At 44.0% G+C, this 69,164-nt stretch overlaps 2 protein-coding genes across 3 annotated transcripts in view; one reads left to right on the top strand and one right to left on the bottom strand.

Moving 5' to 3' along the window:
* Positions 1-30,362: 30,362 nt before the first annotated feature.
* clcf1 (cardiotrophin-like cytokine factor 1) lies at positions 30,363-46,144 on the bottom strand. The gene is made up of 4 exons (XM_052518249.1): positions 45,738-46,144; positions 35,233-35,393; positions 34,394-34,915; positions 30,363-34,300 (listed from the first exon to the last, which is right to left on the bottom strand). Exons 1-4 carry the CDS (start codon positions 45,748-45,750, stop codon positions 33,557-33,559), a joined length of 1,440 nt encoding a protein of 479 aa, XP_052374209.1. The 5' UTR covers positions 45,751-46,144; the 3' UTR covers positions 30,363-33,556.
* A 3,220-nt stretch (positions 46,145-49,364) lies between these two features.
* The window catches only part of ssrp1a (structure specific recognition protein 1a), a 28,190-nt gene continuing 8,390 nt past the window's right edge, over positions 49,365-69,164 (top strand). The window contains exons 1-13 of one of the 2 annotated variants that reach the window (XM_052510162.1): positions 49,365-49,527; positions 50,091-50,169; positions 51,207-51,392; positions 63,797-63,902; positions 64,119-64,312; positions 64,506-64,606; positions 64,821-64,950; positions 65,226-65,329; positions 65,487-65,615; positions 66,781-67,005; positions 67,098-67,170; positions 68,393-68,516; positions 68,778-68,820. In XM_052510162.1, coding sequence (XP_052366122.1) covers positions 50,116-50,169; positions 51,207-51,392; positions 63,797-63,902; positions 64,119-64,312; positions 64,506-64,606; positions 64,821-64,950; positions 65,226-65,329; positions 65,487-65,615; positions 66,781-67,005; positions 67,098-67,170; positions 68,393-68,516; positions 68,778-68,820 — 1,469 coding nt within the window. In that variant the 5' untranslated portion in view covers positions 49,365-49,527; positions 50,091-50,115. Of the gene's footprint in view, positions 49,528-50,090; positions 50,170-51,206; positions 51,393-63,796; positions 63,903-64,118; positions 64,313-64,505; positions 64,607-64,820; positions 64,951-65,225; positions 65,330-65,486; positions 65,616-66,780; positions 67,006-67,097; positions 67,171-68,389; positions 68,517-68,777; positions 68,821-69,164 lie in introns of both variants that reach the window. The other variant, XM_052510160.1, reaches the window with a different exon arrangement.

The raw sequence follows: 69,164 nt of genomic DNA, 5'->3' as shown, positions 1-69,164 counted from the left end.
CCTCCCATCTTTTGGCACCCTAACTTCTTCTCAGACACATTTACACCCAGCCATACATCGGCTTACTCATCCATTCTCCTTCGTTCCCGTACATCATATGTGGGTCCGGGATGCAAAAACGGGTTCGAGATTGTTATTATTAATATTTTTAAAATGATGAAAAAAAGATTCATAATTAATTTGGTGATATTTGCCCCCCCGAAGACCTCCAATTTAATTCTGAATATTTTTTAAATCAAAAAAATAATATGAATAAAAATCTCGAATGGGAGGTTGGGACAAGCTTGGCTTGGGAAAGGGTGAAGGAAGGATTTATCCATACTACAATGTAATTGTATTTATTTTTGTGACTTGCAAACCTGCTGTAAAATGAATGAAAGTTCTGACGAAATTAGGAGAATGTCACGCCCTGACCTAGAGCCCTCTGGCTTCTCTATGGTCAGGGGGGCACAAGGGGCGGTCGGCAGAGGCGAGAGCTAGAAACCATCTGGGAGTCGATGGAGCAGTTTGAGGAGGGATAACGGAGAGAGATGTTTGCTAGGAGTATGTCGCAGCGCAGGCGTTTTGAAGAGCGTGTGACTGGAACGAATTGCAAAAATCGCTGAAGTTGGAGACTTTTATCTCCCTCACCAACTTCAAACATGAGCTATCCGAGCAGCTAACCGATCGCTGCAGCTGTACATAGTCTATAGGTAAATAGCCCACCCATTTTCACCTACCTAATTCCCATACTGTTTTTATACTGTTTTTTTTATTTATTTACTTTTCTGCTCTTTTGCACACCAATATCTCTACATGTACATGACCATCTGATAATTTATCACTCCAGTGTTAATCTGCAAAATTGTATTATTCGCCTACCTCCTCATGCCTTTTGCACACATTGTATATAGACTGCCCATTTTTTCTACTGTGTTATTGACTTGTTAATTGTTTACTCCATGTGTAACTAACTCTGTGTTGTCTGTTCACACTGCTATGCTTTATCTTGGCCAGGTCGCAGTTGCAAATGAGAACTTGTTCTCAACTAGCCTACCTGGTTAAATAAAGGTGAAATAAAAAAATAAAAATAAAATAAAAAAAGGCTGTTGCGCAGCAACTCACTGCCTTCCTGAAGACAAACAATGTATACGAAATGCTTCAGTCTGATTTTAGACCCCATCATAGCACTGAGACTGCACTTGTGAAGGTGGTAAATTACCTTTTAATGGCATCAGACCGAGGCTCTGCATCTGTCCTAGTGCTCCTACACCTTAGTGTTTCTTTTGATACCATCGATCACCACATTCTTTTGGAGAGATTGGAAACCCAAATTGGTCTACCCGGACAAGTTCAGGCCTGGTTTAGATCTTATCTGTCGGAAATATATCAGTTTGTCTCTGTGAATGGTTTGTCCTCTGACGTAACAATATTTAGTATGGAACTCCATTAGCTGCTGCCAAGACTGTAGTAGGATGTCCCTTGGGGGTATCCGATGTATGACATGCGGGGGTTAGGTTAATAAACAGGCTGGAGATAGAACCTAGTTGTCGCGCGTCCTTATTTTAGATCATACTACAAAGACCGCAGCTACTCTTTTTTATTTATTTTTTATTTTACCTTTATTTAAAAAGGCAAGTCAGTTAAGAACAAATTCTTATTTTCAATGACGGCATAGGAACAGTGGGTTAACTGCCTGTTCAGGGGCAGAACGACAGATTTGTACCTTGTCAGCTTGGGGATATGAACTTGCAACCTTCAACGCTCTAACCACTAGGCTACCCTGCCCGCCCCACTAGGCTTCCTGGGGTCCAGCAAAATTAAGGCCGTTATACAATTTACAATTTCCTGATACAACCTGGATTACAGTGGGGCAAAAAAGTATTTAGTCAGCCACCAATTGTGCATGTTCTCCCACTTAAAAAGATGAGAGGGGCCTGTAATTTTCATCATAGGTACACTTCAACTATGACAGACAAAACTAGAAAACAAATCCAGAAAATCACATCACATTTTTTATGAATTTATTTGCAAATTATGGTGGAAAATAAGTATTTGGTCACCTACAAACAAGCAAGATTTCTGGCTCTCACAGACCTGTAACTTCTTCTTTAAGAGGCTCCTCTGTCCTCCACTCATTACTTGTATTAATGGCACCTGTTTGAAGTGGTTATCAGTATAAAAGACACCTGTCCACAACCTCAAACAGTCACACTCCAAGCTCCACTATGGCCAAGACCAAAGAGCTGTCAAAGGACACCAGAAACGAAATTGTAGACCTGCACCAGGCTGGGAAGACTGCATCTGCAATAGGTAAGCAGCTTGGTTTGAATAAATCAACTGTGGGAGCAATTATTAGGAAATGGAAGACATACAATACCACTGATAATCTCCCTCGATCTGGGGCTCCACGCAAGATCTCACCCCGTGGGGTCAAAATGATCGCAAGAACGGTGAGCAAAAATCCCAGAACCACACGGGGGGACCTAGTGAATGACCTGCAGAGAGCTGGGACCAAAGTAACAAAGCCTACCATCAGTAACACACTACGCCGCCAGGGACTCAAATCCTGCAGTGCCAGACGTGTCCCCCTGCTTAAGCCAGTACATGTCCAGGCCCGTCTGAAGTTTGCTAAAGAGCATTTGGATGATCCAGAAGATGATTGGGAGAATGTCATATGGTCAGATGAAACCAAAATATAACTTTTTGGTAAAAACTCAACTCGTCGTGTTTGGAGGACAAAGAATGCTGAGTTGCATCCAAAGAACATCATACCTACTGTGAAGCATGGGGGTGGAAACATCATGCTTTGGGGCTGTTTTTCTGCAAAGGGACCAGGATGACTGATCCGTGTAAAGGAAAGAATGAATGGGGCCACGTATCGTGAGATTTTGAGTGAAAACCATCAGCAAGGGCATTGAAGATGAAACGTGGCTGGGTCTTTCAGCATGACAATGATCCCAAACACACCATCCTGGGAACGAAGGAGTGGCTTCGTAAGAAGCATTTCAAGGTCCTGGAATGGCCTAGCCAGTCTCCAGAGCTCAACCCCATAGAAAATCTTTGGAGGGAGTTGAAAGTCCGTGTTGCCCAGCAACAGCCCCAAAACATCACTGCTCCAGAGGAGATCTGCATGGAGGAATGGGCCAAAATACCAGCAAAATTGTGTGAAAACCTTGTGAAGACTAATAGAAAACGTTTGACCTTTGTCATTGCCAACAAAGGGTATATAACAAAGTATTGAGATAAACTTTTGTTATTGACCAAATACTTATAAATTCATTAAAAATCCTACAATGTGAATTTTGGGATTTTTGTTTTCCCTCATTTTGTCTGTCATAGTTGAAGTGTACCTATGATGGAAATTACAGGCCTCCCTCATATTTTTAAGTGGGAGAACTTGCACAATTGGTGGCTGACAAAATACTTTTTGCCCCACTGTATGTTGGATAGGCTTTCATTTAAGAACACCCTCTGTGTTCTGTTAGACAGGTAACTCTTTATCCAGAATATGGCAGTGGGTGTAAAGCCAACACACATATGCTTTTCCAGCAGCAGACTATGATCTCATTTCAAAAGATGCACTGAAGTCTATTAAAACAGACCCACAATCTTTTTTGCATCAATTTCTCTCAATCATCAGTAATTTGTGTAAGTCCTATGCTTGTCCTATGCTTGTTGAAGTTCCTTCCACATAAGCATGCTGTAAGTCTGTTGTCAATTTGTTTATTGCAAAATAGCATTGTATCTGGTCAAACACAATTTTCCCCCAATATTTTACTAAGGGTTGGTAACAAGTCAGCTATCAGGTCAGCTATTTGAGCCAGTAAAGTTTTTGTTTACTATTCTTAGGTAGGGGAATGACTTTTGCTTCCCTTCAGGCCTGAGAGCACACAGTTTATAGTGGATTAAATTGAAGATATGGCAAATAGGAGTGGCAATATCGTCCGCTAATTATCCTCAGTAATTTCTCATCCAAGTTGTCAGACCCCAGTGGCTTGTCATTGTTGATATACAACAATACTTTTTTCACCTCTTCCACACTCACTTCAAGGAGTTCAAAATTACAATGCTTGTCTTTCATAATTTGGTCAGATATAGTTGGATGTGTTGTGACAGTATTTGTGTCTGGCATGTCATGCCTAAGTTTGCTCATCTTGCCAATGAAAAAATAAATAAAGAAGTTGGAAATATCAGTGGGTTTTGTGATGAATGAGCCATCTGATCCAATGAATGATGGATTTGGATTTGGATTTTTTCCTTTTTGTTCAAAATTTCATTTAAGGTGCTCTAAAGCTTTTTAAAATCATTCTTTATGTAATTTATCTTTGTTTCATAGTGTAGTTTCTTCTTCTTTTTATTCAGTTTAGTCACATGATTTCTCAATTTGCAGCATGTTTGCCAATCGGTTGTGTCGTGGAAAATTGCAAGATTATGTTTTAGTGCTTGTAAGATTGTTATAATGCTTGTATTACAGTATAATAGTTGTTACATTCGACAGAATAGAGTATTGTGTGTGTGTGTTCCACTGAGGATAGGCCTCTATGAGATAGCACTGACAGAGGAGATTTAGGATGTCTTTGGTTAATAAAGCCTAAAGAGCATACCAGATATTAAAGGGAATGTTTTTGTGCTATACCGTACCAGGGTGAGACGGGTTCCAGTTTGGAGTAGGAGGGGGCCAGACACTGGTCTTTACAATGAGAACTGTTGACACAGCAGGAACTGTCTGCTATGTTTTATAGATATCTTTCATACGCACCTTAACCTTTGTGAACTGTTCCTAAGATCTGTGGTTCATCATGTAAGTTGAGAGGGGTGTATCTTGGCTATAAAAGATCTTTATACTTTTCTGTTGGCACTTTTCAATGGTTCATTAGAGATAGAGCATAATTGAAAGTCAAAAAAGGCTATTGCAAAGCTCTTATTAAAAAAAATATGTAGTTAGTTTAAGTGTAACTCTGACTGGTGTGGTAATTGACCTCATTTACCTCATTTGGTAAAGCAGAAAAATGCCACCACAGTTGTGCAGCCAGACTTATTTGCCATTTATTTTGCATCATTACTCTCAACCATACAATTATTAAATTCCTCATCAATCCGTGTGGATTTAACAGTTTTACAGTAATTTCCTAATGTGTGCATGCGTTACAGTAACTGGGATAAGCTATTTCATAAATGTGTCAAGTGCAGAGTCTGGTTGATTACACACCATGGACCAACAAATATTCCTTACATCAACAACATAGGAATCACTACAAAATGTCTTGTATGACCTCATACACTTTATTAGGTCCAGCCTTTGGAGATGGCTCTATAGCGGCTTCCCACTAGAATGGACTTTAGGTTAGGCAGATAAACCCTTAAGCCATATTACTTCAACAGTATTTAACATGAGATCCTTTCTAAACTTTACAGGAATGTGGTTCTGAATATAGATGGCCACACCTCCACCTTTGGCATTTCTGTATTTTCTGTAGATCTTTTAAACATGTATTGAAACCACTGTATCATAAATGGTATTATGCAAGTGATTTTCAGAGATAGTAAGAATATTAATGTCATCTGTTACTAGCAAATTATTTATTTAATGAACCTTGTTAAGCTACATATCTTAACGTAGGCCATTTATAGCATTTTTCTCTAATGCTTGATTGTTTTTATTGCTTTACTGGGAAGCTTAGCAGAGGTAAACATACTCAGGTTATTTATGTTAGTGCAGGGTGAGCTGACCACAGTGGACGTTCTGCTAGGGCACACTGCCTCATTGTTAACATTTCATTCTGGTTGATACAGTATGCACATGATTACTGAATGCAATAGCTTAGGTCAGGTGGAAATGTCCGACAGATCTCAACTCCATAAAAGGAGTAAATTGCCATCGCCTGATCTTGCTGCTTTCTCTTCCTTAACTACGTCTGATCTAGAAGTTCTGTGCGTCCATAAATCCACGTAAGTCCACCGACTCTGTTACCTTTCATCTGAACTATCTGTTGCGATCTGGAGATGGGCCATCAGTTATTGCTTATCGTTATTACCGCGGAGCGTGGCTTGGAGTGCACGCTTCAAACATATTGTGGAATGTGAATTGTCAATGATCATGCCCTATGGATCCTCATAGGCCAATTATGCAAGTGATATGGTTAATATGTAATGAAATTAATTATATGTACACATGAAGACAATTGAAAGGGTGAAATGAGAAACGTCATTGTTTGCTAACTGATCGACTTTGATACCAAACTAATGGGGATTATAGATTGAAGAACCATTCAATGTTTGTATTCTATCATGATTTATGATACATGGTTACGAGGCTAAATGACTCACGGATGATTACTATTGACTTCTTAACGAACAGGATTGTTGACTTCCCTAATTATGTTAATCATGAATGATTGTTATGATATGATCTTTGGGATGAGGAATTTGATCAGATACAAGTTATTTGTTTCCTTTGTGATGCAGCACAGACTACTCAATAAATATACCACTTTATGGTTAAAGGATATCCTGCCTCAGTCTCATCCATTCCTATGTCACCTGACACGTGACCACCTGTTCACCTTCACTGTCAGTCATCCTACCTGTCCAGCTACCCACACAGATTCCACTAATCTTTCACTGACCAAGTCTGTAATACCTACATGTTTCAAGCAGACCACCATAGTTCCTGTGCCCAAGAAAGCAACGGTAATCTGCCGAAATGATTACTGCCCTGTAGCATTCACGTCGGTAGCCATGAAGTGCTTTGAAAGGCTGGTCATGGCTCACATCAACACCATCATACCAGAAACCCTAGACCCACTCCAATTCGCATACCGCTCCAACAGATCCACAGATGATGCAATCTCAATCGCACTCCACACTGCCCTTTCCCATCTGGACAAAAGGAACACCTATGTGAGAATGCTATTAATTGACTACAGCTCAGCGTTCAACACCACAGTACCCACAAAGCTTATCACAAAGCTACGGATCCTGGGACTAAAAATGTCCATCTCCAACTGGATCCTGGACTTCCTGATGGGCTGCCCTTAGGTGGAAAGGGTAGGCAACAACACATCTGCCACGCTGATCGTCAACACTGGGCCCTCTTAGGGGTGCATGCTTAGTCCCCTCCTGTACTCCCTGTTTACCCACGACTGCATGGCCAAGCACAACTCCATCACCATCATTAAGTTAACTGACGACACAACAGTGGTAGACCTAATCACAGACAACTATGAGGCAGCCTATAGGGAGGAGGTCAGAAACCTGGCAGTGTGGTGGCTGGACAACAACTTCTCCCTCAATGTAAGCAAGACCAAGGATCTGACCGTGGACTATAGGAAAAGGAGGGTCAAACAGGCCTCCATTAAAATCGATGGGACTGAAGTGGAGCGGGTTAAGAGTTTCAAGTTCCTTGGTGTCCACATCACCAACAAACTATCGTGGTCCAAAAACACCAAGACAGTTGGGAAGAGGGCACGACACAACTTTTTTCCCCCTCAGGAGACTGAAAAGATTTGGCATGGGTCACCAGAAGGTCTACAGCTGCACCATCAAGAGCGTCCTGACTGATTGCATCACCGCCTGGTATGGCAACTGCTCGGTATCTGACCGTAAGGCGCTACAGAGGGTAATGCGTACCTCTCAGTACATCACTGGGGCCAAGCGTCCTGACACCCAGGACCTATATACTAGGCTGTGTCAGAGGACTTGTCAAAGACTCCAGTCACCAAAGTCATAGACTGTTCTCTCTGCTACTGCACGGCAAGCGGTACCGGAGCGTCAAGTCTAAGTCCAAAAGGGTCCTTAACAGCTTCTACCTCCAAGCCATAAGCATCTATCACTCCAGTGTTAATGCTAAATTGTAATTATTTCGCCTCCATAGCCTATTTATTGCCTTTACCTCCCTACTCTTCTACATTTACACACACTGTACATAGATTTTTCTATTGTGTTGTTGACTGTACATTTGTTTATGTGTAACTTTGTGTTGTTGTTTTTGTCGCACTGCTTTGCTTATCTTCTGAACTGGCCTACTTGGTTAAATAAAGGTGAAATATATTTTTACAAAAATATAAGACTGCTGAACAATTAATCAAGTGGCCACCCGGACTATTTACATTGACCGACCCCCACACATTGACTCGGCACTGGTACTCCCGTTATTGGTATGGAACTTCATTATTTTCTTTCATATTTTGACCTTGTTTTTTTAGCAAATATTTTCTTAATTCTATTTCTTGAACTGCATTGTTGGTTAATGGCTTGTCAGTAAGCATTTCACAGTAAGGTTGTATTCGGTGCATGTGACAAATAACATTTGATTTGATTAAACGACTACTCCACGTAGCACTCACGTCAGTAGCCATGAAGTGCGTTGAAAGGCGGGGTCATGGCTCACCCCATCATCCCAGAAAACCTACACCCATTCACTCCAATTCGCATACCGCCCCAACAGATCCACAGGTGACGCAATCTCAAAATACTAGGCGTTGTCAGGAATCCAGGGTTGGGGAGTAACGGATTACATGTAATCTTTGACACAAAAGCGCAAATTTAAGTTTGCTCCACCTGAGCGAGTCTGACCACAAGTCAGAGACCACTATGATGACACACTAAATATGTTTGATAGATCGCGGGAAAATAGCAGGAATGGGATTTTGAAGGCTACAGTCCACGTTATGTCTTCCAATGGTGCGACTGCTGTTTTTTTTTGTGTTTTATTTTTATATGACTTATTATTTGTTTCTGCATAGCGCATTGATGCGAATCACACTGCTGCTCTCTCGTTTAGCTATTTGCAATTTACGGGTTGTGGTTGTTGTGGATGGCTGTTAACAAATCTAAATGTGTATTTGAACCCAATAATGGTTGATAACAAGAAGTTTAAGCTGCCTATTTCACGTAATTCACTGTAACACAATTGCAGTGGGTCAGAAGTTTACATACACTAAGTTGACTGTGCCTTTATGCAGCTTGGAAAATTCCATAAAATGATGTTATGACTTTAGAAGCTTCTGATAGGCTAATGACCATCGTTATGTTTGGAGGAAAAAGGGGGAGGTTTGCAAACTGAAGAATACCACCCCAACTGTGAAGCATGGGGGTGGCAGCATCATGTTGTGGGGGTTCTTTGTTGCAGGAGGGACTGGTGCACTTCACAAAATAGATGGCATCATGAGGTAGGAAACCTATGTGGATGTATTGACCTCAATCCTATTGAAAATTTGTGGGCAGAACTGAAAAAGCGTGTGCGAGCAAGGTTGCCTACAAACCTGACTCCGTTACACCAGCTCTGTCAGGAGGAATGGGCCACAATTCACCCAACATATTGTGGGAAGCTTGTGGAAGGCTACCTGAAACATTTGACCCAAGTTAAACAATTTAAAGGCAATGCTACCAAATACTAATTGAGTGTATGTAAACTTCTGACCCACTGGGAATATGATGAAATAAATAAAAGCTGAAATCAAACACTCTACTATTATTCTGACATTTCACATTCTTAAAATAAAAAGTGGTGATCCTAACTGACCTAAGACAGGGAATTTTTACTAGGATTAAATGTCAGGAATTGTGAAACTGAGTTTAAATGTATTTGGGTAAGGTGTATGTAAACTTCCGACTTCAACTGTATAATTTAATCATATTATTATATGTAGTAGAAAGTGATGGGTTCGAAGAAGCCTACATAACCAACCCATAAAGTAAAATGTAACATCCTTATATGGCCAGCTATGTAAACGTTAACATTGATTTGTTCTGCAATAGATGTTGTTCAATTGGTAACATACATATTTGTCTTCTTCTACTGCCTCATAAGGGGAAAGTAATCTAAAAGTAGCGGAATGTAATCAGATTACTGAGTTTGGGTAATCCAAAAGTTACGTTATTGATGAAAAAATTTGCACAGGTAACTAGTAACTGTAACGGATTACATTTTGAACGTAACCTGCCCAAATCATAGACTGTCCTCTCTGCTACCGCACGGCAGGCGGTAACGGAGCGCCAAGTCTAGGTTCAAAAGGCTGCTGAACTCTATGTCTTGAACTGCATTGTGGGTTAAGGGCTTGTAAATAAGCATTTCATGGTAAGGTCTACAACTGTTGTATTCAGCGCATGTGAACCATTTGATTTTCTGCTCAGACAGTTTATTTAAAAAATAAATTAAAATATCATGGTGACAAGCAAATCCAACAGGTTAGCAGAGCTCAATTCCATCATTAGTTAGACTTTTAAAACGGACACAAGATGGGGTATATGCCCACATTCAAATGTTTTTATCAATGCGTTTCTCCTTTTAATCATTTTAATGTTCTTATTATCTTGCAGTATATAAGCTGCTCTGCATTTCAGTTGTGGACCCCTATGTTACACATACACTATATGACCAGAAGTATGTGTACACCTGATAGTCGAACATCTCATTCCAAAATCATAGGCATTAATATGGAGTTGGTCCCCGCTTGCTGTTGAACTTGCTTCCATTTAAGCCACAAGAGCAATAGTGACGGCGGGCGCTGATGTTCGGTGATTAGGCCTGGCTCGCAAACGGCATTCCAATTCATCCTACAGGTGGCCGTTGGGGTTGAGGTTAGGGCTCTGTGCAAGTCAGTCAAGTTATTCCACACCTGTCAGCAACGGGTGTGGCTGAAATAGCCGAATCCACTAATTTGAAGGGGTATCCACGTCCTTTTGTGTGTATATATATATATATATATAGTGCATGTCACACCCTGGTGGAGAGGGGCTGTGACTAAACTCAGTTCAGTACCATAGATCCGACTACACCACCCTAGGTCAACACCAAGACCAAAGAAAGGTCTGAAAAGCTAATAAAATAGGCCACACCGGTTATTTAAGTGTTAATACATGAAAGTCAGAGACAGGTAAGGATTCAGAAGTTCATTTATTTCTCTCCAAATGTCATCTTCCAAAAAGAAAGCTGGCTTTAACTTTGCAAACAAAAATGAAGGAAAAAACAATACAGGAAGCAGTTAAATTAAACCAAAGCAGGTTTCAGTGGAGAGAAAGCATTACACTTTTCGTCATCATTCCATCAACATAATACTTTTCATAACGCTTCCAAAAGAGCTCCTGCGTGGCTTCAAAACAAATTATTCTAAGGGTTATAAAGGGGCAGGGGAAAACAGGGAGCCAATTATTTTACTCAATCCATTAAAAATCACTAAATTAGGACAATGTGGGCTGAAGAGTGCACAGTAATCAAGGGGCATTAGTCACACCTGTAGAGTAAATACAAAAACCTGTGAGACATGTTTATAACAAGGTATAAAGCATTTTAACTGGAGGCTTGAAGTGTTAAGGTACTAGGGGGATAACTAGGCCCCCCTAAGAACAATGTCTAATTGCTGACACAAAAAAAGCATTTGGGAAAAAATTATTATGTGGATGAAGGCAATGCTTAGTCAAATACACTATAAAGGGAAATAAATGGCTACAGTTCACACTTTTGTAGTTATTTCATGAAATGTTGTTTTTAGAAAAGAGTTGTCGTTTTATGTACCGGGGAAACATTTTTTAAACTCAGATTATCTGACTTAAACTAGCGCTAACTGAGCTAGTCATTGTCTAAATGACAGGTAAAAACACAATCATAACCATAAAGGGGTAACTAGCCCCCATGGGCCTAATAGGGGGTTTCCCCAAACACACTCATCCAACATCTTACTAAAAAATTATATAAATATTTTTATTTAAACAAGTGGATTATTTATCATAAGGCTTTCCTACTTGTATATTTAAAAAGCAATTATAGATCTAACTTCATTAGAATACAACTACAACTTTTACTACAAATCATTTTGTTTAAATATCTCTGACTGTTGTGATGACACAGAGACCATTTTTTGTTGAGCAATAGCATTAGCAGCAAGGGAAAGTGTTTGGGAAAATCATTTGGTGAAATCTTATGGTCTTAATGTGAATTACAGAGGGGGGGTTAAAATAATCATTAGGGTAATCTGATCCTAGATCTGTGGTTAAAGGCCATAACTCAAGCTGTCTTAGCTCCACAGGTGAGAAGTCAGAGGTCTTGTTCTGTATTCGGTCAGGCAGGTCATGAAGGCTGGGTTTTGCGCCAAGGGGCCAGGGTTCAGGTCTAGAAGTACGGTTTTGACTAGTCTTACAGTTTTGCTTCGGTATTGCAGTTTAACTGACGCCTGGCCCAGAAAGACTATTTCTATACACGGCTACATGGAGAAATCAGATTAGAAAACTCCTAATAACACACTTTAGTCATCACCTTTGTGCACAAAACATCCATTTGATTATTCAAATAATTGTCGCTGAGGCAGATTTTTGTTTCATCACTTACAGCCGAAGATATAAAAATTTGATGTGCTAGTGCACATGTGAAGTTGGTCTGTATAAACCGGATGCAACCTGGATATAGACAGTCCGTGAATCGGCGTATGGGAACGTGAGTAGATTACCTTGCAAACAACGGGCGGACATCTGGCTCCAGTTCTTATTATACCTCAGTGGTTTACACAGGCAGCCAATTCTGACATTATTTTCACTAAATTGTCTTTTGACCAACATCAGATATTGTTCAGAGCTGATCTGATTGGGCAAAAGACCAATTAGTGAAAACATTTCAGAATTGGGCTGCCTGTCTAAACCAACCTTAGCTGCTTAAGAGACGGAAGAGGTAGTGAGACACCCCACTTGCAATTATTTTTCTGGTTCAATAAAAGTCAATGAACTAAGTAGATCAGACTCAGCTGCTATTGAATTGGCGTCTATGGGACACACCCACTTAAGTAGACCGGAACTTACTTTTATTTTCAATGGTAAACAGCCTGAATGAACTATCTTCATTTATCCACCATCTTTGGCTGCTCCATCAGCAAGTCTCTTTCCTATGTACACAAAAAAGCATTGTTTGTGTGTGTGTTTCTAATTGACCCCAACCCTGCTTAAACCAGTTCTGGGATGCGGCTCTAGTTTGACAAAGTTAGGGAAATTCCTTCCTATTAGACATTATTATTAAATCTGTTTTCTACTTAATAAGGTCCAGACAGCAACACACACACACACACACACACACACACACACACACACACACACACACACACACACACACACACACACACACACACACACACACACACACACACACACACACACACACACACACACACACACACACACACACACACACACACACACACACACACACACACTGTCACGCCCTGGTCGAAGTATTTTGTGTTTATCTTTATGTATTGGGTCAGGCCAGGGTGTGGCATGGGGTTTTTGTATTGTGGTGTGTTTTGTCTTGGGGTTTTAGTGTGTATATATTGGGATTGTAGCTAGTGGGGTGATCTAGCAAAGTCTATGGCTGTCTGGAGTGGTTCTCAATCAGAGGCAGGTGTTTATCGTTGTCTCTGATTGGGAACCATATTTAGGCAGCCATATTCTTTGAGTTTGTCGTGGGTGATTGTCCTTAGTGTCCTTGTTCCTGTCTGTGTTAGTTTTTTCACTAGTATAGGCTGTTTTGGTTTTTGTTACGTTCTTTGTTTTGTAGTGTTTGTATTTTAGATTTGTGTTACGTTTTTGTTCATTAAACATGGATCGCAATCTACACGCTGCGTTTTGGTCCGACTCTCCTTCACCACATGAAGACCGTTACACACACACACACACACACACACTCACACACACAAAATGTGGTCTTAATTTCCATCATGTGGAGAGGCTCAGTTGTCAGAGAGGAGCAGGAGCCGCACGAAACCTCGCTAAACTCACCTCATTCTTGATTCAATCATGAAAAGAAAAACATGTCAAATTTCCTATTAACTGTAAATGGCATGCAGGTGGAGAAATGAGTTGACTCTACAGCATCTAGTATACTGCACAGTACACAGAGGAGAGATATGTGACCCCTGTGACCCCTGTGACCACTGTGACCACTGTGCCTGCTGTGACCACTGTGACCACTGTGCCTGCTGTGACCACTGTGCCTGCTGTGACCACTGTGCCTGCTGTGACCACTGTGACCACTGGGAGGAAGCAGAGGATCATACAGAACAGTGGTTCTTGAACTTTGTCAGACAAGGTTTTTCTGTCACAACCTGTATGTTCCAACTCACCATTTGGGGAAACAGCTGAATATATAGGTCTAACCATGACCTCTGTGTTAAGTTAGCAACTGCTCAGTAGCCAAAGATCCTCAATTAGTACGTTCAACACACTCCCTTCATGACTCTTCCTGAATCATTACTACTCTCAAAGATGAGAACATGAAGTACTGCCGCTGTGCCTGTGGGCCATCCATAACTCTTACTCTGGGTTGAATTATGACATCAACCCCTGAGAACAGGCTTTAGATGGGTTTAGGGAAGCAATATGGGACACGAATATTTGCATAAATATGAGATAATTACCTGACAGCCGGTTAACCCCAGCAACAGCAGATGATGGATGAGCCTGGGATAAAAAGAAAGACAGCAGAAAAAAGAGAGAGAGAGAGTGAGGGAGAGAGCATATAATAAGAGAATATAGCAAGGGTTAACATAACATTAACTGTGGACGGAGGGATGAGAGTGAAAGACAAAACAAAAGGGGAAGTTGGTGGAGGGTGGAGGGATGGAAAAGTGAAAGAAGGGTGGAGAGGGTGTTGTCTCTGGCCTTAAGTGTTGTCCTCTAAACTGCTCTTGTTCGGTTTCTGCCTTTTATGGCTAAGATGAACCAATGTGAGGTGGGTAATGAGTGCCTCCAAGCAGACTGAGTAAATCATACAGGGGAAGAAGGGAGGAGGGGGAGAGAGAGGTGGAGGGAGACGGGGTGAGAGCGAAATGGGTTGGAGAGAGGGAGCGTGAAGAGGGTAAGGAATGAGAGAAGTAGGATGGGAGAGAGAGAGGAGGGACAGCAAACAAGTAAATGAAAATGGGATGGAGAGGAGAGCAGGGGGAGCGGGGAAGGGAGACGGAAAGCCAGGGAGGGAAGTGAAAAAGGGTGAAGGAAAATGTGGGGCGGAGAAGAAGGAAGAGAGAGGGGCGGTGGGGAACATCGAGAGGAAGAGGGAGATTAGAGTTGATAACAAATGGAGGTGGGTGAGGGTGAAGAGGCTTAGGCAGTGCTTAGCACAAGCTGGTCTCAGAGCATTTCGTATTATTCTGTACGTAAATCTGTAACACTCCATTCAGTATGACTTGTTACGTTTGGTGTGGTATGTGTTAATTTGTGGATGTCCATCACCCATTTTGTATTATATGCTACAAATTTGGTTAAATGGCTATGGGAAGGGTAAGGGCTAAAATGGTTAAGGTTAGAGTTAAGAGAAGGGTTATCTAAAATGGTCAAAGTTAGGGTTAGGGGAAAGGTTAGTTAACATCCTAAGTAGTTGCAAAGTAGCTAAAAAGTAGTACATAGTTGAAAAGTTGTTAATTAGCTAAAATGCTCAAGTTGACCGTGATTAAATTTAAACTCACAAATGTTGTGTTGGTAGACTCCCCTTATACGCCCACCCACCCTACTTTAGTTTTTGCCTTAAGTAACCATCTGTCTTATGTAACCATACCACACTTAACATGTTGTACTAATTTCAGTATCCCGGATTTACATTTACTATGGTACGTCTAATTTATGAAACCAGGCTGCTTAGCAGGGTAGAGCTGCGTGATAAGATCATGCAGTGAGTTTAAAAGCATACTTTCATAAAACTTCAATGCCAGGTTTAGGTTAGGAAAAAGCAGTTTGTGAGAGAAAATAGTGCCCCTGGCTAAACATGGATAGAACTTTCCCAGCTAGCACATAACATTCTTAGAACCATTTGTTTTTTAGGACTTGGCGAGAGCGTGGTTTCAACTTTCTGGGAATGGCGCAGGACAATTTTTCGGCTTTGGAACATTCTCAGCATATTTAAGGAACTTGACAAAAAAAACATTATTTTTGTAGTATTTCCTAAAAGTTTTAACATTTACATTTCATTTTGGTGATATTCTAGGAACGTTCTCCAACCGGTTTGATATTGGAAATGTTCTTAAATAGTTCAGAGAGTGTTGAGAAACAACATTCTTTTGTGAAAATTTCAGTAACTTCAGCATAATGTTTCCTACAGGTTTCCTCATGGTTGTATTTAAAGTCATGCTCTCAAATTGTTCCAACAACGTTAAACGCCTACACCAGTAGAAATCACATTTGTAAAAATCTCCACCCAGCTGGGGCATCGGGCCATGCAAAACGAGCTTGCCCATTGCTTCAATAGTTAGGCTTTCCATATTACCCATTATATTATTTATATTTATATGGAGGATTTGCGGCTGCAATTCACATAACTAGCTAGTTTGCTGAAATGATAACAGAGAGAACAAAGAATTTAGCTGTTTGATATGGTCTGTGAGCATGTCCAAATATTAGTGCTGCCTGGAATCCGACATGGTTTCACTGGAATTATCTAACGGCAAGATTCAGACAAACGTCAACCATCAACATGTCAACAGGTCGTATATGCACGGTTTAGTTGGGACTCATATCTTGACAGGTAGGCTGGTAGTCTTTTTCTGAGATAATTATTTTCACCTGACTTACATATAATTATCTCAGAAAAAGACTACCAGCCTACCTGTCAAGATATGAGTCCCAACTAAACCGTGTTAAGTTAAGCCTGTCTTAACTGAAGTGGTGCTCACAACTTTCATTAGCTAGCTAAGGTTAGCATGCTAGCTAGTTACACTGACAGCTGTCAGTTAGTGTCCTATTTGCTGTTATTATTTCTCTGCAACACTTGGGAATCATCACAACGTTCCCATCCCCAATTCCTGAAGATTTTTTAGCCTGTGTCAGTCAAGGTGGAAGCTAAATGAGAATTTCTGCTCTAGGACAGAAATTACTCGAAATAGGTGCTCCCACTTCCTCTTTGGTGGATCTTTAAGAAAAATTTCCATAAAAAACACAAGAAAACTTTAACGTTCAGAATATGATTATTTATTTAAAAACTTCTTAGGATTAGGTGTCCCGTCAGCGGGACACCTGTCGACAACGGTGAAATTGGGTAGTGCCGCCCTTGGGTAGTGCCGTGGCGGAGATCTTTGTGAGCTATACTCGGCCTTGTCCCAGGATGGTAAGTTGGTGGTTGAAGATATCCCTCTAGTAGTGTGGGGGTTGTGCTTTGGCAAAATGGGTGGGGTTATATCCTGCCTGTTTGGCCCTGTCCGGGGGTATCATCGGATGGGGCCACAGTGTCTCCTGACCCCTCCTGTCTCAGCCTCCAGTATTTATGCTGCAGTAGTTTATGTGTCGGGGGGCTAGGGTCAGTCTGTCTGGAGTATTTCTCCTGTCTTATCCTGTGTCCTGTGTGAATTTAAGTATTCTCTCTCTAATTCTCTCTTTCTCCCTTTCTTTTTTTCTTCCTCTCTCTCTCGTGGACCTGAGCCCTAAGAGCATGCCTCAGGACTACCTGGCATAATGAGTTTCAACTCCAGTTTCAACTGTTCTGCCTGCGGCTATGGAACCCTGACCTGTTCACAGGACGTGCTACCTGTCACAGACCTGCTGTTTTCAACTCTCCAGAGACAGCAGGAGTGGTAGAGATACTCTCAATAATCGGCTATGAAAAGCCAACTGACATTTACTCCTGAGGTGCTGACTTGTTGCACCCTCGACAACTACTGTGATTATTATTATTTGACCATGCTGGTCATTTATGAACATTTGAACATCTTGGCCATGTTCTGTTATAATCTCCACCCGGCACAGCCAGAAGACGACTGGCCACCCCTCATAGCCTGGTTCCTCTCTAGGTTTCTTCATAGGTTTTGGCCCTGCTAGGGAGTTTTTCCTAGCCACCGTGCTTCTACACCTGCATTGCTTGCTGTTTGAGGTTTTATCCTGGGTTTCTGTACAGCACTTTGATATATCAGCTGATGTAAGAAGGGCTATATAAATACATTTGATTTGATTTTGGAGGGCAAGCAATTCAAATAAATAATCATACAAATGATGGATATTAAACATTTAGGTACATACAAGTTTCTTATATCGGTTAACCTCTCTGGGATATGTGGGACGGTAGCATCCCACCTCGCTAACAGCCAGTGATAGTGCAGGGCGCCAAATCCAAAACAACAAAAATCTCATAATTAAAATTCCTCAAGCATACAAGTATTTTACACAATTTTAAAGATAACATTCTCGTTAATCCAGCCACAGTGTCTGAATTCAAAAAGGCTTTACAGCGAAAGCACTACAAACGATTATGTTAGGTCACCACCAACTCACAGAAAAACACAGCCATTTTTACAGCCAAAGAGAGGAGTCACAAAAAGCACAAATAGAGATAAAATGAATCACTAACCTTTGATGATCTTCATCAGATGACACTCATAGGAGTTCATGTTGCACAATAAAGGTATGTTTTGTTCGATAAAGTGCATATTTATATCAAAAAAATCTAATTTGACATTGGCGCGTTACATTCAGTAGTTCTGAAACATGCAGTGGTTTTGCAGAGCCACATCAATTTACAGAAATACTCATCATAAATGTTGATGAAAATACAAGTGTTATACAAGGAATTAGAGATATACATTTCCTTAATGCAACCACTGTGTCAGATTTCAAAACATTTTTACAGAAAAAGCATACAATGCAATAATCTGAGTACGGCGCTCACAGCCCAAACCAGCCAAAAGAAATGTCCGCCATGTTGAGCAGTCAACACTAGTCAGAAATAGCATTATAAATATTGACTTACCTTTGATGATCTTCATCAGAATGCACTCCCAGGAATCCTAGTTCCACAATAAATGTTTGATTTGTTCGATAACATATCTCCATATACCTCCTTTTGTTAGGGTGTTTGGTGAACAAATCGCAACGCGCGTTCAACTTCCAGTGGAAAGGTCGGACGAAAATTCCAAAAAGTTATATTACTGGTCGTAGAAACATATCAAACGATGTATAGAATCAATCCTTAGGATGTTTTTATCATAAATGTTCAATAATGTTCCAACCGGAGAATTCCATTGTCTGTAGAAAAGCAATGGAACGGGAGCTACCTCTCATGTGAATGTGCATGATAGAGCTCGTGGCTGCTGGCAGACCTCTGACTCATTCCCCTCTCATTCAGCCCCCCTTCATAGTAGAAGCATCAAACAACATTCTAAAGACAGTTGACAACTATTGGAAGCCTTAGGAAGTGCAACATAACCAATATCCCACTGTATCTTCAATCGGGCTGAGTTGAAAAACTACAAACCTCAGATTTCCCACTTCCTGTTTGGATTTCTTCTCAGGTTTTTGCCTGCCATATGAGTTATGTTATACTCACATACATAATTTAAACAGTTTTAGAAACTTCCGAGTGTTTTCTATCCAATACTACTAATAATATGCATATATTAGCATCTGGGACTGAGCAGGAGGCAGTTTACTGTGGGCACGCTTTTCATTCAAAAGTGAAAATGCTGCCCCCTATCCCAATTAAGTTTTAAAAGATTAAATTCTTGTTAATCTAACTACGTTGTCCAATTTACAACAGGCTTTACAGTGAAAGCATGCTATGCGATTGTTTGAGGACGGTGCCCCACATCAAACTATTTTTCAACCAGCACAGGCTTCGTAAAATAACACATATTCACTTCCTCTGATTTGCAATCCCAAGGGTCCCAGCTACAACATGCATGGTCATTTTGTTAGATAAAATCCTTCTTTATATCCCAAAAAGTCAGTTTAGTTGGCACCATCAATTTGAGTAATCCACTCGTTCAACGTGCAGAGAAAGGAACCCAAAAAGCTACCGCTAAACTTTGTTAAAACAAGTCAAAATACATTTCTATTTAATCCTCAGCTACCCTAAAATGTAATTAAACTATAATATTTCACACAGAAAGAAGTATGTTCAATAGAAAAGTAAAATCAGCAAGTGCGCGTCCTCTTTGTCGCGCGCACACAGACTGATTTCCAACTCTGACTCCCAGTACTAAAACTCAAAATTATTTATCTTGCTCAGCGTGCTCTCGCGACTCCTTGTATGGCGGGTCATGTTTCGGAGGACTCATGGCTCGACCTTCGCCTCTCCCGAATTCCATGGATAGAGAACAGAAGATCATCGGTTTGAATCACACTGACACTGTGCCATAATTGAAAATAAATGTGTTCGCATGATTCATTTCCATGTGTCCTATCTGTGCCTGGAGTTCACAACAGTTAACCTAAGCTAGCAGCCTTATTGAAACATGTTCTCAGAACGTTATTTGATTGCCTTCAAATAACATATCATTTCTGTTCTCAGAACGTTAGTATTAGTTCCGTTTTACCAGTCAGGAAAATGATGGCTCTGTTCCCAGAACCAATGGGAAACCAAAAACGTATGTTCCCACAACTTCCGAGGAACCAAATGTTCTTGCTCAGTTCTCTCTCTTTCCTGTGTCCTCTCCAAACTCAGCCTTGGTCTTCCCTCTTAAGTCCCGTCCGCTTTTTTAATTTGTCATTTTCTCATCCTTCTCTTTTTCACGGTCCCCTTTCTCCTTTCTATACCTTCCAAACATCTCCTTCCTACATTGTTCTAGTGCTTCTCTCTCCCTCTCTCCTCAACTCGCCTGTATGACCTCATGTCTGTGGTTCAGAAGGCTGCGATTGGTTGAACCCTGGCCTTTGACTTCTAAGGGGCTACCACGTATATGAGTCAGGGAGAGGGAGGAGATTCTTAATGTAAAGACCAATGACAAGTGGACACTCACTGAAAATTATCTATAGCTCCCTGTAACTCTGATTCTGTCATTGATAGAGAAACATAGTCAAAAGAGAAATGATTGATGAATGTGGTGTAAGTCTTCGTTACTGTAAGTGCTTCAGCCAATAGGATCTTACTGTAAACCAACAGTGAAGGAAAAATCAAGTGATCAAAGTCCAGGCCTGTCCATTTCGCACTGGGCAGACAGACACATATTTGGGATTGAGTTTGTTTTGGTCTAGTCCTGTCTAAATGTGTTTATGTTGCCAAAAACCGAAAGGGAATAACGAAAGAGAAACTCAGAAAAGAAACTCAGACAGTGCAACGAAATGAAGAAATAGCATTGTATCACCATTGGGTTTTGAATGGACCATTGAAAGAAATGCCCTGTAAGTATTTCTCACCGTTAGACTGGGAAAATATTTGGTTTGTTTTCATGGTTCCTTTGAAATAGTTTTGTGTAAGAGAGAAAGAATATGTCTGTGATATTGCTCTTGACGTGTATGTGTCTCTCTCTCTCTAGGTCATGTAGTTTATAAAGCAGTTTCAGCAGGAGAGTTTAATCTTCAGTTGACACACCGAACCCACAACAGGAACTTCCATATATGGGCTTGTTTCAGTATTGGAACACAGCCTTAGTGCAGGATCTCCATATATGGGCACAGACCTATATATTGGAACGTGGTCGGAGCAGGAACTCCATACACTGTTATAGAGAAATAAAAATAAAATAAATAAATAAATAAAAAATACATGCTTATAGAGCCACCTGCATCCAATCTTCATTAGCCACAAGCCCACCTTACTCAGCTGAATTAAATTGCTTCATCAATCACCATCATTGTATTTAATTGGCATCCTTCTACACACCTTTGCACTGAGTCTTGTCTGAGCAATTTGTGAGTGAAAACAGAGTTGGGGGCTGTAGTATCTGTGAAGGTAACCAGAAGTGGTCTTGTGATGATGGTTTGTGGTTTTGCTGGTCAGAGGGAGCAGGTGCTCTGTGTTAAATGAATGGGGACATGAGCTGTGAGTGGTTTTGCTCATGATTACTGGGGCTAGGGGTAAATGTGCAAGTTGGCCAACTGATGGGGAAGAGTTCTGGTGTTTGATGCTCATTGTTTGGTGGGACACAGACAGGGTGGTGAAAGTCGCTGATTTGATGTCTCTTCTTGGCGAAGTGATGTTAGGATATACTGTATGTTATCCTGTACAAGGTTTTATGCTGAATACATTACATTGTTTTAGGGGTCAAACTTATGGGCATGTGGCAGTGTGTAGGAGCCTCCTTCCAAGGTGTGCGATGTAAACAGGAGGGCATGAGACAAAGGAATGTGTAGCATTGGGGAAAGTAGTGGTATGTGTTAATTGTAGGGGTGCCCATGGGGCTGGGGATCAGAAATGTCCCGTGTGACAGAGGCAGGTTGAGGTTTCCAGGGTGAGTAGTGCAGAAGTTGTCATATGCTGAGGCTGTGAAGGGAGATGGGTCAAGGGGAGGGATCCTGAGAGGAGTGATGTGACTAGTAGACATGTATTAGTACAGAGGGGTAGGCCAACAACTGGTATGATTGTATTTTTAGTTTATAGCAATGGGTTATCAACTACTGTGTGGATGGAATGTGAGTCGCAGAAAATTGAGATTATGGCGGCAGCTGCTGAGGTATTTGGGTGTGTGGCACTTGACGTCAGAGTTGCAGGGTGTTATTTTTTTAAGTGGTGCCGTCCTTTCAGGCTGTTGGCATGCGGTAGGACCAAATATATTTCATGTTATTTTTCTTTTTTTCTACCTGCGCTGTTTGATCCACCATAATTCCAGCTGCTCCTAACCAGCCATAAAGAGTATAACAAATGTGACACGTCAACATGGAGCACTGACTGTGACGCGCCAACATGCTAAATGCCCCATTGACTACCCCTACAACCAGAACTCCTTTTAAGGCCACAGAATGAACTCTCTGACAGAACATGAATCACAACATGTCATGAGAGCATTGTTAAAAATAATTATTCGTAAATAACTCTGGAGTCAAAGTCAGATTCCGCCATGTTGGATTTACCTGACCATAGGTTTGCAGCTAAAAAACAAAAGCTCTTCAAATAGGTCGTATATCTTTCTTTCTCCAGCTGTGTTTTGTATTCATCTGACGGGCGGCCAACATGCATGTCAGACTTATTAGATGATCATCAAACAGCCCTCTGTCATCTGGTTCTGTTCTTGCATGCGCACACAAACCATTCAAACGTCCTATGAATTGAATCCAAAACCACCCTTCTAATCTCTTTCGAAAACATGTTGAAGAAGTTTAACACGTAGGGCAACAGCAGGCTGTGTTTTCCTAGGTAGCCGAGTCAACAGACTCAAACAGCCAGATGAAAGAACGCACACCTCAGTGGTTACACGCTCACAGAGGATGAATTGATTAACTCATAAATCAAGCTCATCCCAAGCCCTCGGGCAACCCCTGCCTAGCGGTTAAGAGGTTCAGCCCAACCCTGCACCCTCCAGCTAAGTTAGTGGAGGCAGAACGTTTCATTGCATGGCAATGGCCCAGAGCGGGGGGTGGGGCATGAGGTAAAAGGAAGGGATGGGCCAGGGAGAAGTGGGGTGGAGGAGAGAGACGAGGGGAGGTAGATTCAAGAGTATGAGAATGAATGTATGTGAAGACAAAGGATGGAGAGAGAGAGAAAGGGGAAATACAATTGTTAAAAAGAGAAAACAAGTCAATGCTATGTAGCTGTGCAGAGAGAAGATGAATGCAGTAAATCCCTGGGTGACACAACAGTTCTGTGGAGAAATAAAATGGGAATTTTTATGTGCTGCAGGTGAGCAGAACAGAGGGAAGGAAAGAAAGAGAGCTGAAGATAGACGTAAAAAGGGCTCCCGAGTTGCACAGCGGTCTAAGGCACTGCGTCTCAGTGCTGGAGGCGTCATTACAGACACCCTGATTTGAATCCAGGCTGTATCATAACCGCCTGTGATTGGGAGTCCCATAGGGGCGGCACTCAATTGGCCCAGCGTCGTCCGGGTTTGGCCGGTGTAGGCCGTCATTGTAAATAAGAATTTGTTCTTAATTAACTGACTTGCCTATTTAATAAAGGTTAAATATATAAAAAATATAATAATAAAAAGAGGAAGAGAATAAGGGGGTATGAGAGTTAAAAAGTGATGGTAATGAAAGATTTGTGGTGAAATGGAGTCAGACGGATAAATTGACTGACAGGCTGGTTAACATTCGGAAAGATGGACTGAAAAAGAAAGGGATTGAAGTGGACATATGGGGAAGAGATTGAAAGAGTGACAGAGAGGGAGAGAGACTGAGGGGGTAAGATTTGTACTTAGGAACGAGCATCTGTGTGTAAGGAGAGAGAAGGACAGAGAGACAGCGTTGCCTCTCAGTGCAAATAAAAATTCTTAACAAGAGGACTTATATGTCAACACCTCTGTAGGCCATAACTCTTCCATTAGGTCACGGACTGCCACTCATCTGGACAGGGCTTTCCCAGGCTGCTACAGGGAGCCTTAGCGAATGGAATTTAATACAGACTGCTACAGAGAGCCTTAGGGAATGGAACTTAATACAGACTGCTACAGGGAGCCTTAGGGAATGGAACTTAATACAGACTACTACAGGGAGCCTTAGGGAATGGAACTTAATACAGACTGCTACAGGGAGCCTTAGCGAATGGAACTTAATACAGACTACTACAGGGAGCCTTAGGGAATGGAACTTAATACAGACTACTACAGGGAGCCTTAGCGAATGGAACTTAATACAGACTACTACAGGGAGCCTTAGGGAATGGAACTTAATACAGACTACTACAGGGAGCCTTAGGGAATGGAACTTAATACAGACTGCTACAGGGAGCCTTAGGGAATGGAACTTAATACAGACTACTACAGGGAGCCTTAGGGAATGGAACTTAATACAGACTGCTACAGGGAGCCGTAGGGAATGGAACTTAATACAGACTGCCACAGGGAGCCTTAGGGAATGGAACTTAATACAGACTGCTACAGGGAGCCTTAGAGAATGGAACTTAATACAGACTGCTACAGGGAGCCTTAGGGAATGGAACTTAATACAGACTGCTACAGGGAGCCTTAGGGAATGGAACTTAATACAGACTGCTACAGGGAGCCTTAGGGAATGGAACTTAATACAGACTGCTACAGGGAGCCTTAGGGAATGGAACTTAATACAGACTGCTACAGGGAGCCTTAGGGAATGGAACTTAATACAGACTACTACAGGGAGCCTTAGGGAATGGAACTTAATACAGACTACTACAGGGAGCCTTATGGAATGGTACTTAATACAGACTGCTACAGGGAGCCTTAGGGAATGGAACTTAATACAGACTGCTACAGGGAGCCTTAGGGAATGGAACTTAATACAGACTACTACAGGGAGCCTTAGGGAATGGAACTTAATACAGACTGCTACAGGGAGCCTTAGGGAATGGAACTTAATACAGACTGCCACAGGGAGCCTTAGGGAATGGAACTTAATACAGACTGCTACAGGGAGCCTTAGGGAATGGAACTTAATACAGACTGCCACAGGGAGCCTTAGGGAATGGAACTTAATACAGACTGCTACAGGGAGCCTTAGGGAATGGAACTTAATACAGACTACTACAGGGAGCCTTAGGGAATGGAACTTAATACAGACTGCTACAGGGAGCCTTAGGGAATGGAACTTAATACAGACTGCTACAGGGAGCCTTAGGGAATGGAACTTAATACAGACTGCTACAGGGAGCCTTAGGGAATGGAACTTAATACAGACTACTACAGGGAGCCTTATGGAATGGTACTTAATACAGACTGCTACAGGGAGCCTTAGGGAATGGAACTTAATACAGACTGCTACAGGGAGCCTTAGGGAATGGAACTTAATACAGACTGCCACAGGGAGCCTTAGGGAATGGAACTTAATACATAAATAACAAAAAAATGCCACTGGTCAGACGAACCATTGGGTAACACTCACCAGTTACATCATCCATCTACTCCATACAGAGGAAATATCGAGAGAAATATTGAAGCTGTGTGAGTGTGTGTTGAAGGAGAGAGAGTGTATAAATGGCATAGTTGTGAAGGGGGAGCCTCGTTCATACCCACTTATGACACATGTGCCTAGGATGATTCACGCGAGTGGGGCGCATACAAGCCACACAGGGTCAAACACACACGCTGGCACAAAGCGGTCTTTGTTGACCACTGGTGGCGGCCCCTTTGATGTCTTTTACCAAATGTAAAAAACACACTGCGCTGTGTTTGTGTGCTGTCTCAGAGTTAACCCTTTCACTCATAGTTACTGAGTCAGAGCGTGTATGACCATGTGTCAGCATTGACAACCAACCAAGGATAAGTCACTTCCTACTGAACCATTACTGCTTCCTTTCCCTCTCTCTCTCTGGTTGGGTTGGGAGTTTGAATGTCAGTGTGTGTGTGTGTGTGTATATATACGTGTGTGTCAAATACAATTTTATTTGTCACATGCTTCGTAAACAACAATTGTAGACTAAAAAGGGAAATGTTTACTTACGGGCCCTTCCCAACAATGCAGAGTGAAAGAAAACAGAGAAATAATAGAAAAGTAACACGTAATAATAATAAAAGTAATAATAAATCTTAATTAGGTAATAAGTAATAATAGATACACAATAACTAACGTTAACATGGCTATATACACCGGTACCAGTCGATGTGCAGGTGTACGAGGTAATTGAGGTAGATACATATAACTAGGAATATAGTGACAGATAGTAAACACTAGCAGCAGTGTATGTGAGGAGTCAAAAAAGTTGGTGCAAAAACGGTCAATGCAGATAATGAAATAAACTCTTAACTTCACAGATATTCATTGTAAAGGGTTTAAACTGTTTCCAATGCTTGTTCAATGAAGCATAAACTATTCATGAACATGCACCTGTGGAATGGTTGTTAAGACACTATCGTAGGGTGAGGGCTAGGGCCATTCCCCCTAGAAATGTCCGGGAACTTGCAGGTGCCTTGGTGGAAGAGTGGGGTAACATCTCACAGCAAGAACGGGCAAATCTGGTGCAGTCCATGAAGAGGATGTGCACTGTAGTACTTAATGCAGCTGGTGGTCACACCAGATACTGACTGTTACTGTGTGCTTATTTTGACCCCCCTTGTTCTGGGACACATTATTCAATTTCTGTTTGTCACATGTCTGTGGAACTTGTTCAGTTTAGCAGAGAGTAGCAGAGATAACAGTCTATGACTGGGGTGGCTGGAGTCTTTGACAATTTTTAGGATCTTCCTCTGACACTGCTTGGTATAGAGGTCCTGAATGGCAGGGAGTTTGGCCCCAGTGATGTACTGGGCAGTACCCACTACCCTTGCAGTCAGATACCAAGCAGCTGTACAAAGTGGTGATGCAGCCAGTCAAGATGCTCTCAATGGTGCAGCTGTATATCTTTTTGAGGATCTGAGGGCCCATGACAAGCAAATGTTTTCAGCCTCCTGAGGGGGAAGAGGCGTTGTAGTGTCCTCTTCATGACACTGTGTTGGCGTGTGTGGAACATGATAATTCCTTAGTGTTGTGGACACAGAAGAACTTGAAGTTCTCGACCTGCTCCACTATGGCCCTGTCGATATGAATGGGGGCTTGCTTGGCCCTCCGTTTTCCATAGTTCACGATCAGCTCCTTTGTCTTGCTGACGTTGAGGGAGAGGTTGTTGTCCTGGCACCACACTGCTAGGTCTCTGACCTCCTCCCTATAGGCTGTCTCATCGTTGTCAGTGATCAGGCCTACCCCCATCATGTCATCGGAAAACTTAATAATGGTGTTGGAGTCGTGCGCGGCCATGCATTCGTGGATGAACAGGGAGTACAGGAGGTGACTAAGCACGCACCCCTGAGGGGCCCCCGTGTTGAGGGTCAGTATGGTGGATGTGTTGTTGCCTACCCTCACCACCTGGGGGCTTCTCGTCAGTCCAGGATCCAGTTACAGAGGGAGGCATTCAGCCCCAGTGTCCTTAGCTTACTGGTTTAGCTTGAAGGGCACCATGGTGTTGAACGCTGAGCTGTAGTCAATGAACAGCATTCTCACATAGGTGTTCTTCTTGTCCAGGTGGGAGTGGAATAGAGAGAGCAATATGAAGTGCAAATGAGTCATCTGTAGATCTGTTCCCGGCAGAACGCCAAATTTGAGTGTGTCCAGGGTGTCTGGGATGTTGGTGTGGCTGTGACCTCCAGGTTTGTTAGTAACTCTCACTCAGATGTCAATAACATGGCATAGGCCATGGCAAAATAGGTAGAATTGCAGGACATTTTTTTATAAAATATAAAAAGTTTATTTCCGCCCATGGAGAAATATTGCAGGAAATTAACCTGAAAATGTACATTTCTCTGTCAAGAGGGGGGACACTAAAAGGGCCCCCAAAAGGCTAGAGCCGGCCCTGTGTATCTGTGTGTGTAGTGGGTAGGGAAATGGTTGTGCACAGTGTAGGTGTGTAGCTGAGGTGAAGAGTGGGACCTTCATTGATCCCTTAATTTCCAGCCTGAGGGGAAACGAGAGGGGGGAGAAAGAGAGAGAGAAACTGTGTGAGGGAAATGGAAGAGAGAGTTAAAGAGAGAGAGAGAAACTGTGTAAGGGAAATGGAAGAGAGAGTTAAAGAGAGAGAGAGAAACTGTGTAAGGGAAATGGAAGAGAGAGTTAAAGAGAGAGAGAGAAACTGTGTAAGGGAAATGGAAGAGAGAGTTAAAGAGAGAGAGAGAAACTGTGTAAGGGAAATGGAAGAGAGAGTTAAAGAGAGAGAGAGAAACTGTGTAAGGGAAATGGAAGAGAGAGTTAAAGAGAGAGAGAAACTGTGTAAGGGAAATGGAAGAGAGAGTTAAAGAGAGAGAGAGAAACTGTGTAAGGGAAATGGAAGAGAGAGTTAAAGAGAGAGAGAGAAACTGTGTAAGGGAAATGGAAGAGAGAGTTAAAGAGAGAGAGAGAAACTGTGTGAGGGAAATGGAAGAGAGAGTTAAAGAGAGAGAGAGAAACTGTGTAAGGGAAATGGAAGAGAGAGTTAAAGAGAGAGAGAGAAACTGTGTGAGGGAAATGGAAGAGAGAGTTAAAGAGAGAGAGAGAAACTGTGTAAGGGAAATGGAAGAGAGAGTTAAAGAGAGAGAGAGAAACTGTGTAAGGGAAATGGAAGAGAGAGTTAAAGAGAGAGAGAGAAACTGTGTAAGGGAAATGGAAGAGAGAGTTAAAAGAGAGAGAGAGAGAAACTGTGTAAGGGAAATGGAAGAGAGAGTTAAAGAGAGAGAGAGAAACTGTGTAAGGGAAATGGAAGAGAGAGTTAAAGAGAGAGAGAGAAACTGTGTGAGGGAAATGGAAGAGAGAGTTAAAGAGAGAGAGAGAAACTGTGTAAGGGAAATGGAAGAGAGAGTTAAAGAGAGAGAGAGAAACTGTGTGAGGGAAATGGAAGAGAGAGTTAAAGAGAGAGAGAGAAACTGTGTGAGGGAAATGGAAGAGAGAGTTAAAGAGAGAGAGAGAAACTGTGTAAGGGAAATGGAAGAGAGAGTTAAAGAGAGAGAGAGAAACTGTGTAAGGGAAATGGAAGAGAGAGTTAAAGAGAGAGAGAGAAACTGTGTAAGGGAAATGGAAGAGAGAGTTAAAGAGAGAGAGAGAAACTGTGTAAGGGAAATGGAAGAGAGAGTTAAAGAGAAAGAGAGAAAACTGTGTAAGGGAAATGGAAGAGAGAGTTAAAGAGAGAGAGAGAAACTGTGTAAGGGAAATGGAAGAGAGAGTTAAAGAGAGAGAGAGAGAAACTGTGTAAGGGAAATGGAAGAGAGAGTTAAAGAGATAGAGAGAAACTGTGTAAGGGAAATGGAAGAGACAGTTAAAGAGAGTGAGAAACTGTGTAAGGGAAATGGAAGAGAGAGTTAAAGAGAGAGAGAAACTGTGTAAGGGAAATGGAAGAGAGAGTTACAGAGAGAGAGAAACTGTGTGAGGGAAATGGAAGAGAGAGTTAAAGAGAGTGAGAAACTGTGTAAGGGAAATGGAAGAGAGAGTTAAAGAGAGAGAGAAACTGTGTAAGGGAAATTGAAGAGAGAGTTAAAGAGAGAGAGAGAGAAATTGTGTAAGGGATTTGGAAGAGAGAGTTAAAGAGAGAGAGAGAAACTGTGTATGGGAAATGGAAGAGAGAGTTAAAGAGAGAGAGAGAAACTGTGTAAGGGAAATGGAAGAGAGAGTTAAAGAGAGAGAGAGAAACTGTGTAAGGGAAATGGAAGAGAGAGTTAAAGAGAGAGAGAGAGAAACTGTGTAAGGGAAATGGAAGAGATAGTTAAAGAGAGAGAGAGAGAAACTGTGTAAGGGAAATGGAAGAGAGAGTTAAATAGAGAGAGAGAAACTGTGTAAGGGAAATGGAAGAGAGAGTTAAAGAGAGAGAGAGAGAAACTGTGTAAGGGAAATGGAAGAGAGAGTTAAAGAGAGAGAGAGAAACTGTGTAAGGGAAATGGAAGAGAGAGTTAAATAGAGAGAGAGAAACTTTGTAAGGGAAATGGAAGAGAGAGTTACAGAGAGAGAGAAACTGTGTGAGGGAAATGGAAGAGAGAGTTAAAGAGAGTGAGAAACTGTGTAAGGGAAATGGAAGAGAGAGTTAAAGAGAGAGAGAAACTGTGTAAGGGAAATTGAAGAGAGAGTTAAAGAGAGAGAGAGAGAAATTGTGTAAGGGATTTGGGAAGAGAGAGTTAAAGAGAGAGAGAGAAACTGTGTAAGGGAAATGGAAGAGAGAGTTAAAGAGAGAGAGAGAAACTGTGTAAGGGAAATGGAAGAGAGAGTTAAAGAGAGAGAGAGAAACTGTGTAAGGGAAATGGAAGAGAGAGTTAAAGAGAGAGAGAGAGAAACTGTGTAAGGGAAATGGAAGAGATAGTTAAAGAGAGAGAGAGAGAAACTGTGTAAGGGAAATGGAAGAGAGAGTTAAATAGAGAGAGAGAAACTTTGTAAGGGAAATGGAAGAGAGAGTTAAAGAGAGAGAGAGAGAGAAACTGTGTAAGGGAAATGGAAGAGAGAGTTAAAGAGAGAGAGAGAAACTGTGTAAGGGAAATGGAAGAGAGAGTTAAATAGAGAGAGAGAAACTTTGTAAGGGAAATGGAAGAGAGAGTTAAAGAGAGAGAGAGAGAAACTGTGTAAGGGAAATGGAAGAGAGAGTTAAAGAGAGAGAGAGAAACTGTGTAAGGAGAAATGGAAGAGAGAGTTAAAGAGAGAGAGAGAAACTGTGTAAGGGAAATGGAAGAGAGAGTTAAAGAGAGTGAGAAACTGTGTAAGGGAAATGGAAGAGACAGTTAAAGAGAGTGAGAAACTGTGTAAGGGAAATGGAAGAGAGAGTTAAAGAGAGAGAGAAACTGTGTAAGGGAAATGGAAGAGAGAGTTACAGAGAGAGAGAAACTGTGTGAGGGAAATGGAAGAGAGAGTTAAAGAGATAGAGAGAAACTGTGTAAGGGAAATGGAAGAGAGAGTTACAGAGAGAGAGAAACTGTGTGAGGGAAATGGAAGAGAGAGTTAAAGAGATAGAGAGAAACTGTGTAAGGGAAATGAAAGAGAGAGTTAAAGAGAGAGAGAGAGAGAAACTGTGTAAGGGAAATGGAAGAGAGAGTTAAAGAGAGAGAGAGAAACTGTGTAAGGGAAATGGAAGAGAGTGTTAAAGAGAGAGAGAGAAACTGTGTGAGGGAAATGGAAGAGAGAGTTACAGAGAGAGAGAAACTGTGTGAGGGAAATGGAAGAGAGAGTTAAAGAGATAGAGAGAAACTGTGTAAGGGAAATGGAAGAGAGAGTTAAAGAGAGAGAGAGAGAAACTGTGTAAGGGGAATGGAAGAGAGAGTTAAAGAGAGAGAGAGAAACTGTGTGAGGGAAATGGAAGAGAGAGTTAAAGAGAGAGAGAAACTGTGTAAGGGAAATGGAAGAGAGAGTTAAAGAGAGAGAGAGAAACTGTGTAAGGGAAATGGAAGAGAGAGTTAAAGAGAGAGAGAGAAACTGTGTAAGGGAAATGGAAGAGAGAGTTAAAGAGAGAGAGAGAAACTGTGTAAGGGAAATGGAAGAGAGAGTTAAAGAGAGAGAGAGAAACTGTGTAAGGGAAATGGAAGAGACGTTAAAGAGAGAGAGAAACTGTGTAAGGGAAATGGAAGAGAGAGTTAAAGAGAGAGAGAGAAACTGTGTAAGGGAAATGGAAGAGAGAGTTAAAGAGAGAGAGAGAAACTGTGTAAGGGAAATGGAAGAGAGAGTTAGAGAGAGAGAGAGAAACTGTGTGAGGGAAATGGAAGAGAGAGTTAGAGAGAGAGAGAAACTGAAAGAAACAGAGGGGGTGAAGGTGGACGTGTTTAAGGGTTGTGTTTGTACCTGTGTGTTTATGTTCCTAAGCTCTGTCTGTTACGAGGCAGGTTCCAGGGATATTTTTGGGAAGGCGAGATGCGTGAGATAATAGGATGGAGAACAGAAAGGGAGTAGTGAGGGATGGGGGGAGGGGAGAGATGAAAGAAAAAGAGACATCGTAAATTTTGTCAAGACAGACAAATAAAACCTTCATTCCCCTCTTGTTTGTGATGAATGTGAGTCGCTCTTTGTTTTGGGAAATGCCCCCCCCCCCTCCACATCTTTCAGTTGTACCCCTCACCCAAACCAACACAGTCAAAACCATAACGTTCAAAAACAACCTCACTCCCCAAACACCCCTCCCTAAATGACCAATAGCATTCATCTCAGTACAACAACTCATATTTGATTCTCTTCCATCTCCAACATGACGTAGGACAGTATTCACACAAGAAAATAAATACAACATCTTGTTCAATAAATATCACAGCTATAATCTAATCTTAAACTCTATACATACACACTGTTGGACATTACTGTACAGGTCCTTGTGTAAAGACACAAGGCAGTTGATAGAAAACCCCACTATGCCAAGCTTAGGGGCTTTTGTTTTGCATTTGGCTGAAACAAGCGGCGGGGAAAAGCTGAGATGCCCATTCCAAAGCTAAAAGTGTCAACAACTCACTGTAAAAACAGTTGGCCAATTCACAAATTACTGGTACGCCTGGAAATGGGTCTGTACTGTGTGTGTCCGGTGGGTGTCTATGCAGTGTTTACTGTAAGTGTCTGCAGATTTCTGATTACTCAGCAACCCCCACCGCCCAGACTCCAACTGTCAGCCCCTGACTCAGACACCCCCTTTCTCCCACTCACTCTCTTTCTACCCTCTCTCCATCCTGCCATTTCTCCTTCCTCTTCTTCCCTCTGTCTCTCTCCATTCATAACTCTCTTTTCCTCCCTAGGCGAAGATGAATGTCTAGTGATTCACTGCTGTTCTGAATCAGCTCTCAGTCAATGACATGACTGTCTATCTGCTTGATCACCACCTTTATGTCCAGTATGTGAGGCGTTACATCCAGTAAACAAGTTCCAACGGCAGATCAATGACCTGCTATGTCATGATGTCATGTCATTGGTGACAGTGCTGATATTGTCCACAGACTGAGAGACAGACAATTGATTATTTCCCATCCCCGGATGAGCCAATGTGTGCTCAGGCTGTGGTTCAGCGCTAGGTAGGTATTCCAACACTGTCTGTGTGAAAATGTGTGTGTGTTTGTGCCCACTCTCAGGTTCTATGTGTGAGTATGTCTCTGTGTGTGTTCTCTCAGTTTCTCAGACTGTGTGTGTGTGAGAGAGAGAGAGAGAGAGAGAGAGAGAGAGAGAGAGAGAGAGAGAGAGAGAGAGAGAGAGAGAGAGAGAGAGAGAGAGAGAGAGAGAGAGAGAGAGAGAGAGAGAGAGAGAGAGAGAGAGAGAGAGAGAGAGAGAGAGAGAGAGAGAGAGAGAGAGAGAGAGTGTGTGTGTGTGTCCTCCCTCCTCTATCAGTCTGTCAGACTCTGAGTCTCTTCTTGAGGCGGTTGAAGTCCTTGGCGGAGCGCCACAACCAGCTCTGCAGTTCCCTCAGTACCCAGAAGCCCTCAACCTTTCTGGAGAAGTCGTTCAGCGCCGGCTGCACCGCCAGCAGAGGGGAGGAGGACAGAAGAGGTGGCAGGGGAGGGGGCGGCAGCAAGGGAGGACCCCTCCTCAATGACAGGGGAACTGGTTCTGACAACAGGGTGTGTCCCTCCCCTGGCCCTGTGCCAAACGGGTAGAAGAGGGAGAGGGGTGAGAGGGGGGGGTGGAGAGAGGGGGAGAATAAGGAGCGAGGGGATCGGCGCTGGGGATGGAAGGATGAAGAGGAGGAGAGGAGGGATGCAGACTCTCGGATGATGTATTGTTCCTCCTCTGTCGCCCTGTTTTCTGAATCCCCCCCGGCTCTGTCCTTATTTTGGGGGTGATAGTTGAAGTTGTAGCTGTAGAGGTTGTTGTTGTTGTTGTTATTGTTGTTTAGGAGTTGTTGTTGGGGGAAGGTTTGTCTGTCTGAAAAGGACAGAGTGACTCTGGCGTCAGAGTCCAGTGGACCCTGCTTAACTGTCCTCTCTCCTTCCTCTGAAACACTCAGCAGCCTCCTCCCCCTTCTGTCCTGCCCTCCCTTTCTCTCCAACTCTTCCTCCTCTTCCCTGTCTTCAGTGGCCCCCTCCCAATCTTCTGCCTCTCTCTTCCTCCCTTTCCTCCCGCGCTCCCCTCTCTCCTCCTGCCTCAACCCCACGCTCCTAACCACAGGCCTAGTTAACTCCCCTCTCCTACCCTCCCTCCCCCTCCCTCTATCTTTCTCTCTCTCCCTCTTTCTCCCTGTCATTTCTCTCCTGGTGCTCTCCTCCTTTTCTCCTCTCACTGCCCCTCTTATGGTCCCAGCACCCCTCTGATCACCAAGAGGATGCCTCATTAGCCCCACCTCCGCCCCTGCCTTATAGAGCCCCTGACTCATCAGTGGAGATGGTCTGCGTCCCATTGCCTCTCTGTCGCCCCCTGTGTCTCTCTGCAGGTACTGTGCCTCGATCCCAGCAGGAGGCAGAGCATACCCCTGAGTGATCATGAGGCTTGATATAGACCCCAACAGACTGTCCAGGCCTGTAGAGAAGTGCAGCAGGGAGCTCTGGAGGTAGGGACAGAGGGTGGAGCGGGCCAGCTCCCTCACCGCTCCCAGCAAGACAGAGTAAGCCCTATGGTTCTGGGTCAGCCTGGCACGGTTCTCCAATCCCCGCCACAACTCCAGACGGGTGGCGGCGCTGGGCAGGGACAGGGTCGTGCTGTTGGGCCGTGGAGGGGAGAAGTCTGGATCACTGAAAGGAGGGCCCAGGTAGGATAGCTAAGGGAGGGAAGAGGGGAGGAGATGGAGGAAGAGCAGAGTATGGAAAGAGGAAGTGGTGGGGAGAGAAGGAATATTTAATCCAACATGTGCAATCAGACATGGATTAACTATGTTCAGACACAAGCCTGGGTGCCAGTCTGTTTCTGTGTTAGCAAACTCCCCATAGCAAAGACCAACGGGTTGGCTGGAGCAGAAACAGAATGGATCCAGGCTTCTCAAATATGTGGTGAATTCAAACACTTGTGGAAAGAAACATTGACATGCTCCAACATAAGTGCTTCAACACAGCATCTATATAACAGTACAGTACGCACATAGGTGTCCTTTATCTCTCTCAGCTGATGCTCCAGGTACTTGGTCAGCTCATACGTCCTCTCAATCGAAGTTCTCTCATTAGACAGGCTGAGGTAGGGCTCTGGGACCTGGACCGATGCTACGGCTGCAGACAATAGCAGTGTGAGCTGGATGTGATGGACTGGGGGAGAAAGCAATCAAAGGAAAGATCAGTATTTGTTGAAGATTAAAACTACACAAGGCTGTTTATTTCTTTGTCTCTATGGTGATGGTTTTGTTTGAATATATTGGCAAATCTAAGTAATCTAACTGGCAATAAAACCTTTCGGTTTCAATCCAATTCTGGAGGTTCTGGCTGTCAAATGTTTCCTTTGGTCTCAAATAAAACGTCACTCAAAGCTTCAAAGAGTCAGACGAATGGTCTCACTGTTCAATCCACTCCTCACACACGCTAACACTCACATGCACGGACACACACACATACAAGCATGCATGGTACGCAGGCAGGCCCTCACACACACACACACACACACACACACACACACACACACACACACACACACACACACACACACACACACACACACACACACACACACACACACACACACACACACACACACACACACACACACACACACACACACACACACACACACACACACACACACACACACACACACACACACACACACACACACACACACACACACACACACACAGCAGAGGTATATATCTGGCTTACTTTATTGTCATCAACATGTTTATTTGTGTGCGTTTGTTTTGAATGCATAACTTTGTCTCTTATTTGCTTTAATTTGCTTGTGTTTATGTTGGTGTTGTATATGTGTTTATGTTGGTATGTGAGTGCTTGTAAATTTGCATACATATACGTGCATGATTTTGTTGTTTGTATTTGAAATGCTGTACAACGGTGTGGATACATTGGTGTGCATGTGTGTGTTTAAGGTTAAGCGTGTGTGCCTGTTTACATGAGTGCATGCACACGTTGTGTGTGTGTGTTAAATTGGAGGTGACCCTTTTAAGGCCAAATGATCTATGTCAATGGTAGAGAGCTCAGTGCCTATCCACTTCCCTGTCCAATAAGGCCAATGAGAGACACAGAACACACAGAAAATCCCTTTCCCCTGTCTGTCTGTCTGTCCCCCAGGACTCAGCTGTCATAACTTCCCAAATGCTCTCCTTTTATGCATCCTTTAATCTCTCTCCCCCCCCTTTCTCCATCTTGTTGCCACACACACACACATCTGTTATCTCTCTCCTATTCTCCTTTGCCCTTTGCTTTCCAAGAACCGTTTCATCCTCACTATACTCTCTCTCTTTTCCATTCCTCCACCTCGCTTGTATTCATGGTCCCGGTCTCTCTCGGTCTTCCAGGCTGAAAGGCAGACAGCGCAAGGGTCTGTGTAATTATGAGTTTTAAACATGTTGCTGTTCACCAGGTGTGAAATATGTTCTGTACAGGATGTGACCACCTCTCTGTTCCCCCATCCATCCATCCCCTTCTTTCTTTCTCTCTCTATCCAATCCATCTCTCTCCTTTCTCTCTTTCAACTCCTCCTCCACTTATTATCTCCTGTCTTTCTTACTCCTGCAATATCCCTCTGTTTCTCATTTCCTCTCTTCCTTTCAGTCCCTCCATCTATTTGTAGAAAGTTCAGGTTGTTGATTGTTTTCCCCATTTCCTCTCCTTCTCCTCCTTTACCCCCCCTCCTTCTCCTCCTTTACCCCCCTCTCCTTCCCCCCTCCTTCTCCTTCTCCTCCTCCCCCCCTCTCCTTCTCCTCCTTTACCCCCCTCTCCTTCTCCCTCTCCTTCTCCTCCTTTACCCCCCTCTCCTCCTCCTTTACCCCCCTCCTCCTTTACCCCCTCCCCTCCTCCTTTTCTCCTCCTTTACCCCCCCCTTCTCCTCCTTTACCCCCTCTCCTTCTCCTCCTTTACCCCCCTCCTTCTCCTCCTTTTCTCCTCCTTTACCCCCCCCCCCTCCTCCTTCTCCTCCTTTACCCCCCCCTCTCCTTCTCCTCCTTTACCCCCCCCCCTCTCCTTCTCCTCCTTTTTACCCCCCCTCCTTCTCCTCCTTTATCCCCCTCTCCTTCTCCTCCTTTACCCCCTCCCTCTCCTTCTCCTCCTTTACCCCCCCCTTCTCCTCCTTTAACCCCCTCTCCTTCTCCTCCTTTATCCCCCTTTCCTTCCTCTCCCCTTTACCCCCTCTCCTTCTCCTCCTTTACCCCCCTCTCCTTCTCCTCCTTTACCCCCCCCCCTCCTCCTTATCCTCCTTTACCCCCCCTCCTTCTCCTCTTTTCCTCCTTCTCCTCCTTTACCCCCCCCCCTCTCTCTTTCTTCTCCTCTTTAGAAGTGTTCCGTTTTTCGCCCCAGGCCAAAATAACAGCAGCTTATTAACCCCGATTAGTGCTCTCTCTCTCTCTATCACTCCCTCATTCTTCCCTCCATCAGTTTGCCCCCAGGGAGTGAAAGACTTAAGTGGAGCTCTTGAACAACTCACAAACATTTATGCAGACACCTTGTTCTGCTCAGGACTAACCAAACATGTCAGGACTTTGTCCACTATAGAACCCATTTCTCAACGTCATCACTTTCAACATATTACTCCTTAACACACCTCAACACCTTTCATCTGAATCAGTTTAACAGTTACAGCAAAAACATGTCAACTCCTTTCAATCACAAAAGCTCAATGCCCGACACACCTTAATATTTAGAACGAATGGCAACAGCTCAACAACTCTCCCTTGGAACATTGAAGAATCCTGCAGAGAACGATCTAGGTAACCTCCTAACACACACCTGGGACACTTCACATTGCATGTGTTTTAATGCAAAACACAACGCAGTCTGGCAGAATGCCGTTTTGATGCACAAGCGTCTTCTGTAGAATGAGACAGTTTTACTGTGAACGGTAAATGTTACGATAACGTAAAGCCCAAACCCTCGGTCTTCTGAGCAGGGAGCAGGGAGCAGTACCTGGCACTAAGAACAAACTCCACAGGCCAGGTTGAAGCCAGAACATTCTCACAGGCATGATCACATTACAACAGAGGTTCCCCGTGACCTGTGTGTGTGTGTGCCTGCATATGTGTGTGTGCCTATACACACAGTTCTCCATTCTCTAAACCATGTTTGATTATCTATGTTAATCTATGGTTTGATTGCAGATGTAAATGTCAAACTTTGCACAATATTATGGCTGCCAGCTGCAGGACAATGTTCATGGTGCTTGATTTTAGGTTAAGAGTCTGTGGTCAGTCAAGGTTGAACATTGGGGTTAGGGTTCAAAGTTTAATGTCAGGGCACAGGCTGGTCTCAGGGCTGGGGTACAGATCCTACAGACTACAGAAGACTTGCTATCAGCTACCGTCATGTCCAAAATGATTGGCACCCTTGATAAAGATGAGCAAAAAAAGAATGTAAAATAAATCATATAAACACAGAGCTATATTGTATGCTAAGTGTGTTTTTTATTTTATACTAATAGAGTTGCTCAGAGACTATTTTATTTAACTAATAAAACAAATGTAAAAAAGATAAGGTTGTAAGTGACTGGCAGCCTGTTTTCAGTACTCCAGCAGCCTCACCTTGCGAGGATATTGACAATGAGCCTTTTTTTATTTTTTGGAGTCGGAGAACACATTGGGAAGGGTCTTAGACCATTTCTCCACACATAATTTTTACAGATCCCTGATATCCTTCATCTCTGCTTATGGACTGCCGTCTTCAATTCAAACCACAAGTTTTCAATGGGTTCAAGTCTGGAGACTGTTGATTTTGTGGTCAATTAACCATTTATTTGTGTATTTTGTGTTTGGGGTTGTTGTCTTGATGGAAGATCCCCTTGCGTCCAAGTTTCCACCTCCTAGCTGAGGGAGCCAGGTTTTGGGCTAAAATATATTTCTTAAAGTTGATGATGCAGTTGACCTTAACAAGGGCCCCAGGACCAGTGGAAGTTTAATAGCCCCATAACATCAACAATCCACCACCATATTTTACAGTGGGTATGAGCTATTATTCTGTATATGCTTCTGTTTTTCAATGACAAACCCACCACTCGTGTGCGTGGCCAAATAACTCTATTTTCATGTCATCTGACCATAACCCTGCTCGGAGTTTGCTAAACGGCATTGGCACTTGGATTGGAAGCGGTGCTACATTCTACATTATAAACTGGGTGGTTCGAGCCCAGAATGCTGATTGGCTGAAAGCCGTGGTATATGAGACCGTATACCCTGGGTATGACAAAACATTTATTTTTACTGTTCTAATTACATTGGTAACCAGTTTATAATAGCAATGGGGCACCTCAGGGATTTGGCCAATATACCACGGCTAAGGGCACTCCACATTATAAACTGTCCAGGCACTCCACGTTGCACATAATTGTATTTATTTTGTACCTTTATTTAACTAGGCAAGTGAGTTAAGAACAAATTCTTATTTTCAAAGACGGCCTAGGAACAGTGGGTTAACTACCTGTACAGGAGCAGAACGACAGATACAGTGCCTTGCGAAAGTATTCGGCCCCCTTGAACTTTGCGACCTTTTGCCACATTTCAGGCTTCAAACATAAAGATATAAAACTGTATTTTTTTGTGAAGAATCAACAACAAGTGGGACACAATCATGAAGTGGAACGACATTTATTGGATATTTCAAACTTTTTTAACAAATCAAAAACTGAAAAATTGGGCGTGCAGAATTATTCAGCCCCTTTAAGTTAATACTTTGTAGCGCCACCTTTTGCTGCGATTACAGCTGTAAGTCGCTTGGGGTATGTCTATCAGTTTTGCACATCGAGAGACTGAAATTTTTTCCCATTCCTCCTTGCAAAACAGCTCAAGCTCAGTGAGGTTGGATGGAGAGCATTTGTGAACAGCAGTTTTCAGTTCTTTCCACAGATTCGATTGGATTCAGGTCTGGACTTTGACTTGGCCATTCTAACACCTGGATATGTTTATTTTTGAACCATTCCATTGTAGATTTTGCTTTATGTTTTCGATCATTGTGTTGTTGGAAGACAAATCTCCGTCCCAGTCTCAGGTTTTTTTTCAGACTCCATCAGGTTTTCTTCCAGAATGGTCCTGTATTTGGCTCCATCCATCTTCCCATCAATTTTAACCATCTTCCCTGTCCCTGCTGAAGAAAAGCAGGCCCAAACCATGATGCTGCCACCACCATGTTTGACAGTGGGGATGAGGTGTTCAGGGTGATGGGCTGTGTTGCTTTTACGCCAAACATAACATTTTGCATTGTTGCCAAAAAGTTCAATTTTGGTTTCATCTGACCAGAGCACCTTCTTCCACATGTTTGGTGTGTCTCCCAGGTGGCTTGTGGCAAACTTTAAACGACACTTTTTATGGATATCTTTAAGAAATGGCTTTCTTCTTGCCACTCTTCCATAAAGGCCAGATTTGTGAAAATATACGACTGATTGTTGTCCTTTGGACAGAGTCTCCCACCTCAGCTGTAGATCTCTGCAGTTCATCCAGAGTGATCATGGGCCTCTTGGCTGCATCTCTGATCAGTCTTCTCCTTGTATGAGCTGAAAGTTTAGAGGGATGGCCAGGTCTTGGTAGATTTGCAGTGGTCTGATACTCCTTCCATTTCAATATTATCGCTTGCACAGTGCTCCTTGGGATGTTTAAAGCTTGGGAAATCCTTTTGTATCCAAATCCGGCTTTAAACTTCTTCACAACAGTATCTCGGACCTGCCTGGTGTGTTCCTTGTTCTTCATGATGCTCTCTGCGCTTTTAACGGACCTCTGAGACTATCACAGTGCAGGTGCATTTATACGGAGACTTGATTACACACAGGTGGATTGTATTTATCATCATTAGTCATTTAGGTCAACATTGGATCATTCAGAGATCCTCACTGAACTTCTGGAGAGAGTTTGCTGCACTGAAAGTAAAGGGGCTGAATAATTTTGCACGCCCAATTTTTCAGTTTTTGATTTGTTAAAAAAGTTTGAAATATCCAATAAATGTCGTTCCACTTCATGATTGTGTCCCACTTGTTGTTGATTCTTCACAAAAAAATACAGTTTTATATCTTTATGTTTGAAGCCTGAAATGTGGCAAAATTTCGCAAAGTTCAAGGGGGCCGAATACTTTCGCAAGGCACTGTATGTACCTTGTTAGCTCGGGGATATGAACTTGCAACCTTCCGGTTACTAGTCCAACGCCCTAACCACTAGGATATTTCACCATAAAGTAAGGCAGCTTTGTGCACACTCACTGGTACCCTGGCTGGACAGTAACATGCGTTTAGGCCGGGGGTCAGGGTCAGGGTCAGGGTCAGGGTCGATGTTGTGTGCCTGTGTACAGTTAGAGCACAGATTTATGTACTCAATCAAATGTGCATTCCTTCACTAACTCAACACACACACACGCACATACATGCACACACGCACATATGCACACACACACAAGGACCAATGTGCCAATCTTTTGAAACACACTTACATGTGCTTGAGCATATGCACACATACACACACACACACACACACACACACACACACACACACACACACACACACACACACACACACACACACACACACACACACACACACACACACACACACACACACACACACTCTCCATCTCTTATCCCTAGAGATATCTTCTTGGAGTTCATATTGAAATTCAAATTGATCTACTTGGCATGGAACAGACCCTGGATTGCCAAAGAACATCAATGACAGAAAACCAAAGGGGAGATAGAGAGGCATAAAACATACAATACAATTGAATGATTACAACAAAACCCTCTCTGTGCTACTTCCAACAAACTCAACGTTCACTCTTTTTATTTTTGTGTTTCTCCCTCTGATTTAATTATCTTCCTCTCCCCATTTGTTTATTCCCTCTCCTTCCCAGAGAAATCTGTCTTTAATTCTTTCTTACTTTCTGTTGATTTTATTACACACTTCGTCCTCTCTGCTTTCCATCCACCGCTAATGATCAATATTAGCTCTCTCCATATCCCTTTCTTTCTCTCCTTCGATGTTCACTTTTTGGTCTCTCTCTTTCTTCCCCTCTCTAATTAGCACACCTCATTCCCTTCATCTACTATACCTCTTTCCATTCTTCCTTCCTTTTTTTCAGACATTCAGACTTAGGCAGAGCAGGGGAAGGTAAATGAGAAACCTAACTCCCTATCCAAACCCCCAGGTTACGCTTAAAAAAGAAATCTGCAACAACAAAAATACAAGAGCCTTCCATTCAATGTATCCAGTCTGGCTGCTTTAGAAAAGAATTGAGAAGGAGAGAGGGAGAGAAAGGGGGGATGGGGGAGAAAGTGAGAGACGTACAGACATAAAGAGAGGGATGTAGAGAGAAACACAGAGAGGAGGAGAAGGAGTAAAGGACTTGGATGAGAGAGAATAAGGGAAAGGCAGAGAAAGAGATGAAGTGAAGGGCCATGTTAATTTGGGAAAAATGTAAACAGCATGTGTAACTGTTCAAAGCGTGACCAACTCATTTTATATCATTCCCCCTCTCCCTCTCTCGCTAACTCCTGTCAATAGGGAATCTGTACTGTATTAATCCTGCACCACCACTTTCTCCTTCTCTTACTCAATCCCCCTTTCTCTCACTCTTTCTACCTCAATGTCTCTCTCCCACTCTCTCACACACAAAGAGTCAAGGATGGGGCTGAGCAAAGGATGTGAATGGTCCATCGCTTTTTCTTTCTTCCATCCCCTTCTCTTTACTTTGTCCTGTATTCTTCTGCCTCTCTGCTCTAGATCCAAGGGTGGGTTTGAACCCTTCAACAGAGTGGATGTGCTCTGCTTTCCACACGGACACAAACACTGTTATCTAAAACACACCGACACTAATTCAGCCTCCCAGCCATAACATGCCGGTGTGTATGTGTCAGAGAGAAAAACACACACAGCCAGACAGAAAGAAAGAAAGAAATCAAAGGCAATATGGTCAGTCTGTTTGAACTTGGTTTATATTCTTTATATGCTCAAATCTGGGAAACTTGGTCATATTAAGTGGTTTAGTTATATAACTAATATTGGATAATTTGTATGGGGGGGTTGTTGTTTTAACCTTATTGCTTTATTGAAGACCACCTGAAAGCGTGGGATAGAGGAGGGGAAAAAGACAGTGGGAGAGAGAGAGGCACGGAGAGAGAGAGAGAGGCAGGGAGAGAGAGGAAATCTTCAGCCTATTATTATTTTGTTTTAGAGCTGATAAACTCAGATCTTCATTGTAAAGGGTTTAAACACCGTTTCCCATGCTTGTTCAATGAACCATAAACAATTAATGAACATGCACCTGTGGAACAGTCGTTAAGACACTAACAGCTTACAGACGGTAGGCAATTAAGGTCACAGTTATGAAAACGTAGGACACTAAAGAGGCCTTTCTACTGACTCTGAAAAACACCAAATGAAAGATGCCCAGGATCCCTGCTCATCTGCGTGATTGTGCCTTAGGCATGCTGAAAGGAGGCATGAGGACTGCAGATGTGGCCAGGGCAATAAATTGCAATGTCCATACTGTGAGACGTCTAAGACAGCACTACAGGGAGACAGGACGGACAACTGATCAGCCTCGCAGTGTAAGACCACGTGTAACACCTGTACAGGATCGGTACATCCGAACATCACACCTGTGGGACAGGTACAGGATGGCAACAACAACTGCCCAAGTTACACCAGGAATGCAGAATCCCTGCATCAGTGCTCAGACTGTCCGCAATAGGCTAAGAGAGGCTGGACTGAGGGCTTGTAGGCCTGTTGTAAGGCAACAACGTCGCCTATGGGCACAAACCCACCGTCGCTGGACCAGATAGGACAGACAAAAAATGCTCTTCACTGACGAGTCGCGGTTTTGTCTCACCAGGGGTGATGGTCGGATTCGTGTTTATCGTCGAAAGAATAGGCGTTACACCGAGGCCTGTACTCTGGAACAGGATCGATTTGGAGGTGGAGGGTCCGTCATCGTCTTTGGCGGTGTGTCACAGCATCATCGGACAGAGCTTGTTGTCATTGCTGGCAATCTCAACACTGTGCATTACAGGGAAGACATCCTCCTCCCTCATGTGTTATCCTTCCTGCAGGCTCATCCTGACATGACCCTCCAGCATGACAATGCCACCAGCCATACTGCTCGTTCTGTGCGTGATTTCGTGCAAGACTGAAATGTCAGTGTTCTGCCATGGCCAGCGAATAGCCCGGATCTCAATCCCATTGAGCACGTCTGGACCTGTTGGATCGGAGGGTGAGGACTAGGGCCATTCCACCCAGAAATGTCCAGGAACTTGCAGGTGCCTTGGTGGAAGAGTGGGGTAACATCTCACAGCAAGATCGGGCAAATCTGGCGCAGTCCATGAGGAGGAGATGCACTGCAGTACTTAATGCAGCTGGTGGCCACACAAGATACTGACTGTTACTTTTGATTTTGAACCCCCCTTTGTTCAGGGACACATTATTCAATTTCTGTTAGTCACATGTCTGTGGAACTCATTCAGTTTATGTCTCAGTTGTTGAATCTTGTTATGTTCATAGAAATATTTACACATGTTAAGTTTGATGAAAATTAACGCAGTTGACAGTGAGAAGACGTTTAGCATAACCTCCCTCTCTTTTACCCCCCATTCAAAGACATGGAACAGCAGCCGCATAGGCTGTCCCAAGGGGCAGCTGTATGTGTGTTCTCACACCCTGACTAACGTGAACAATGTACTTTCTCATATCAGTGCCAGCTAACTAGACAAGGGTTTTAGCTCCATCTTGCACCTCTCAACCGAAGCCATTTTTTACAATGAAGGAAACTTCCCATTCACACACACACACACACACACACACACACACACACACACACACACACACACACAAGCGCTAATTTAAAAAACATTTGTCATTTCCAAGCTTGTGAAAACTTACATTCAGATCAAATTGCCTCAATGTCCTACACTGAAAAATCCCTTTTTAATCGAACAGGGACATTCTCAAAGGGATTTTGGTTATGTTATAACATTTGATCTCAGTATTTGTTTATATTTTGAGTATCAATATATATGATATCTTCAGACAAAAGTGCAACTACTCTGTTTCTTCTGTATTCTCAGATAAATGTGCTTTACATATTTGTTATCTTTTAATATGTTATTACAATTGTCAATTGGGGAGAGATTTCTGCTATTATCTGAAAATATTCAGGATTCATATATTTATTGAAATTTACTTAGAAATTTGAGTTAGGTAGTAGAGAAAATGAAGTGCAAATTCACCTTAGTCATATTATTATCCAAAATATACAACATACTGGGAACTCCTACTGTGGAAATGTCAAAATGATCAAATAACAGAAATACCACTAGTGTGGTTTGTAAAATATTAATTTGTAAAAGCCATCGGTAAATCATTATTATCCTAATCACATGAATCAACATTATAATAAATAAATACATATTTTTACAAGATTGTTCATGTGGAAGATATTAAGCTTTGATCATTTTTTATTGGGACTTACCTCCAAAATGCATTTTTATTTTTGGGAAAGGACTTTATTTCCTTTCAGTTCACACTGATTAAATCAGCAAGGCTTTATCCAAAGACAACTCGCCAAATTGCGTAATGATGAATTCGTATCCTCTTTTGTTAGTTTAACCTATTCAACTTTATTTTCTCCTTGATTAATCCAATTTTAAATATATTCTCTTGAAGAAAATACATTTCTGAATCCTGGGTACGTGGAATTCACACCTTCTCTAATGAAAAATGTGTGAGTTGATAAAAAAAAAGATCGATAACACCGAATTCCATCGGTGGGTCCCTGTATATCCAAGCCGAGGTGTGCGCACCAAATCCGCCTGGCTGACGTTGACGGTCCGTAGACTTGACGGGCGTATGGTCTGTGTGACAGACTGACTGCGGATGGTTTTTGTAAGGAGGGAGAAAGTTTCTGTCCCCCTCCTATCCCTCTCTTCCTTTATTTCTTTATTCTCCTGGTGATTCACCAAGTTGACGCATAGGCTAAACTTGAAGGAGCCACCCCAGCTAGCACATAACGTTCTGAGAACCATGTTTCTTAGAGCTTGGTGAGAGTGTTGTGCTATGGTTATTTTGCATACAACCTCCCCACCATGTTCTGGGAATTCCGCAGGATACCCAGCTAGCACATAACGTTCTGAGAACCATGTTTTTCTTTGGTGGGAATTTCAGTACTTCAGCATAACGTTTCCTACAGGTCTCCTCATGGTTCAATTGAGCAACTCACAGAAATATGTGCTGCCTCCTGGGTGGCGCAGTGGTCTAGGGCACTGCATCGCAGTGCCAGCTGTGTCACCAGAGACTCTGTCACAGCCGGCCGTGACTGGGAGGTCCGTGGGGCGATGCGCAATTGGCCTAGCATCGTCCGGGTTAGGGAGGGTTTGGCCGGTAGGAATATCGCACTAGCGACTCCTGTGGTGGGCTGGGTGTTTCCTCCGACACATTGGTGCGGCTGGCTTCCTGGTGTTAAGAAGCAGTGCAGCTTGGTTGGGTGTGTTTTGGAGGATGCATGGCTTTCGACCTTGTAGCGATGAGACAACAATTGGATACCACGAAAAGGAAGTAAAACAATTATACTGAATGTAATTCAAATTGCAGTATGTTCCTGTTATAGAATATTAGCTCCAAAGTATCTTTTGCATGACCCGGTGCACTTAGATGGGAAAGGGAGATACCTAGTCAGATGTACAACTGAATGCATTTAACTCAGCCCCTCTGAATCTGAGAGGTGCGGGGGGCTGCCATAATCGACATCCACGTCTGTGGCTCCCAGGGTACAGTGGGTTAACTGCTTTGCTCAGGGGCAAAACCACAGATTTTTACCTTGTCAGCTTGGGGATTCAATCCAGCAACCTTTTGGTTACTGGCCTAACACTCTAACCACTAGGTTACCTTAGTTTTTTATAATCTACTAGCAACATAACATGACAAAACTCTTTAGTCACTTTAGTACCTACTTGCCCGATTGGCCTACATCGCCGAAGCCAAGAGCAGGCTGTTCCTTTCTTGACATCAAAGCCGCAGTGTATAGGAGTTTTTAGAAATGTAATTCAAAATGCAAAAATAGAAGTGTATACATTTTAAATATATATAAACTTTTGCATTAAGACCATTTAGATGGAATATAATCAATCTATGTTATCAGATTTGTGGACTATATATAGTGCAACCTTTCCTTTAAGTGTATTCAGGTGTGTTGGCCTCACCCATTAATTGCCCACACCTGATCTTAATAAGTGCTTGTTTCCTTTGAAATTGGGTCTGTTTGAATAGACTAAAATGAACATATTTCTATGAGTTAAAAAAAACATGACATGCTAGCTCCATCCTGGTGGCGAAGTGGACTAATTCCATGAATAGAAATATGAAGTTCATAAGTTCAAATCTCATTAATGCAGAGCTACAATAAAAAATAAATGTGTTTAACCAAGCAAATGATTTTCCATGTTTGGTGTTCAAATCAGTGAACCCAAACTAAGCTAGGAGTGTTATTAAAAGTCTTATTGAGACATGTTGTCTTCAAATAACCTATACATTTCATTCTCAGAAAGTTCATCAAATAGTTAAGGGAACCATAGTAAAACGTTCTCAAAACCTCCCTGAAACCAGAACAGGTGACATTTGTTGTCAGAACGTTTAAAAAACATTCTGTTTTACCGGTTAGAAAACTTATGGCTTCGTTCCCAGAACCAATGTGAAACCAGAAATGTACGTTCCCACAACTTCCAATGAACCAAATGTGCTATCTGGGATGACTGGAACTTGTCACAACCAATTTCTATCTCTCAGTGATTCTTCCTTTTCATCAAACATATACTTATTTCATTCCCATGATGCTTCATCGGGAGATTTGTAGGCCTACATGTTATGTCAATGCAATATACTTCAGCAAATGGAATCAGTCCACCTGAATTAAAGTTAAGTGAATAGGGTTTAGGAATAGAGTGTGATGTCTGTGTGTAGTCACTGTGTATTTAGGTGTGTGTGTGTGTGTGTGTGTGTATGTGTATGTATATGCCTATGTGAATGTTTGCCTGCTTCACTCCTACTTTTCTCCTTTGTGTTATAGTCATTCCTTTGGCATTAGCATTATTGACAGTTAGACTAGTCTGATCTCCTGCTCTCACTTCCACCTGTCAGTTAACGTGTGCCATTGTGTACCCAGAGTGTGAGCTGCGATTGATGTATGTGTATGTGTGTGGGTGTGAGAGAGAGAGAGAGACCAATGTTAATTTTAACAATTTAAAAACTAAATATAATATATAATATAAACTAATATTTCATTATTATCAAAACATTGATATGTGTCTGCTCATAGGATTCATATAACATAGTATGTTGATATTGGATTAAGGCAAGTCAGTGGAACAAGTGTAATTAGTGTAATTCCTTTGCCAAAGTGGTACAGTAGGCAATATGGGATGGGTCCAATGATTTATATATATATATATATATATACTCTAGATGACATTTAGGGGTCGCTGCCCCCGTGCCTCCACGGTCAAGATGCCCCTACCCTTACACTAACCCTTACCATTTTACATGTCATCTTCAATGGGGTAGGGATGTCCCAAAGATCCCGGATAGCACAGACCATCTTGACACTCCCCACCATTGTAAAAAATATTTTGGAAGCTTTAGAAATGCATTTGTTAATGTCTACATTCGTTTTTGCCACAGTTATTCAATTAAAACACCTTAATGCATCCCAATTAATTATATTATGTGAGCTAAGTATACTTTTTGAGATTACTAATGATACTGCCCCCACAACAACAAAACAATACTTAAATACATGTAATTTTGTCTTTTAAACATTTAATTGAAATACAGTACAATTCCATTCATTCCTACTGAGGACTGCTCCTACTGGGGAGTGCCAATATGGCCGACCGGTGGCTTTATCATCATCCATCCATCGTCACAGTGAACCATTATTTTAATAGGTTGCTGCGTGCACCCCTTAGTGGTGGTGAGCAGTCATTGCAGGCGGTTCTGAAAACGATGAGGGTTGCGTTTCATAAAACAAGGCCTTACTAAAGACTGAAAGCTTTCGTATTAAACCATTCTAATCTGTTTCTAGAGGAAGCCCATTTGTTTATGTTAGTGTCAGGTGAAAGACCAACACAGCCGAGCATCTTTAAAAAGTGTTATTTGCTGGGAAGAAGAACGAAACGGAAGTAAATGCTAAAGTAGCATTGATTTATTTCCGGTGTCGTCAGCTCTTGCCTTGACGCGGGAAACGGCGAAGTCTCCTCATCACATTTATAGTAAGACATCAAGTTTTTGTTCTTTTTATTTAGGGAGATAAATAGTGGATTGCAAATATATGTGTATAAAACTAGATCAACTAGACAAGTAAAATTGCCCTTGCTACTATTGATCCATAGGAATCAAATAGTTGACGAAGCAACTCAACATCATCACTAGCCAGCTAGCATGTTAGCCACACTCGACTGGCATCCATTTACTAGCTATCTCGTTACATGTCCAGCTATCTAACGTTCTACGATAGATAGCTAGTTAGTATCTGCATGTTCTAGCGAGAAATAAAGCAGCTTGCTCATTGTTGTTCACTTACTACTAAGCCTTTATAACCGCATTGAGTTGTCGTATGTTGTTATTGGCTAGCTACTTAGCCTAACTACATGTTTCGATTTTGCAAAGCTAGCTAGCTAATTAGATATTAAATGAAATGGCAACAACAGTCTGTGTCGCCCATTGACTCTCAGAGGAATTAGCAAAATAGCTCGATATATTACAACGTGGGCTCCTCAGAATTAACATTGCTAGCTTGCTAACTGTTTGACACGGTCTTCCTCTGTGTCCTCAGCTGAGCATCACTTGTAGAGGCAGAGATGGGAGACACACTGGAGTTCAACGAGATCTACCATGAATCCAAGGGGTCCTGGGTCAGTAACTAGCTATTCAAATGCGTTCCCAAGAATATTGCAATAAGTCACAGATTTGGCACATTGTGCAAATGTTAGACATTAAATATGCATTGACGCAAAAATGACAGACATTATGCTAGCCAGCAAAATGGAACTAGATTGGCTGAACGTGAAATTGATTTCAATATGATGGAAATATATAGGCCTATGTATGTAGCCTACTGTATTTATCTTTTAATGCAGTCATCTTGGTTTTCATTTGAAGCATCTGTTTATCCTTTGCTTGTTTGTAGCAATTGCAAAGACATTGGCAACTTTCTATGTCGTCATCTTCGCTCTGAAGTTACTGGTGGTCACAGAGACAGATACACATCTGGATTCCATGTTTAGCTGAGAATCTGTCTGTACAGTGACGCGGAAGGACAAAAAAAAACATTTAACGATGTACTTAGCTGTTTTAGTAGCGGTCTGAGGCAGTCGGTAAATAACCAGCATTTTCAATTGCAACTTTAGTAAACAAAGGTTTTGGGGAACAGCTCAGAGACTTTAAAGATGCTCCTACAAAGGTTCTAATGACGAACTTACCCTTAAGATGCTTTTGGAAAACCGGGCCCTGATTAGTTGAATCAGGTCTGTTAGGCCTGCCAGGGGTCAATGTGGAACGAATGCCTGCACACCCTGTGGGTCTCCAGGACCAGGGTAGAAGTAGACATGGATATTAGGGTTGGCACTCTACCAGTATGAAGAGGATTTAATTCCCTGAGGAAAACACTCCTAATGTTAGCAACAACTTTTTTATGTTGTCACCCAGAGTCACATTTGTTTATTAGCGAGCAATAGCACATTATATTTGACAAAAGTAGGTTTTAAAGGATCATAGAGTGAAGTCTTTGCTTCGTGTTTTCTTTTTAGCCAAGGAAAATTGAGTATTGTAATGGATATAACAATAAATTGCCACAATCTGGCACTGGCACCAACTAAAACTCGGCATCTAGCTACTAGCGAGTTTGTCAATCGCAGTAACCTACGTATATTTATGTGTGGTCTCTCTGCAGAACGACGGTCGTCTGCGGTTCAGTAAGCAGAATGTGGTGTATAAGAGCAGTAAGACCGGGAAGGTGGACAACATCCCGGCAGCAGAGCTGTCTGTGGCCACATGGAGGCGTGTGTGTCTGGGATACGGCATCAAACTGGCAACCAGCAACGGCCATGTCTACAAATACGACGGCTTCAGAGACACGGTGAGGCAGTGTGTGAACGAGTGAGGGAATTTGTTTGAAAATGGTTGTGTGAGCGGTGGCTGTGGTTTTGTGTTAATTTGTGAGTTCTGTGTGGGTAGGTGTCGGGTGAGCTTTTAGATAAGTCCGTTGATCTGTTCACACGTGACTGTGTATGTGTACTGTGCACGAGTGGATCTGTGCGTCTCTGCGTGTGTTAATGTGAGTGCATGTGTGTACAATCTAGCCTTACCAGTGCTGCTACAGATCTCCTGAGGTTAGCTGCTATAGAGAGAGAGAAGGAAGGTTGGTCTCCTGAGGTTAGCTGCTATAGAGAGAGAAAAGGAAGGCTGGTCTCCTGAGGTTAGCTGCTATAGAGAGAGAAAAGGAAGGTTGGTCTCCTGAGGTTAGCTGCTACAGAGAGAGAAGCTAAGGTGGCATATTTTGGTTAAACTTTCCCCAATTCAACGGAATTACAGGACAATACCACAGTTACTAGCTGACGTGTGGAGACATTTCAATGCAGCTAATGCAGAAGGAAAAGCTGTGTCAAATCATGTGAAGAATGCAACGAAGATGCAGAATCATCTGGCCAAGTGCATAAAGTACTGTCAGCTCTCACAACAAGCAACCTCTGACAAAAGTCCCTCAACTTCTATTTGAGGTGAAAATTATGAATCAGACACCTTATCGATAGCAACAGCTCATGGTCCTCCTGGAATCAGACGTTTTTTTGACTCAATGGAGGAACGTTGTCAGATAAATTATGATGAATGTCTTGCTCGAGCTGTGTATGCAACTGGTTCAGCTCTGATGCTCACAGGCAATGTGTATTGAAAGAGATTTCTGAATGTTCTTCGCCCCGCATACACCCCTCCAACTAGACATGCTTTATCTACACATTTTCTCGATGCAGAGTTCAACAGAGTTCAAGAGAAGGTCAAGCAAATCATAGAGAAAGCAGACTGTATTTGCAATCATCTCTGATGGGTGGTCGAATGTTTGTGGGCAAGGAATAATTAACTGCATCATCTCCACCCCTCAACCAGTATTCTACAAGAGCACAGACACAAGGGACAACAGACACACCGGTCTCTACATTGCACATGAGCTGAAGACAGTCATCAATTGACCTTGGACCACAGAAGGTATTTGCACTGGTGACAGACAATGCTGAGAACATGAAGGCTGCTTGGTCTAAAGTGGAGGAGTCCTACCCTCACATCACACCCATTGGCTGTGCTGCTCATGCATTGAATATGCTTCTCAAGGACATCATGGCACTGAAAACAATGGGTCCACTCTTCAAGAGAGCCAAGGAAATGGTTAGGTATGTGAAGGGTCATCAAGTTATAGCAGCAATCTAACTCGCCAAGCAAAGTGAGAAGAATAAGAGCACCACATTGAAGCTTCCCAGCAACACCTGTTGGGGTGGTGTTGTCATCATGTTTGACAGTGTCCTTGAGGGGAAGGAGTCTCTCCAAGAAATGGCCATATCACAGTCTGCCGATATGGACAGCCCCATCAAGAGGATCCTCCTGGATGATGTATTTTGGGAGAGAGTGGTAAGCAGCCTGAAACTCCTGAAACCAATAGCAGTAATCATTGCACGGATTGAGGGAGACAATGTCATCTTGTGTGATGATCAGACTCTGCTTGCAGATGTAAGAGAAGAAATCCGTACTGCCCTGTCCACTTCCCTGTTGCTCCAAGCAGAAGAAACTGCAGTTCTGAAATGCATCCAAAAGTGTGAAGACTTCTGCCTCAATCCCATACACGTGGTGGACCGGTGTTTGCCTTTCCAAATCATGTCCTATCAATTGAATTTACCACAGGTGGACTCCAATCAAGTTGTCGAGACATCTCAAAGATGATCAATGGAAACACGATGCACCTGAGCTCAATTTCGAGTCTCAAAGCAAAGGGTCTGAATACTTATGTAAATATGGTATTTCTGTTTTTATTTCATACATTTGTTAAAATTTCTAAAAACCTGTTTTCTTTTTCACTTATTGTGTGTGGATTGATGGGGGGGGGTAATTGAGTCCATTTTAGAATAAAGCGTGGAGATATTCAAAGGGTCTGAACACTTTCCGAATGCACCGTACCTACAGAAATAAGACCGATCCTGCGCCTGTAGCCTGTCTTAGCGTTTGGTTAACAGCTTACTGATTCCGTGAACAGCAAGCCTCACACAACAGTTTCCTAAATTGGGCTGTTTTTAATCTTTACTCTGCTGTAATAAAGGCTTTATACTTTTCTTTGCGTTAGACCAGCCTCTCTGGTATTGTTTTTTTTTTATTGATTTAGTATTATTTAATCTGTTACAAATTATGCTTCTAATAATAACCCTCTTTTTCCTTTGATCTCCTTTTTGTTATTACTATCATTATAATAATTTCTTTCATTATTATTATTAGTAGGCATAGTATGCAACCTGTTTAGTCTTAATTTTGTAACTTCCTTGGGCCTATATTTCAATACTTACAGGCTATTGTAACAATCAGTCATTTATTTGTTCATGTCATCACACAGCATACATTCATGATGTGAAATGTAATCAAGCATTTTAGTTTTAAAATAACAAAGGGGCCATTGAATAATTAGCGTAAATAATAAATTGGCCTAAACCATTTTTAGTCCTTGCTGTAATAAAGGCTTTACCCCCCAAAAAAAAAAAAAACGTATCCAACACACTCTGGTACGCCTATAATTTATTTTGTGTTTACATTGTTCCAAACTGTCTGAAATTATATTGTAATCTAACAGCACCTGTTTGGCGCACACACAGGCCTAATGTGCACGCCGCGCTTGCTCCATACCTTCTTTTTCTTGATCTCCAGTATTTCCCATAACTAGTCAAATGTATTCCTCACATCAGACTTCCCCTTTACCTCCTGCGCAACCAGTAAGCATTCCCCCGTTTCAAATGTATTTTTAACGTCATCTGCTTCCATTTTGCGGTCACGTGTTCATAAGGTGTTCAGAGTTTGTTCTAACCAATTTATTTATGATGTGCTATAGGTCAGGCCCTAGGGTTGAGGGAGTGTTTTTTTCCTAAACAAATGAGGGATTTCGGTAACAGAACTTTTCAGTAAGAAATGACTGTAATAATGTCGCAGCTTCGTCAACAAGGACAACGCGATCAACACTGATGTTCTCTGGTGGTCTCTACACCAGTGAGGACAGAGTCAACAGGTGCTCGTCACACAGTTACTCGCTGTCTTTTTTTTTTTTACACGGCTCAACAAGTCTGAGCCAGGCGGCACAATCAAGTCAATTGTGGTCGAACTCCCTCTAGTTATTTGTCTTTTAATTATTTAATCAAACAGTGCGCGTAAAGCATCAGACAAGCTCAGAGCATATAGTTGATTTAATTAAAACACATAGGATGTGTCAGTCGAATCATTTATGAAAAAAGAAATGTCTAAGCATTTCGACCAATCAATTGGTCGAAAGATCAGACGACTCTTGGTTGACCAAGATTTTTTTTTAGTCAGGGACAGCCCTAATATCCTCACTGGTTCGACACCACCTCAGCCTACTTCTCATGTACAGTACCAGTCAAAAGTTTGGACACACCTACTCCATTTAATTTTTAAAAACTATTTTCTACATTGTAGAATAATAGTGAAGACCTCAGCACTATGAAATAACACATGGAATCATGTAGTAACAAAAGAAAGTCTTAAACAAATCTAAATATATTTTAACTGTGAGGTTCTTCAAATTCTCTACCCTTGATCAAATCAAATCTCTTCCGGCGCCGACTGAGATGGCCGCCTCGCTTCGCGTTCCTAGGAAACTATGCAGTTTTTTGTTTTTTTTTACGTGTTATTTCTTACATTATTACCCCAGGTCATCTTAGGTTTCATTACATACAGTCGAGAAGAACTACTGAATATAAGAAACAGGACAACGGAATGGATCGCATGCAGCGACCCAAGGAAACGACTCCGAAAAAGAGGGGAACGAGGCGGTGTTCTGGTCAGACTCCGAAAAAGGGCACATCGCGCACCACTCCCCAGCATTCTTTTTGCCAATGTCCAGTCTCTTGACAACAAGGTTGACAAAATCCGAGCAAGGGTGGCATTCCAGAGGGACATCAGAGACTGCAACGTTCTCTGCTTCACGGAAACATGGCTTACTGGGAAGACGCTATCCGATGCGGTGCAGCCAACGGTTTTCTCCACGCATCGCGCCGACAGAAATAGACATCTTTCTGGTAAGAAGAGGGGCGGGGGCGTATGCCTCATGACTAACGAGACATGGTGTGATGAAGGAAACATACAGGAACTCAAATCCTTCTGTTCACCTGATTTAGAATTCCTCACAATCAAATGTAGACCGCATTATCTTCCAAGAGAATTCTCTTCGATTATAATCACAGCCGTATATATCCCCCCCCAAGCAGACACATCGATGGCTCTGAACAAACTTTATTTAACTCTTTGCAAACTGGAAACCATTTATCCGGAGGCTGCATTCATTGTAGCTGGGGATTTTAACAAAGCTAATCTGAAAACAAGACTCCCTAAATTTTATCAGCATATCGATTGCGCAGCCAGGGGTGGTAAAACCTTGGATCATTGTTACTCTAACTTCCGCGACGCATTTAAGGCCCTGCCCCGCCCCCCTTTCGGAAAAGCTGACCACGACTCCATTTTGCTGATCCCTGCCTACAGGCAGAAGCTAAAACAAGAGGCTCCCACGCTGAGGTCTGTCCAACGCTGGTCAGACCAAGCTGACTCCACACTCCAAGACTGCTTCCATCACGTGGACTGGACATGTTTCGTATTGCGTCAGATGGAAATATTGACGAATACGCTGATTCGGTGTGCGAGTTCATTAGAACGTGCGTCGAAGATGTCGTTCCCATAGCAACGATAAAAACATTCCCAAACCAGAAACCGTGGATTGATGACAGCATTCGCGTGAAACTGAAAGTGTGAACCACTGCTTTTAATCAGGGCAAGGTGTCTGGTAACATGTCCGAATATAAACAATGCAGCTATTCCCTCCGCAAGGCTATTAAACAAGCTAAGCGTCAGTAAAGAGACGAAGTAGAATCTCAATTCAATGGCTCAGACACAAGAGGCATGTGGCAGGGTCTACAGTCAATCACGGACTACAAGGAGAAACCCAGCCCAGTCACGGACCAGGATGTCTTGCTCCCAGGCAGACTAAATAACTTTTTTGCCCGCTTTGAGGACAATACAGTGCCACTGACACGGCCTGCAACGAAAACATGCGGCCTCTCCTTCACTGCAGCCGAGGTGAGTAAGACATTTAAACGTGTTAACCCTCGCAAGGCTGCAGGCCCAGACGGCATCCCCAGCCGCGCCCTCAGAGCATGCGCAGACCAGCTGGCCGGTGTGTTTACGGACGTATTCAATCAATCCCTATACCAGTCTGCTGTTCCCACATGCTTCAAGAGGGCCACCATTGTTCCTGTTCCCAAGAAAGCTAAGGTAACTGAGCTAAACGACTACCGCCCCGTAGCACTCACTTCCGTCATCATGAAGTGCTTTGAGAGACTAGTCAAGGACCATATCACCTCCACCCAACTGACACCCTAGACCCACTCCAATTTGCTTACCGCCCAAATAGGTCCACAGACGATGCAATCTCAACCACACTGCACACTGCCCTAACCCACCTGGACAAGAGGAATACCTATGTGAGAATGCTGTTCATCGACTACAGCTCGGCATTCAACACCATAGTACCCTCCAAGCTCGTCATCAAGCTCGAGACCCTGGGTCTCGACCCCGCCCTGTGCAACTGGGTACTGGACTTCCTGACGGGCCGCCCCCAGGTGGTGAGGGTAGGCAACATCTCCTCCCCGCTGATCCTCAACACGGGGGCCCCACAAGGGTGCGTTCTGAGCCCTCTCCTGTACTCCCTGTTCACCCACGACTGCGTGGCCACGCACGCCTCCAACTCAATCATCAAGTTTGCGGATTACCAACAACGACGAGACGGCCTACAGGGAGGAGGTGAGGGCCCTCGGAGTGTGGTGTCAGGAAAATAACCTCACACTCAACGTCAACAAAACTAAGGAGATGATTGTGGACTTCAGGAAACAGCAGAGGGAACACCCCCCTATCCACATCGATGGAACAGTAGTGGAGAGGGTAGCAAGTTTTAAGTTCCTCGGCATACACATCACAGACAAACTGAATTGGTCCACTCACACTGACAGCGTTGTGAAGAAGGCGCAGCAGCGCCTCTTCAACCTCAGGAGGCTGAAGAAATTCGGCTTGTCACCAAAAGCACTCACAAACTTCTACAGATGCACAATCGAGAGCATCCTGGCGGGCTGTATCACCGCCTGGTACGGCAACTGCTCCGCCCTCAACCGTAAGGCTCTCCAGAGGGTAGTGAGGTCTGCACAACGCATCACCGGGGGCAAACTACCTGCCCTCCAGGACACCTACACCACCCGATGTTACAGGAAGGCCATACAGATCATCAAGGACATCAACCACCCGAACCACTGCCTGTTCACCCCGCTATCATCCAGAAGGCGAGGTCAGTACAGGTGCATCAAAGCTGGGACCGAGAGACTGAAAAACAGCTTCTATCTCAAGGCCATCAGACTGTTAAACAGCCACCACTAACATTGAGTGGCTGCTGCCAACACACTGTCATTGACACTGACCCAACTCCAGCCACTTTAATAATGGGAATTGATGGGAAATGATGTAAATATATCACTAGCCACTTTAAACAATGCTACCTTATATAATGTTACTTACCCTACATTATTCATCTCATATGCATACGTATATACTGTACTCTACATCATCGACTGCATCCTTATGTAATACATGTATCACTAGCCACTTTAACTATGCCACTTTGTTTACTTTGTCTACATACTCATCTCATATGTATATACTGTACTCGATACCATCTACTCTATGCTGCTCTGTACCATCACTCATTCATATATCCTTATGTACATATTCCTTATCCCCTTACACTGTGTATAAGACAGTAGTTTTGGAATTGTTAGTTAGATTACTTGTTGGTTATCACTGCATTGTCGGAACTAGAAGCACAAGCATTTCGCTACACTCGCATTAACATCTGCTAACTATGTGTATGTGACAAATAAAATTTGATTTGATTCTTCAAATTCGCTACCCTTTCCCTTGATGACAGCTTTGCCTACACTTGGCATTCTCTCAACCATCTTCATGAGGTAGTCACCTGGAATGCATTTACATTAACAGGTATGCCTTGTTAATTTGTGTATTTTCTTTCCTTCTTAATGTGTTTGAGCCAATCAGTTGTTTTGTGACAAGGTAGGAGTGGTGTACAGACAATAGGGCTATTTGGTAAAAGACCAAGTCCATGTTATGGCCCGACCAGCTCAAATAAGCAAAGAGAAACGATAGTCCATCATTACTTTAAGACATGAAGGTCAGTCAATGCGGAAAATTTCAAGAACTTTCTTCAAGTGCAGTCCCGAAAACCATCAAGCGCTATGATGAAACTGACTCTCATGAGGACCGCCACAGGAAAGAAATACCCAGAGTTACCTGTGCTGCAGAGGATAAGTTAATTTCAGATCAATTTCAGATTTCAGCCTATATAAATACTTCATCGAGTTCAATTAACAGACACATCTCGACATCCACTGTTCGAGGAGACTGTGTGAACCAGGCCTTCATGGTCGAATTGCTGCAAAGAAACCACTACTAAAGGACACCAATTAGAAGATGACTTGCTTGGGCCAAGAAACACAAACAATGGACATTAGACCAGTGGAAATCTGTCCTTTTGGTCTCAGTCCAAATGAGAGTTTGTTGTTGTTCCAACTGCCATGTGTTCGTGTGTAGTTCCCCCCATGAAGCATGGGGGAGGAGGTGGTGTGGTGGTGCTTTGCTGGTGACACTGTCTGTGATTTATTTCAAATTCAAGGCACACTTAACCAGCATGGCTACCACAGCATTCTGCAGTGATACACCATCCTGTCTGGTTTGCACTTAGTGGAGCGCTTGTTTTTCAACAGGATAATAACCCAACAAACCTCCAGACTGTGTCAGGGCTATTTGACCAAGAGGGAGATTGATGGAGTGCTGCATCAGATGACCTGGCCTCCACAATCACCCGATCTCAACCCAATTGGAAGGAAAATCAGCCAACAAGTGCTCCGCATATTTAGGAACTCCCTCAAGATTGTTGGAAAAGCATTCCTCATTAAGCTGGTTGAGAGAATGCCAAGAGTTTGCCAATGTACAAAAATAAAATCCAAATGAAAACAATAGCGGGGCATAAACTGTCATTATTCCTCCTCATACACAGATAACCTTTTTTTTTGTTACATGATTCCATATGTGTTATTTCATAGTTTTGATGTCTTCCCTATTCTACATTTTAGAAAATATTCACACACAAAAAAAAACTTGAAAGAGGAGGTGTGTCCAAACGTTGGACTGGTACCGTATAGACAATGTGTTGCATGTCTGTGCTGAACAAGTAATGATAATGTATTTGAATTGGGACTGGTGAATTGCACTGATGACACATCACATATCTGTTTACTAATTTGGTACCTCTTGTAAACAGCACTGCACTTACCCTGAGTTTGCTTTGCACTGATCTGGACTCCACTGTGTTCGCCGTAACTGGGTCTATTCCCGAGGCACAATTTACAAAACCTAAACAAAGGGGGCTGACACACTGGGAGGGACAAACCTGTCCAATAGAAAACACTTGTTTTTCATTTCCTTTTGCAAAACTTGGTGTCCACTAATGCATAGAACCCTGGTGTCAAGATAACATGGCAACATCTGTGTTACAGAGCATCTGATTAGTTAGGGGGAGAGGAACAGGGGTGTTGGAATGGAACACATAGGGGACAGGGAGGGGTGGAGGGAGGATTGGTGCAGGAGGAAATTGGTGTGTGTGTGTGGAGGATGGGGAGGCTGGGATGAGTGATTATTATGGCTGTGTGATGTAAGCAACAGCACTCTGCCAATGGAGTAATGAAGGATGGTGCTCTACATATTGGAGCTGATGAGGACAGCAGGAACACACACACATTGATATGTACATCTTTACATAGTTACCGGTCACTCATTACACACACGCACAGATTTATATCCAGTATATACTATATAATGTAAACTTAGGTTTGTATATACGGGCTGTCACACACAAACACAATGTCTTCATTCATCTTTACAAACACACGCACCGATGCTGTCAACACTGATCTGATGTTCTATACACACACAGATGGACACGCATTCACAGTCTGGCCAATATTCTCTCTCTGTTCAACACACACACACACACACACTGTGGGCTTTCCCACTCTCTACTAAGCCGAACACAGGTTTTCAAACGGGGGTCCAAGGTACTGCAGGGGGTTGGCAATGTTTTAGAAAAGTCTACAGGAACAGTTGGCCAGCTAGCTATTCCTGTTCATCCAACGCTGGGGAAGTAGATTAATGGATTCATTGCGAAAATCTCAAACAATCCCTTTTAATATGGAGGAAATGACAGTAATTTCAGCTGATTACAGGGTTTTTTCTGTATAGAAAATTCTTAGGCGGGTCATCTGAGTGCACATTTTTGGGTTGGAAAAACAGTTTGTGTCAACTTAACCCTTTACACTCGTGGGGATTTGGCCTATATGGAGAAGTAGGGCTGGGATGATACCAGTACTGCGGTACTCGTTGGTATCGTGGCAAGGAAACCAAGCAGATTTATCTTCTTTAGGAGAACTGACCAAATGATGATGTCATCCTGAGTCGCATTTTATTTACTTTCCTTGTTAAAACACACTATAATTGACATAAAACAGGGTTTTAAAGGACCAAAGAGTTTGGTCTTCTTCGTGTTTCCATTTTTGCCATGTAAAAAAATATTGCTTTTCTTATATCATCCCTAATTGGATAGGAAATGTTTCTTACAGAAGAAATATGAAAAACATATTCATAACCTTGGTAGCAATTGAAAAGTGACAGTTTTGAGTATATGGGAAATTATTAGACCAAAGTTGAGGACAGAACAGTTCAGCTGACACAAGACTGAATAAAAAAGAATCTCCCCATTTTTGTCAAAAACAATTGGTAGTTACAGTCCTATCGCTGCAACTCCCGTACAGACTCGGGAGAGGTGAAGGTCGAAAGCCTCGCGTCGTCCGAAACAACCCCGCCAAGCCGCACTTCTTGGCACAATGTACACTTAACCCGGAAGCCAGCCACACGCACCAATGTGTCGGAGGAAACTGCAAAATTGTCTCAACTTCATGCCAACTGTTTAGAATAGCTGGAAATTAGTTTAGAATCTGAAAAGGTTTCTCTCGACTCTGTGTAGAATTACAGAAAATGTGCTTGAGAACAGCAAAATGTTCTCGCCACTGCCAAGATACAGCACCTTCACCTCTCTAGCTAATGGGCTCTGTTAGAGTTTACACTTCCAGTGAACTGTGCGGAGGTCAAAATAATGAAACTGTACCAAATCAATGTGGATGACTTTTACCTGATGACAAGGCATCTATTGTTTTGCTAACATGATGGGGTCGCTGGTTTTCCTGGTCAGGGGTCGCTGGTTGTCCTGGGCAGGGGTCCCTGGGTCGCCGGTTGTCCTGGTCAGGGGTCCCTGGGTCGCCGGTTGTCCTGGTCAGGGGTCCCTGGGTCGCCGGTTGTCCTGGGCAGGGGTCCCTGGGTCGCCGGTTGTCCTGGGCAGGGGTCCCTGGGTCGCCGGTTGTCCTGGTCAGGGGTCCCTGGGTCGCCGGTTGTCCTGGGCAGGGGTCCCTGGGTCGCCGGTTGTCCTGGTCAGGGGTCCCTGGGTCGCCGGTTGTCCTGGGCAGGGGTCCCTGGGTCGCCGGTTGTCCTGGGCAGGTGTCCCTGGGTCGCCGGTTGTCCTGGGCAGGGGTCCCTGGGTCGCCGGTTGTCCTGGGCAGGTGTCCCTGGGTCGCCGGTTGTCCTGGGCAGGGGTCCCTGGGTCGCCGGTTGTCCTGGGCAGGTGTCCCTGGGTCGCCGGTTGTCCTGGGCAGGGGTCCCTGGGTCGCCGGTTGTCCTGGGCAGGTGTCCCTGGGTCGCCGGTTGTCCTGGGCAGGGGTCCCTGGGTCGCCGGTTGTCCTGGGCAGGTGTCCCTGGGTCGCCGGTTGTCCTGGGCAGGGGTCCCTGGGTCGCCGGTTTTCCTGGGCAGGGGTCCCTGGGTCGCCGGTTGTCCTGGGCAGGTGTCCCTGGGTCGCCGGTTGTCCTGGGCAGGGGTCCCTGGGTCGCCGGTTGTCCTGGGCAGGTGTCCCTGGGTCGCCGGTTGTCCTGGGCAGGGGTCCCTGGGTCGCCGGTTGTCCTGGGCAGGGGTCCCTGGGTCGCCGGTTGTCCTGGGCAGGGGTCCCTGGGTCGCCGGTTGTCCTGGGCAGGTGTCCCTGGGTCGCCGGTTGTCCTGGGCAGGGGTCCCTGGGTCGCCGGTTTTCCTGGGCAGGGGTCCCTGGGTCGCCGGTTGTCCTGGGCAGGGGTCCCTGGGTCGCCGGTTGTCCTGGGCAGGGGTCCCTGGGTCGCCGGTTGTCCTGGGCAGGTGTCCCTGGGTCGCCGGTTGTCCTGGGCAGGGGTCCCTGGGTCGCCGGTTGTCCTGGGCAGGGGTCCCTGGGTCGCCGGTTGTCCTGGGCAGGGGTCCCTGGGTCGCCGGTTGTCCTGGGCAGGGGTCCCTGGGTCGCCGGTTGTCCTAGGCAGGAGTCCCTGGGTCGCTGGTTTTCCTGGGCAGGGGTCCCTGGGTCGCCGGTTGTCCTGGGCAGGGGTCGCTGGTTTTCCTGGGCAGGGGTCCCTGGACAAGAAAGGTTTGAAAACCCCTGACCGAACAGACAAGCTGATACCCAGGTGCACAAGCTCTATTTCCCACACGTTCTCCTTTTCCTCTATCAAAAACACACACATGCACACTGTCTTTTCACACACATGCACACTGTCCTTTCACACACATGCACACTGTCCTTTCACACACATGTGGAAGTAATTGTGGTGTGTGTCTGGGTGCTCCAGCTCTAATCGGTCCGGCAGGATAAATAAACGGGCTGATTTTTAAGCTGCGAGAAGGAGAGCGCGACCAGAAGGAGAGCGCGACCAGAAGGAGAGCGCGAACCAGAAGGAGAGCGCGAACCAGAAGGAGAGCGCGAACCAGAAGGAGAGCGCGAACCAGAAGGAGAGCGCGAACCAGAAGGAGAGCGCGAACCAGAAGGAGAGCGCGACCAGAAGGAGAGCGCGACCAGATTGAGCTGTGATTAATTAGCCTCCTCATCAAAGGGGAGGAGAGAGCGGTGTTTCTTTGTTTTTCACTGAATAGTGTGGTGGGCAGTAAGAATTTAACTGAACATCTTTACTCTCTGTTTTCTATTTTGCTTTCTCTCTGCCTCCCCCTGTCATCTCCCTCCACCCCCCTTGTCTCTCGCTCCCTCTCTGCAGGATTATGAGAGGATCTCTGAGTTCTTCAAGGCCAACTACAAGGTGGAGCTGACAGAGAAGGACATGTGTGTGAAAGGCTGGAACTGGGGCACTGCTAAATTCTCTGGTAAACAACACCCTCTAAATGTCACTGAACACTTATCACACAACACCAACAGAGGATCTGATCACCCTGCAATTCCCTCCTGGCTGGCAGGATTACAAAACAACCCTTTTCATCTCTGGATCTCTCTTACTGATCCGTTGTAGCATTCCTCCAGCTATGTAGTGGTGCATTATGGGAGCTGTGGTTTTTGAACCCCTCTTTCCCCGCTCTCCGCAGGTCCATTGTTGTCGTTTGACGTGAATGACAGCTCCGTGTTTGAGATCCCCCTGGCCAGCGTGTCCCAGTGTGCCACCGGGAAGAACGAGGTGACGCTGGAGTTCCACCAGAACGATGACGCTGAGGTCTCTCTCATGGAGGTCCGTTTCTACGTCCCCCCCGGCCCCGCAGACGAGGGGGCAGACCCCGTGGAGGTAACCCACTCTCTACTCTGTCCTGCTGCTGGCTGAAAATGGAGTGATCGTCGGTGCCTTACTGGCTTCACCCCAGCAGATGGCACCACCACTACAGCTGTCCCTATATTCAGAAACAGTCCATTTTCACCCCAACGTCATTGATGCGGTGGTTATTCCTGTTTTAACCCTGTGTCCCTGTCCTCCCTGTCAGGCGTTTGCCCAGAACGTGCGTTCGAAGGCAGATGTGATCCAGGCTACAGGAGATGCTGTGTGTGTCTTCAAAGAGCTGCAGTGCCTCACACCCAGGGGCAGGTACTGTGGCATCAGCACCATTAACCACTATTCATCAGTATTATCCGGCGTTGCTTTGTTGAATATTACTCTCCATTTATCAGATTGATCCACATTGTTCGCTTGGCTCAACGCTAGCCCCCCAAACGAAAACCTACCACATACTAGACACACACCCACTTTGAAGGCAGGCCTCCCTCTCGTTCACCCACGTTCTTCTCCCTCTGTGCGTCAGGTATGATATCCTCATCTACCCTGCTTTCCTGCACCTCCATGGTAAGACGTTTGACTACAAGATCCCCTACACCACCGTGCTGCGTCTCTTCCTGCTACCAAGCAAGGACCAGAGACAGATGTTCTTCGTTGTAAGTGTGTGTGTGTGTGTGTGTGTGTGTGTGTGTGTGTGTGTGTGTGTGTGTGTGTGTGTGTGTGTGTGTGTGTGTGTGTGTGTGTGTGTGTGTGTGTGTGAGGTGAGTGGTTGACAATCGAGTGTAGATTGTGTTAAGATGGTGTCGGGGGCCACCGAATGTGCAGACAACACAGTGTAAATGCAATCATTCTCACTGCAAAGCCCTTGCCATCGTCTTCCATTCATAATCATTCTGTCTTCTTCTACGCCCCCCCCCCCTGCCGTCTGTAGATCAGTCTGGACCCGCCCATTAAGCAGGGACAAACGCGTTACCACTTCCTCATCTTGCACTTCTCTAAGGAGGAGGAGCTCAAGCTTACCCTCAACATGAGCGAGTGAGTGGGAGAGTGAAACGACAGCAGCTCAACACCGCATGGGAGAGGGAGAATGAACACTTAATACAATGTCTGTTTCCCTCTTCTCTCCCCCTCTCTCTTTGGGCCCTCTCCCCCGTTCTTTCTCGCTCCTGCCCCTCTCGCTCCCTCACCGAAGGGAGGAGGTGGAGAAGCGTTATGAAGGGAAGCTCAGCAAGAACATGTCAGGTTCTCTCTATGAGATGGTCAGCAGGGTGATGAAGGCTCTGGTCAACAGGAAGATCACTGTGCCCGGAAACTTCCAGGGGTAAACGCACACAGACACACCGGATCGCCAACACATACACGCACAACACACACACCCGATCACCAACCAACGCACGCACAACACACACACCCGATCACCAACCAACGCACGCACAACACACACACCCGATCACCAACCAACGCACGCACAACACACACACCCGATCACCAACGCACGCACGCGATCACCAACGCACGCACGCACGCACAACACACACGCGCGGTCACCAACCAACGCACGCACAACACACACACCCGATCACCAACCAACGCACGCACAACACACACCCGATCACCAACGCACACACGCGATCACCAACGCACGCACGCACAACACACACCGGATCGCCAACACATACACGCACAACACACACACGCGATCACCAACGCACAACACACACATGCGATCACCAACGCACAACACACACACGCGCGATCACCAACGCTCAACACACACGCGCAATCACCAACGCACAACACACACACGCGATCACCAACACACAACACACACACGCGATCACCAACGCACAACACACACACGCGATCACCAACGCACAACACACACACGCAATCACCAACGCACAACACACACACGCGATCACACAACACACACACGCAATCACCAACGCACAACACACACACGCGATCACCAACACACACACGCGATCACCAATGCACAACACACACACGCGATCACCAACGCACAACACACACACACGCAATCACCAACACACAACACACACACGCGATCACCAACGCACAACACACACACGCGATCACCAACGCACAACACACACACGCAATCACCAACACACGCAGAATCACTTGCAAAATATACACCAATGTTCCTCCTCTCTTCCTACAGTGTAAACCCTTTGGGCCTGTACACTGTTCCTCCTCTCTTCCTACAGTGTAAACCCTTTGGGCCTGTACACTGTTCCTCCTCTCTTCCTACAGTGTAAACCCTTTGGGCCTGTACACTGTTCCTCCTCTCTTCCTACAGTGTAAACCCTTTGGGCCTGTACACTGTTCCTCCTCTCTTCCTACAGTGTAAACCCTTTGGGCCTGTACACTGTTCCTCTGCCAAGGCATGACATTATAAACGCGCCATGAAACACTGTGTGATGTCCCTCAGAATAACTGAGTCTGCCTCCTCTCCCCTGTAGTAACACCCCTGGGGCCCAGTGTATAACATGTTCCTACAAGGCTCAGTCCGGCCTGCTCTACCCGCTGGAGCGGGGCTTCATCTACGTCCACAAGCCCCCAGTTCACCTGCGCTTCGAGGAGATCTCCAGTGTCAACTTCGCCAGAGGCACCACCACCACGCGCTCCTTCGACTTCGAGGTGGAGACCAAGCAGGGGAACCAGTTCACCTTCAGCAGCATAGAGAGGTATTAGAGGGGACGGAGAAACGCGCAGCACACAAGCTCCCGTGTTGATTCTGTGTCGAATTCACGGTTCCTGTTTCTCTCTCTCGTCACAGGGAAGAGTACGGGAAGCTGTTTGACTTTGTCAACGCCAAGAAACTCCACATCAAGAACCGAGGATTCAAGGAGGTAACCTTTAGGAGATGTTTACTGTGGTGGACATGCATTCAACTCCTCTCCAAGATAAATGATGTGTTTATAAATATTGATGATGTCACTCTCTTCTTGTCTGTCTGTTGTGTACCCCTGAAGAAGAAGGTTGGTATGGTTACGGGGGTGTGGGAGTGTTGGCTTGATTTTTGGTTTGGAGCGATTACTGCTCGCATGGTGTGTGTGTTTGGGGGCTTGTGTCTGTGTATGTTGTTTTTTTGGGGGGCTATAATTCTAATCATGGTGGTTGATTTCAGTGAAGAACCATGAATGATTTACTAATCGGTATATGATTGCTGATTATGCTTATCCACAGATGTGTTTTGGAGAGTGTGTGTGAAAGAGAGAGGTGTGTGTGTGTGTGTGTGGTCTCGTTCTTCTATCCTCATGGGGACCAGAAATCCCCCAAATTATCCAAGGATAGTAAAACGAGGGGAAAAAATCTCCGTTGTGGGGACATTTCCCAGGAAATCTATTTTAGGCTTAGGGGTGAGGACTACGATTAGGGTTAGGGAAAATAGGATTTTGAATGGAAATGTAATTTAGGTCCCGACGAGGATAGTTAAACATGCTGTGTTTGTGTGTGGGGGAAGCTGCCTGCATTGTCTTCACTAATGTATTGCCCAAGGCATTGCAGTGTGTTAACTGAAAGATGAAACACATCCTCTAAACCAAATGCAGGAAGTCCTGATTTTTACTCCCAGAATGCTCTCTGGTAATATAAACAGCCCACTCTGTCCATCAGTGCCCCACTCCGTTGCCCTGGGTGGTAGTCGCCATGGCAACAAACGATTACCTTGAGGTCACCTGACTGGTAAAGAACTACAAAGGATCATATCTTCCACTTCCTCCTGTTTGTCTCACTTCTTAGCTTTTAACTTAGGGAGGCTCATTACATTTACATCCTCGCGTCCTCTCTCGAATCCTCCTCAAAACACATTAGATGAGGTCAGAGGTCTTTGACCTTCTCATCCAATGGGTTTTAAGGACGTGAGGAATCAAGGAAATGCAATGAGATTCTCCCCTAGTCTCCATTCCCAGCAGTAGTCCTAAAGGTAAGGAGGTAAGGAATTGTAAAGTGTTGGAACACAGCCCCTTCTGTACAGTAACCTGCTGTCTATAGGAAGATATACAGGGCCTTGTGGAGCATCATGGGTAGTGTAGTCTCTGACTCTCTGCTGCCCCCCGACATGGTATAAAGGCTAAGAACAACGAGTACAGTGACTCAGACGACGATCAGCACGATGCCTACCTGGAGAGGATGAAAGCCGAGGGCAAGATCAGAGAGGAGGGAGACGGCAGCAACGACTCAGACGAAGAGACCGGTGAGTGACAGCTCCCGCAGCTATTAGGGTGGCCAGGCCGCTATGTGCCAGCTCCCGCAGCCAATAGGGTGGCCAGACCGTTGATTGACAGCTCCCGCAGCCAATTCGGGCCTCCCTAATAGAGCTCAATGGGACTCATTCATACATGAAGATATTTAAATACGTCGTAGGTCTGGCTATTGTGAGCTAGTTGTGTCGCTGTCCAAGAGAGCAGCGGGTTTGGGGGAGAGCTGTCTTACTGATGTTCTCTCTTTTTACTAGATGAGTCTTTCAACCCTGGAGAGGAGAGTGATGTCGCTGAGGAGTGAGTTTTACCTCTCTGTTTAACAGTGTTGCTCCCCTCTCTCTCCCTCCCCTCTCTCCCCCTCTCTGTTTAACAGTGTTGCTCCCCTCTCTCCCCCTCCCCTCTCTCTCCCTCCCCTCTCTGTTTAACAGTGTTGCTCCCCTCTCTCCCTCCCCTCTCTCTCCCTCCCCTCTCTGTTTAACAGTGTTGCTCCCCTCTCTCTCCCCCCCCTCTCTCTCCCTCCCCTCTCTGTTTAACAGTGTTGCTCCCCTCTCTCCCTCCGCTCTCTCTCCCTCCCCTCTCTGTTTAACAGTGTTGCTCCCCTCTCTCTCTCTCCCCCTCTCTGTTTAACAGTGTTGCTCCCC

This window comes from Oncorhynchus keta, chromosome 4 (assembly GCF_023373465.1).
Source record: "Oncorhynchus keta strain PuntledgeMale-10-30-2019 chromosome 4, Oket_V2, whole genome shotgun sequence".
Classification (NCBI taxonomy): domain Eukaryota; kingdom Metazoa; phylum Chordata; class Actinopteri; order Salmoniformes; family Salmonidae; genus Oncorhynchus; species Oncorhynchus keta.
This window is presented reverse-complemented; position numbering and strand designations above follow the sequence as displayed.

Coding starts and splice junctions, on each gene's coding strand:
- clcf1 (XM_052518249.1), bottom strand. Junction 34,916..35,232: donor GAGAGATAAAGGACACCTAT/GTGCGTACTGTA, acceptor TCCCTCCCTTAG/CTATCCTACCTGGGCCCTCC. Junction 34,301..34,393: donor GGAGAGAAATGACAGGGAGA/AAGAGGGAGAGA, acceptor GGGTTGAGGCAG/GAGGAGAGAGGGGAGCGCGG.